Below are 72,089 nucleotides of genomic sequence, written 5' to 3'. Positions count from 1 at the left end.
CCACATGGTTTTAATCCGTGTGACCACATGGTTGTCCTCTTTTTTCATTCTAAATCCCTGTATTACTTCGTGCGGCTGCACGACGTTTCTACCATGCGACCGCATGGTAGAATTGATCTTTCAATTCCTACAATTTGGTCCTTTCACTTTAATCTTCCACTTCTTTACATCTTTTCGTCATTCTTCACATTCCATCATCCCAAAATGTCATCAATTCGTATTTGGCAAACTCAATTTCTTGATTTGTTCATCGGGTCAACTTTTAAGTAATTGCATCTTGGTCCTTGAACTTTCACTTTGTGTCATTTTAGTCTTTTTTCGCGTCTTTTCTCATGCATTTCACCATGTCCATCGGTGTTACCTACAATTCACAAATGTAATGAAATTAAGTCACAATTCAATCATTTTATTCGTAATTAAGTTATGTTTGTGACCTAAATAAGTGTGCAAAAACACACTTATCAGCATCTGAGCTAGGTTTGGCTTAATTTACTTTCGATTGACTATGGTAAAGACGGCCATGAACAGAGCTACAAGAATCAAATCTTCTTCAGGCGATAAAACTGAAGAAGATGAATCCAGTCCAGCGAACTTTGCCTCCCAGTTCAGATTCATCTAATTCTCTACAAATAACAGTTTTAAATTAAATGGTGTGAACTATTCTGAATAGGCTCAATCTGTGAAGCTCGTCATCGATGACAAAGGCAAAGTCGGTTTTTTGAATTGTGATAACGATGACCTGTTGGAGATGATCTGAAAGCAAAGCTGTGGCGAACTCGGAATTCCATGATAACAGCTTGGTTGATTAACTCAACGGAGCCTGGAATTGGCGGACCATTCCTTTACTTGCCAACAGCAAAGACGTAGGTGAGGAGTTCGGCAAACATACTCAGATATTGCGAATTCTTCTCAAATCTCTGAGGTAAAATAAAAGTTATGGCATTCCGAGCAAGGAAATCACGAGTTGCAGACTATTACAATAAACTCATTATTGAATCAATGAATACACGCCACGAACCTCGCCTTCTTCTGACAAAGTGAAAATAGGATGCGAATTACTGAAAAGGCTCACACCAAGCATGGGTGAGCCATTCCCAATCTAGGCTAGATAACAAAATCAGTTATAAGTTAACCAAAAAGAGGCCACCATTTGCCATTGTTCACACAGTTGCTTTGAACCCAACATTTTGTATTTGAGATATTCCCGAAGGTTCACATTTATTGTCATATTGCACATGTTTTCAAGGTCTGTAAGAACAGCTCGAAGCATCGCTATTCAGCACAAAAGCAACCACTCCACCACCGATCTATTTTTGTCACGATGAAGTAAATGAGATAATTTCCGAAACTTCTTTTCTACTGAGGCTTCATCAGCTGTTTGCTTGATTTGAGAATAATGTAACAGTCTTTTCACCCCCGTGAGCCATAGTCTCAGCACGACAATGGATATCACAAACCAAAATCATCTGAGAAATGTTCTCTAGATCGGATAGAGCTGTTGATCCGTCATTGCAATATTCCATGCTCCAATAAAATCCTTATTTTCCATCTTTTCTGCGCATTATCTTTAGCCCTAATGGCCTCTTCTTTGTTACACACCATCGCTGCTGATACGGAACATGGAGAATCTCAATAAAAAATGTCCACACAATGAAGAATAGTCTCTATAAATTCACATAATCTCAATCTGATTTAAGCTCTACAATTAATAAGGAAATGGAAGTACAAAGTAAAATATCAGAAATGATGAATTAGAGGTAACAACAAATTTATTAGAAGATGTTACTCATTTATATTATTAAATTAAATTTGCACCAATTAGAAGATAATCATTGATTAAGTAACCCGGACCTGAAATTATAGCATGTCTTGAAATTGCAACCAAAAAAATGAAAAAATAAAAATAAAAATAAAAATAAAATTCATACAAAGTACGTAATTCTCAAGATGAGATTGTTCAAGAGAATAACATGTTTGAGGAAAAGTGTTATGTTGCCTATTTGTTCACATAATTGAGATATTCAAGACTATAAAGATAATAGAGGTATTAAACTTCCGACTTAAAATTAATAAGTTAATTATCTATTTTGTTATATCGTTGTCACAGTTTTGAGTTTATGTTCCTCAAGTTCATGTGTAAAACTCCTCTCTTTTTGAAGCAAGTAAAATTCATTTAACATGTGAAAATTAAACCCAAATCTATTAAACTTGAATCCATTCGAAATTGAAACTATAAACCCCCCTTCAAGAAAAATGGCAGAAAAAGAAACCAATCCCTGTGTACGTCAAAACCTGAAATTAGTTAAAAAGCCTGAAAAGGTCAATTGTTCCCACTCATCAAGTCATTTGAAAGTGTGGCGAAAATTTTCAAAATCCGACAGAAGTTTGAGCAGTGATGATGTTTACACTTCAACGGGCCAGTGATAAAAAAAAAATTAAACTATATAGAAAATGTGGTCACCTTCAATCAAACGGTTAAGTCAAACTAAAAATGACATGACCTGTCCCGAATTATCCTAGTGGACTCGAAACGTGACTTGGGTCGATGATAAATACTAACTAAATGTCAGATCCACCACCAAGACTGACTATGGATTACCACTAAATATGCGCTAAATAAGATGTTTATAAAAAAATTATCACCTTATTTTGCTATAGGACAACCATTACATTCATTTACATGCTATTCACTATATCATATTATGATCATGTAATATTGTCGTTTATAATCATATTGTATGATCTATAACATTTAATTATATCAATTTTCCTTAACATCACAAAATAATAACCTTTTTCACACATCATTATACCAGTAATATTTCATATGTTCATTTTCCAATCTCAATAAATTTCAATTCTACCATTCTCCACTCCCCTTTTTTTTAAAATCACTTAAACATACCTAAATGCACATATTTATGTAATTCTATTTCGTAAACAACAAATTGCCCCATAATAAGTGGTCATTGTGAAATCTATCCCTCTTTTTCTTATATCCCTTGAAATCAAACAACTCATAAATAATTGGAATAATTGGAATCACTTAAATATTAATCCCATCGACGCCTAAGATATACAATAACGCATTTTTATATATCAATCAACAAATCACCATTTTTTTCCACAATTTCTTATCATATAGCATGAGTAAACGCCATCATGATTTCTATCATCATCCCATATAAGCTGCCACAATCACTACAAAATTTTGATAATGCCCATCGACGCCTAAGATATACAATAACGCATTTTTATATATCAATCAACAAATCACCATTTTTTTCCACAATTTCTTATCATATAGCATGAGTAAACGCCATCATGATTTCTATCATCATCCCATATAAGCTGCCACAATCACTACAAAATTTTGATAATGCTAATGACCATTTGGCTTCCCAAGATAATAAAAATTCTACAATGATTGTCAGTAGTCACATATATTATATCATTTCCCTGTATTTATCGTGATTTTCCTATGTTTATATATTTAAAAAATCATGTAATTCCACATATAAATTGTTAGTTAGTAGGTTTTGTACCCTCTATCATTTCTAATGCCTATATGTAAAAAACTTGCAAAACCATCAAAACTATCACTTTAAACTTATAACATGTTCAACTCTTAATAGGTTACATGCACCACAATTCCAACTCCACAACTAATAACAATTTCAATCATCATATCATTGCAACTATATACTTACTTACTAGTCATTTCTAAATCTGATAAAAATATTCTTCTATAATTTTAGTTTCCATACAATCCAGTAGCAAGAGCTTGAGAGCCTATGATTTATGCCACCATGACATGTGATCATACACGTGAAGTATGCATGATATACAAATGTATGAACTATTCCAGAAAGCTAAAGAACAATTTTTTTAGGCTTTCCACTTCCATTTCCTTATTAATTACAGATCTTAAACCAGATTGCGTATTATGTTAATTTGTAAGTACTCCTCCTTACAGCATAGATATTTTTCCATGAGATTCTCTGTGTTCCGTATTAGAAGCAATGGAGTGTAAAAAAGAAGTGGTAATTAGGGATAAAAATATTGCACAAAAGAAGATAGAAGATAAGGATTTTGTTGGTGCAATGAAGATTGGGATGAAGGCCCAACAGATCTATGCTGATATAGAGAACATTTTTTAGATGATTTCGGTTTTTTATTTATATTTTTGTTATGAGACTAAGGTTTACATGGAGAAAAAGACTGGTACCGAATCCTCAAAATCGAGCAAATGGCTGATGAAGCGTCAATAGAAAAACAGTTTTAAAAATTAGCTCTCTTTCTTCATCCTGATTAAAACAGATTTGCTGGTTCGAAAGATGCTTTTATACTTGCTCGAGCTGTTCTTACAAACCGTGAAGAGTGGGTGCAAAATGACAATAAACTTAAACCTTCTGGAGTATGTCAAGTACATAATGTTGGGGGACCATCCGGGGTTGAAAAAATCTTTGGGTACAATGTTACTTCACAATTTCATGCATCAGCAGCACCAGCAGCCGCAACAGCAGACAGCAAGAATCACAAAACAATCAATCAACCAGTAGAATGTTCTACAATGAATATTATATTAATTCGCCCGACATGCCACCTGGAGGAGTCCAACCAGCTGCTTTTCCCTAACAGTAAGAGGCCACAACCCGGCACCAGCTTAAAGTTGGCTATCAAAATGCATATGAGGGCTCTTCTTCAGAGACAGCAGTTGAAAGAAATGTGGGCAATGAAAAAGTAGCTTGTAAATATTGCCATAGACTAAAGACACTTTAGAAGGCGGCGAGGGGTCCAAGCCAGGACACTAAAATTAAATAACTAAATAGACAATATTCATATATTTAATACATAAAACGTATAATTTGGGTGAGTTAAAAATTCGTACCCAAAAAATTCCACCATGTTCCCTCACAAATATATTTCCACAAAATCCAATTAGAAATTCACAATCTACTTCAACCATCATGCTGAAATTCTACTCCAGCAATTAGATTATGCCTTCGCATAAAACTCTCTAAACATTTGTAGCCAGTAACTTACTGCCCAGTTGAAGCTAGAGAATTTTTTTTCAGTTTTTTTTTTTTTTTTCCAATTTTTTGAATTAGCGAATTGATTGAAGGTAAACATTTTGTGTAGTTCTTTATTTATCTTTATATCAGCGATCGATTGATGGGAAAACATCTTCACCTCTCAAATTCCAGTTGGATTTGGAAGATTTGGCTACACTTTCAACTGATTTGATGCGAATGAACGACCGGCCCTTTTTTAGGCTTTTTATATTAAATTCTGCTTTTAAGTGATATATATTTGTTGTTACAGATCTATGAGTTTCTTCTTGTGCCATTCTTTCTTGAAGGGGGCTTTATAATTTCAATTTTAAATGGATTCAATATTAATGGATTTTGGAAAATTTTTAACAGTCGGAATGAATTTTACTTCCCTTCCAAAAAAAAAAAAAAAAAGAGAGAGAACTTTAAATGAACTTGTGGAATGTAAAATCAAACAACTACAAAACTGAGTTAATTATGATAAATAAAACAAATAATTAATTTAGTAATTTTAATACCTTTATTATCTTTAAAATCATGAATATCTGCTGGATTTTAACATGTTTCTACGTTGTCAGGTTTCTAACAGCAAATAAATTTGTTCATAGGGTTTTCACTAGCTAGACTAGAAGAGAATTAGCTTGTGCGCTTTTACAATTTGGTAAACAACACTGAAAAAAGGAGAAAAAGGTGAAAGTCCAATTAGAACAAGCACATCAGACTTTTCTGGATGAGGAAGCACCGGCCTGTTATCCTTCCACTGCAAGGAAGGAGAGGTTATCGCTGCTCTGTGAAAACTAGAAGAGAATTAGCTTGTGCGTTTCTACAATTTGGTAAACAACACTGAAAAAAGGGGAAAAAGGTGAAAGTCCAATTAGAACAAGCACATCTGACTTTTCTGGATCAAGAAGCACCGGCCTGTTATCCTTCCACTGCAAGGAAGGAGAGGTTATCACTGCTCTGTGAAGCCAGCCTGACGCGGTCTCCTCTGCTCTAGGAACCAGGCAGCTCAAACTTTCGCTTGAACCACATGGTCCAATTCCTTGCTTGAAATGGGCAGACCAGTTTGTTGCAGACCTAAATCCAGTCAGTTGGGCTTGAACAGTGCCCAAACACCTTGATGCCCCCACTTGAGTTACAAGCTTACGTTACCAAGCTCGGCGGTTGTTGTCTGTTTTGTGTTGATTAATAAAGTGGTTTAATCTTTGATTATATTCCGATGTGGGACTCATTAGAAGGGATGGCCTAATAACTGGGAGTTCAGTTGTCTTCTGTAATCAAGATTTGATGGTGAAGTGGTCTGAAGTTTTTGATTATGCTTTATACTTCCATTTGCCTTGTTAATTATAGATCTTAAATAAGATTGTGGATTATGTTAATTTGTAGGGTATCTTCCTTGCCATGAGAATGTTTGTGAATGGGATTCTCCACGTTCCGTATTAAATGAAGTGTAACAAAGAAGTGGCCATCAGAGCTACAGATATTTCACATTAAAAGATGGAAGATAAGGATTTTATTATGAAGGCCCAACAGCTCTATCCTGATGCAAAGAACATTTCGGTTTGTGATGTACATTGCTGTGCTGAAACTAGGGTTTATGGAGGCAAAAAGTCTGGTGCAGTATTTTCAAAATCGTGCAAACAGCTGATGCAGCATGAATAGAAATGCAGTTTCGAAAATTAGCTATCTTACTTCATCCCGATAAAAACAGGTTTACTTGTGCGATGGATGGTTTTGTGCTGATTGGCGATGCTCGAACTGTTCTTACAGATCGTGAAAAGCAGGTGAAATATTGCAATAAATGTGATCCTGCCGGAATACCTCAAGTACAAAATGTCGGGAGACCATCTAGGGGTCAAAACAACTTCATGAACAATGTTTCTTCACTGTTCATGAATCAGCAGCCACAACATATCTGACACAAGGATTACATTACGATCAATCAACCAGTAGACAGTTCTTCAATGTATTTGAAATTAATTCTCCAGGCAAACCACCAGAAGGAGCCAATAGATGCCAACCTGCTTTTCCCCAACAGACAGGCGCCACAAGGCAGCTCCAGCTTAAAGTTGGCTCATAAAGTGCATCTGAGAGCTCTACTTCAGAAGCGACAGTTCAGAAAAATGTCAGCAATGAGAAAGCAGCATATAAAATATTGCCAAAGACTCAAGACACATCTGACGGTGGCAAGAGGTCAAAGTCTGGACATTAAAATTAAATAATGAATATATATTTATATCTTGTATTTGGATTGTCATTGATTTATAATTATACGTATATAGTACACTACTAGGTATAATAAGACAATTTGGCTTTTTCAATTATAATATAGAAAGAATAAAAAATATTATTTATCTTTTATGTAAGACGTGCACCATAAAAACAAATTTGTCATCTTTTATTTAAGAAGTGCAATGCATGTGCAAAGAATTATCTTATAATTAACACATGCAATGTATATGCAGAAATTGATATTAATATTATACATAAGGCATGCAAAGCACGTGAAAGAAAACTAACATATATTTAGCCTTTTGGAAAAAATTGTACCTGCACCAAAGTTATATGACAAAGTGCATCTGATACTGGGTTTACTGACACCGAATTTCGTAGGCGACAGACAATAGCAAGCAAAAGAATACCAGAGATATTAGTTATCACCACTCACTGACAATCTCCTCAAGATATAGAGTAGGATTACACTCACCACTATAAGGAAAAGGCCAGAGATACAGAACACTCAAGACGAAAAAAAAAACTCTTCTCTAAAACGAGGCAAAGGTTTAAAATTCTATTCTCAAAACTTGAATGAAAATCTGAAATATAACATAGGCCTGCCTTCATATGAACAAGCTTTGAGTTCTCCCTAGGTAAGAAATAAACACGGTAATATTCCTAAACTTAGAATGTAATATCCTTAAACATAGAAAGAAAATAATACTAAACATGGAGGTACGAAAATCCAAGAATTAGTTGTCCAAAATCCTTCTTTATTCTGTCCAGAATCTTTCCTTCATTGCCTCTTTGAACACCTGTGTCATGCTTCCCTGATTGAAGGAAGACTCGCCCTCCAGTCTGACTCTGCTTCATCTTCATCTTCATGATAGGGATAAGTCTGAACATCAAATGTAGTTGAAACACCATACTCTTCTGGAAGCTCAATCTTGTAAGCATTCTTCCCGACTCGCTGCAGTACTTTAAATGGATCGTTAGCTCAAGGTATCAACTTCCCATATTTTTCTATTGGGAAACGCTCCCTTTGAAGATGAATCTAAACCATATCTCCTTCCTTGAAAGCAGCAGGTTTACGATACTTATTATCATTAGCACAATACTTCTTATTCTGTCTAATAATCTTCTCTCGGATCTACTCATGCATCTTTTTGATATCCTTGACTCTATCATCAGCATCTCCACTAAATTGTTGCACTGAAAAGATAAGTGCCAAATCCAATGGGCTAATTGGGTTGAGTCCATACACAGCCTCAAAAAGACTGCGACCTGTAGTTTGACTCATTGAACAGTTATAGGCAAACTCCTCCTGAGCCAACATAAGATCCCACTAACGAATATTCTTAACATAAGACTTCTCAACAAATTGCCTAAGGTTCAATTGACAACTTCGATTTGTCCATCAGTTTGAGGATGATGAGACATGCTAAAAAGCAACTTTGTACCAAGCTTTCTCCACTAAGTGATTCAAAAGTGACTTGTAAACTTGGTATCACTATCTGAGACAATTGGTTTTGGTACACCATGAAGTCGCACAATCTCTCGGAAGTACAAATCAGCTACATGTGAAACATCCAAGGTCTTGTTACAGGGAACAAAGTGAGCCATCTTCGAGAAGCGGTCAACAATCACCAGATTGCATCATTGTTCCTTTGTGTTTGCGGTAACCCCAATTAAATCAATGCTAACTTCCTCCCATGGTGAATTTGGAAAGGGTAATGGAGTATACAAGTATGTGTTTTGTCCATGACTTTTGGCTATATGACAAGTCTTGCAACGCCGTAGATGTCTCAATATATCTCCCTCCATTCTAGGCCTATAAAATTGAGATGCCACCAATGAAAGGGTTTTGTCCCAACCAAAATGTCCAGCTAGCCTACCTTCATGAGCTTCTAGAATAATCACCTCTCATAATGAGTTCTGGGGGAATGCATAAATGATTATCTTTGAATAGATACCCATCCTGTAACACAAAATGATTAATAGGTCCTTTTAGACATTTAGTTAAGATTGTACCAAAATATGGATCATCCCGATACATCTCCTTCAGAACTTCAAAGCCTACAACCTTCACTTTCATATTGATTAGCAATGAATATCTTTGGCTTAGCGTGTCTGCCACTTTATTCTAAATCCCTAACTTATGCTCAATGGTGAAAGAGAAGGTCCGTAAAAATTCAACCCATTGAGCATGTCGATGATTCAACTTGTGTTGCCCATTGATATACTTCAATGCTTCGTGATCAGAAAAGAGGACAAACTCTATAGGTAAAAGGTATTGACTCCAATGCTCAATGTTCGTACAAGAGCGTAGAACTCCTTATTAAATGTAGAGTATCGCCTTCGAGAATCTCTCAACTTCTTACTGAAATAAGCAATAGGCTTTTCCTCTTAACTGAGGACCGTACCAATTCCCACATTTCATGCATCACAGTCTATTTTAAAGATAACTTCAAAATTTTGCAACCCCAAGACACAAGTTTTAGTCACCTTCTTCTTTAAAACCTCAAAACTATCCTCTGCTTCCCCAGTCCACTCAAAATTTTTCCCTTCAAACAATCAATGATAGGAGAAATAATAGTATTAAAATTTTTCATTAAATGACGGTATAAAGAAGCTAACCCACGAAAACTCCGAATATCCTAAATGGATTTTAGAATAGGCAAACTTGTGATTGCCTCTACCTTACTTGGATCCATCTTCACTTGAGACCACAAAGCCAAAGAAAATTAAGCTCGTAGAGCAAAAGTGACATTTCTTTAAATTGATTTAAAGCTTCTGCTCTCGAAGTTTTTCAAAAACTTGACAAAGATGTATCAAGTGGTGCTCAATGTTCTTGCTGTATACTAGAATATCGTCAAAGTAAACCACAACAAATAAACCAATAAAAGGCTTAAATAAATGATTCATGAAATACATAAAAGCACTTGGGACATTCGATAACCCAAATGGCATAACCATCCACTCATACAATCCATCCCTAGTCTTGAAAGCAGTCTTCCACTTATCCCCTAGTCTCATCCTAATCTAATGGTAACTGCTCCTGAGATCAACCTTTGAAAATATAGAAACACCATGCAATTGATCAAGTAAGGCATCAAGTCGTGCAATTGGAAACTGATACTTAATCATAATCTTGTTCACTGCCCAGCTATCAATGTACATACGCTAAGAACCATCTTTTTTTGGCACAAGAAGTGTTGGAACTTCACATAGACTCATGCATTCTTTCACGAACCCTTTAACAATCAAGTCATTTAGTTGCCTCTGTAATTCTTCTTGTTCCTTAGAGTTCATTCTATAAGCAGCCTTGTTTGGAAGGCTAGCACTAAGTATGAAATCAATGCAATGTTTTATGTTTCTTCTTGGCGGCAGTCCATGTAGTATTTCATCACGTACTATGTTAGAAAATTCATGGAGTAACTTATTCATGATCGGAGACAACTTGGTATTTTATTCATTTTCCTATAGAACAACAAGGACATAGGTTTCACAAGATTCTCCCATATTCTTCCGTACCTCAGTTTTGGACAAGAAATTATTTCTCTCTCCTCTCAAAAGTTTAAGGTTTTTCTCTATTTTTGTAAGGCCTAACACAACCTCCACCCCATCTTTTGCAAATGAATGTGCGTTTTTCAATCTATCATGTATTACTTTTCTATCATATTACCTTCGCCCATTGGGAAAAATTCCCCACTGCTGCCTCCCGTAGGAGTCTGGGCCGAATCGCCCCACCTATCCTCCTAATGAGATGTTTGGTTTCAAATCCCAGTTCGAACAGGAGGAGTACGCCATGCTAATGTGCCTTGGATGATCCACATCTTAGGGTCCAAGTATTCTTCTTACGGCTAGATCCAAACTCCTAGTCCGCAGAAAGGAAAAAGAATTTCACGTTCTTTCTTTTGAGAAGGGAGGATTAGGGAAATCGATCTCTCTTATTTGTTTAGTTCCCTTCATTTCGTAAGCTATTTCTATTTCTACAAATCCCCGGAGTCATTACAGTCCCTCATGTGATTCTCCAACCTTCCCATGAATTGGTTATTCCTAAACAACAAAGCAACAAGTAACAAGCATCCATAGGCATAACATCACAATATAACTTGTCGCAGTATTTATTGCCAATAGAAAATTGGACAAGACAACATTTGTGAACTTTTACCACATTATCCTTGCGAAGCCAAGAAAGCTTGTATGGTTGAGGATGATCTTCTGTTTTGAGCTTTAATTTCCCTAACATTGATGCTACAATGACATCCTCACAGCTTTTCCCATCAATGATCACATCACAAACCTTACCATAGGATGTACATCTCATGTGGAAGATATTATTAAGCCAATTGTCATCTTCTATATGTACTGCACTCATGCTTCAACAAACTACCAAAGATTCTCCATGGTAAGCATAGATGATTTCCTCTTCTAATTCCTCATCATATATTTTCAACCTCACCTTCGTCTTCTTCTAAGAAAGCAACAATTTTATGATTAGGGCAATTTGATGCAATATGGCCTATACCTTGACATTTGAAGCATCGACGACCAGTAGAAAGATTGGAATAATTAGAATTAACCGTTGACATTTCTAGCTTCATGATTACGCCCAAAGTGTAATGCGGTGATTGTGGTATAGCTTTAGGGTGTCTTATCCATAGAGAGATGGAAAATTAATTAGAGGGTCCAACAAACTAGGATTTTTGTTGCGAGTTGTGTAACAGATAATATATCAATTTGAAATGTATTCAAATGTTAATATGTGAACTTACGGGGTTTGAATCGAAGTATGAAATAGTGAAACACCGAAATTTTCTCGATTGGTTCGGATCATTCAACGTCAATCATGCATTCATGTACTCAATTAAACATTTTTCATCAAACTTTAATTAGGAAATATAACATTAAGGTCCAATTTTATTCTACAGTAATTCTAACATATAGATTTCCTATGATATATACCCACTTTAATCTATTGAAATCAGATTCTAAATTCACCTTCTACATCAAGCATAAAATTGTAGAAAATCACACCAATAGATAATTGAAATTGAAATTTAATAATTAGGTTAATTTTATGATAGATAAAACATGATTAAATATATGCAAAATATAGTAAAAGTTAAATCAATCTCACAACAATGCTTAAAATTGAAATTCAATACATATTTCAATTATTCGATGGAAAGAAAATGATTAAATCCATGAAAATCTAATATATATTAAACCAGTCTCAAAACATATTTATAAGAACAAGAAATCCAAATCTAGAATTGTTTAGTAATGGAAATCATATTACAAGTATGAGAAACGTTGAAATAATCAATACCAATCAAGTTCCTCCCTTGCTTCACCAAGGATTTCTAGCCTTCCATGGAGTTTCTTCACCCAAGATGAGAGAAAATTGATGTGGAGAGGAAGAATGGAGTTCTGAGTCAAGATTAGGGCTTAAAAATGTGTGCCAAATAAGTTTCCATAAGTGTCCGCATCAAAATAGGAATCTGAAATTTCACCCTCGAAAAATACCCATGCAGCCGCATGGTTATAAGCCACGCGATCGCATGGTTCAGCTAAAATGGCCCCAAAAGTTCTTGGAAGCCCGTCATGCGACCGCATGGTTGTCACCATTTCCTCCATCGGACAGCTTTCAGTATTTTGACCATAACTTTCTCTCCCGATGTCCGATTGAGATGAAGCTAACTCAAAGGGCTACAACTATTTTTCAGATGTCATCTTTCAGTTCGATCGCTTGACATGTCAAAAATGGATCCCAATATGAGACTGAAAATAGTGCGTAACTTTTTTTCAATTGAGAATTGATGTGTGATCAAACTTTGATGGTATTTCATCTCTTTAACTTATTTTCTCATCTACCTGACCTCTAACACTTTCGAATCTTCATCAAAAGGTTAGACACAAGTTTAGAGTATTTGAACTTTAGTCCCCGAACTTTCGTTTTCTTCCACTTTGCCCTTTTTCATTCGTTTCTTCCAAATTTCACTTTTTCCATCAAATTGCGACCTAGATCAAAACATAAGAGTAATGAGTGCATTTTGACATCAAATAATCATGCGAATGCAACAATTAAGAGAGGAAACTATCATATTTCACACACTTATCACTTCAGAAAGATTTTTTATGATGACAACTTAGTAGAATTGTTCTTGGAAGGGCCCGTACTCCCTAGATTAAAATATGTGTCACGATTCATGGAACGAAATGTTCCTCTACAAGGCTCTTGCAATTGCTTTCTCAATCTTAGCTGCAAGTTTACACACATCGTTGAAAGTTTAGTAGGGCTGTAACTATACCATGTCACAAATTTCAGTACATAATCTGTCAAGATAATGGGCTATGGTTTGCTCGTCCAGCTCCTCAACCTCACATTGCAACATCAGATACTTAAATTCAGTATTATAGTCTTCAACAGATAATTCCTTCTGCATGAAATTATGAAACTTAAGGAAAGCATCTAGCCTGTAATTATTTGGAAGAAATTTCTTTTTGAGGGCCCTTTACATCTTCTCCCACATCAAAATACGCCTCTTCCCTTCACATGCCCTCTGATTCTTAAGATGTTCCCACCAGATCGATGCATGTTTCTTCAAATTTTTATCTACAATCTTTACCTTGCGATCTTCTAGCACACCCTTGTACTCAAATATTTTCGCTACTGTATGCAACAAATCAATGAATTCATCTGGCTACATTCGGCCTTCGAATTCTAGAACATCAACTTTGATGTCAAAATCTCGATCAAACTTGTGATTCATTCGAGAGTGATTGGATGCCATGCTATGATCACAATGGAAAGGATTAACCTCTTCCCCTTCGTCATATGAGCCTTCTTCCTCAGATTTATGATTTGGTACTTCATGTCTCATAGTTTGAAGATATGCCAATTGTTGTTGAAGCTGTTGTACTTCTTTTCGCCTTTGATGCTCAAACTCTTCGAGAAATGGTTGGAGCACCCAGGTCGGACACGATATGACATGGGTATGGGTATGGGATATGTGTTGGATTCTCTAAATTTCAATCAGACACTTCGCCGTTTTTTGCTTCTTCTTCTTTTTATCTTTTCCTTTTTCTTTACCGTTTCTACTCTATAAACCCAGCACCGCCCCTGAGAGGGTGGAGAAATGCGATGGCACTAGGTTTTCTCTTCGTTTTCTTCTTTTTTTCTCTTTCTGTTTTCTTTACTTATTCCTTCTTTTCCTCTCTGTATCAGTCGTTTGGTTCTATATAATGCTACTTAGTACTCCACTAAGTTCAAATTGTAATCAAGTCCCTCATTTACGATTTTATATAGCATTTAATAATTAACTTCCTACAATTAAAAACTAAACCCCAAAATTCTATTTTATTCGTCTTAACCTCTTATTCAATACTCATTTTCTTCTTTGTGAGCAACTGATTTTGGTCTATTCAAAATGACATTTGGATTAATAAAAAATTGAAGCTTGAAAGACATACCCACGTACCCGTGTCCAAAATTTTGGATTCTTTTTAATGATGTCTCCATATTCTACATTTTAGAAAATAAAAGATCTGACACTTAGATATATATCCGTACCTGAGTCCAAGATTTATAGCCCTCTGCAATTCTTCATTCTCAATATCACGAAGATCCCACTCACAATTTGGTCTTTCAACTTTAGGCCCACGTCAACCACGACCTCGATTAGCCATAACAACCTGGGTGCTCTGATACCAACTGATATCGGGTTTACTGATACCGAATTTCGTAGGCGATAGAAAATAGCAAGCAAAAAAAACCCAGAGGCATTAGTGATCACCACTCATTGACAATCTCCTCGAGATACCAAGCGATACAGAACACTCAAAAAAAAGAACTCTTCCCTAATTCTCAAAACTTGAATGAAAATATTGAAATATAACATAGGGTCTGCCTTTATATGGACAAGCATTGAGTTCTCCCTAGGTAAGAAATAAACACAATAATATCCCTAAACTTAGAGCATAATATCCTTAAACATAGAAAGAAACTTGGAGGTAAGAAAATTCAAGCATTTGCCCAAAATACAATTTTTTTAAGACATCTATGAAAACTGTCGCAAAGAATCCATTGATGAGAGTGAATGAAGTATGGGATAATTTAATACTTTTAAATCACTGGATCTTTCATGTTAAATTATCAAGAAATACAAGAATTAAAGCGGAAGCGTACCTGAATCAGACATGGATAATGCAATAATGAATTTCACAGTATAGTCTTCCAAATCTACACGCAGTTTCCTTTTCCTCTCTGTGATGGGATGCAGAAAAGAATGAATAATACGTACGTGTGATCTAGGGACCATAACCTATTTATATAGCAACGCCTTTGACCTAATTCAGCCCATCATAGAATTAGGACTTGAGCCCGATTTCTACAAATATGTAAACTCACACTTTAATTAGATACATTAAAGTCCAAAATCGAAGCCTTATTAGATCACTTTAATTGGGCTCAACCGAATTCGATAGCCTATAATTTAACACACAATTATTCACACATATAAGCCCATCTATTGATTAAAAATCCTTACAATCTCTCACTTGGGCTATATGTGTCACCTTATAATTGTGCATTAAACATAACTTTATGAGTACTCAGAATTTTGCTATCATTACCGAATGTATCCCCAAACAGTCACGTCCATCAATCATATCAACATAGGATCAAAGCAGCTTTTTGCTACCTTCATTGTAGCTAAACCCATCAATGGTCACGTATATCAATATAACCGAATGACATGGATCAAGCATGGATGTGTAACATGAAAATTACATGTAATGTGATCTGTAACATGCCTATTTCCAACTGGTCCACCTTAATATCTTAATGAGATTATTTTAAACAAGTTCAGAGATAATAAACCAAATAACTTTATAATTGAAAATAACTTTAATTTTAAACGGTATCCAAAATAACAGTACATGTGTCCAATATGAAAAGCAAAAATACAAACTCCCACTGAAACTAGATATCCTCAAGAGACATTATACCCATATGAGTAGTGTGCTCATGAAAGACTTTGGGTATCAATTCCTTAGTAAGCAGATCCGCGACCATGGCGTTTGTTCCAATATGCTCTATTAACACCTGTCCACTCTGAACTCTTTCTTTAACAGCCAGGAACTTGATCTCTATATGTTTTGACTTTATCGAGCTCCTGTTGTTATTAGAATACAGCACTACTAATTTATTATCACAAAATATCTTAAGTGGTCTTTCTATATTGTCCACAATGCGCAGTCCAGTGGCAAAATTACGCAGCCATATTCTATAATTTGATGTCTCATAACACGCTATAAACTCCGCTGTCATGGTGGAAGTAGCTATGAGTGTCTGCTTAGCACTCATCCATGAAATAGCACCTCCAACAAGCAAGTAAATATAGCCTGAAGTGGATCTCCTACTATCTTGGCATCCTGCGAAATCGGAATCAGAATAACTGATGATCTCCAACTGATACGATCTCCTGTATGTGAGCATGTATTCTTTTGCTCTCTGTAAATACCGCATGACCCGTTTGGCTGCTTTCCAATGATCCATTCCTGGGTTACTTCTCCCTAGTATCCCAACAATGTACGCTATATCCGGACACGTACAAACCTGAGCATACATCAGACTCCCTATAGCTGAGGAATAAGGAATCTTCTACATTTCTTTAATTTTCAAGTCATTTTTAGTACACTGACTTAAGCTGAACTTGTCTCCTTTAGCCATAGGGGTCTCACATGCCATATCTTTTGAGTACCTTTTTGATATAGCTCTTTTGTGATAATCTAAGAATGCCCCGAGAACGATCTCGGTGTATCTGAATTCCTACTACAAAAAAGGCGTCACCAAGATCTTTCATCTCAAATTTCTTTGTTAGAAATCTGTTGATTTCGTGCAATAAGCCTATATCGTTGCTGGCAAGCAATATGTCATCAACATATAAAATCAGAAAAATATACTTGCTCCCACTGAACTTGTGGTATATACAATCATCGACCAAATTCATCTCAAAACCAAATGAGATGATCACCTGATGAAACTTGTAATACCATTGACGAGACGCTTGTTTGAGTCCATAGATGGATTTCTTTAATTTACAAACCATTTGCTTTGTATCGTCCGATACAAAGTTTTCTAGTTGTACTATATAAATTGTTTCATCAATGTCACCATTGAGAAACGATGCCTTAACATCCATCTGATGTAGCTCAAGATCGAAATGTGCTACCAATGTCATTATAGTCCTGAAAAAGTCTTTCAAAGAAATCGGAGAGAAAGTCTCTTTATAATCGATGCCTTCTTTCTGTGTAAAGCCCTTTGCGACAAGACGAGCCTTATTCCTCTCTACATTACCTTTCGAATCCCTCTTGGTCTTAAATATCCATTTGCAACCAATGGGTTTCGTACCTTCAGGCAATGGAACGAGGTCCCATACGTCATTGTCCTTCATAGACTTTATCTCTTCATTCATGGTATTGAGCCACTTTTGAGAGTTAGAACTTTCCATGGCTTGACAGAAGTTGATCGAATCATTTTCCACCATTCCAATGTCAACTTCATGTTCATGGAGAAATACGATGTAATCATTCGAAACCGCCCTTCTTCTCTCTCTAGTGGATTTTCTTAATGGCATTGGTTCTTGAGGCTGTAGAGTTTATTCTTCTGGAACAATTTGTTGATCTTGAGAGGGAGGTATGACATTGTCTTGATCCAGAGTTACTTCTTGAACAATATCAGGGATAGAAACATGATCATTGTCAATGGCAATTGGAGAAATTTCAACATATTCCTCCTTAAAGACAAAGCCTGTAACCCTTTCTCCCCCCGCAAACTCAACATCCTCAAAGAACCGAGCATTTCCTGTCTCAAAAATTGCCATAGTTGTAGGATCATAAAACTTGTAACCCCTGAACCTTCAGAATATCTAATAAAATAGCAACTGATGGTCCTTGCGTCCAGTTTCTTTTCATTTGGCTTATAGGGCCTTGCCTCAGTTGGACACCCCCAAATATGTATATGCTTCAAACTAGGCTTCTTGCCCGTCCAAAGCTCATATGGGGTTTTATCAGTGGCCTTAGTTGGAACTCTATTGAGTATATAAGCTGTGGTTTTTAATGCTTTACCCTAGAGAGATTCTGGTAAAGTAGAATGACTAATCATAGTCCTTACCATGTCCTTAAGCGTTCTGTTTCGTCTCTCAGCAACACCATTCATAGTGGGCGAACCCGGCATAGTGTACTGTGGGACAATACCACATTCCTCTAGAAATTTAGTAAATGGTCCTGGACGCTGTTCACCTGAACCGTCATATCTGCCATAGTATTCACCCCCACGATCAGATCTGACGCTTTTAATCCTTTTGCTGAGTTGGTTCTAAACTTCAGCTTTACAGTTTTTGAATGCATCCAGTGACTGTGATTTTTCATGAATGAGATATACGTAGCCATATCTTGAAAAATCATCTATGAACGTTATAAAATATTGTTGACCATTCCAAGAACCCGTAGGGAATAGTCCACAAATATCCGTATGTATAAGTTCTAAGACGTCTGAAGTCCTATTGACTCGAAATCTCCTTTTATTGGTTTGTTTTCCCTTTATTCAGTTGACACACAAATCATAATCTATGAAGTCAAGAGGGTCAAAAATCCCGTCAAACACAAGTCTCTCAATTCTCTTTTTGGAAATGTGACCTAATCTCTTGTACCACAACGAGGCAGAATTATCGTCGTTTAATTTTCGCTTTACATCTCAAGTACTTCCATGCAAGATTTCATTATAAGAAGCAATTGTATCAATTGAATAAAGATTATCATAACCTGACAAAGAACCGGAATCAACCAATTTTGAATCATGAAACAAACCAAATTTTCCATTTCCAAATGAACAAGTATAACCAAATTTGTCCAAAATAGAAATAGAAATCAAATTTCGTCTAAAAGACGGTACAATAAATGTCTCAATAAGATCCAAATAAAATTCAGCCTTTAACAATAATCTAAATTTTCCTATTGCCTCTACTCCTACCTTTTTGCCGTCGCCAGCATAGATGTATCTTTCACCATCACTTGATTTTCGGCAACTCAGGCAACCCAACATAGACATACTGATGTGAGTTGTTGCACCAGAATCTATCCACCATGTATGTCTAGGTACCAAAATTAAATTTACCTCAGAACAAACCAAATGAAGAAGAGTACCTTTCTTTACACGTCATGCGTGGTAATTGGTGCAATTCTTCTTCTTATGACCTGCAGCTCCACAGAAGAAACAACTACCTTCGGTTGGTTCCTTATGCTGTTTCTTTTGCGGTGCCATACTCACAGCTTCCTTATTAATCTTCATTTTCTTGCTCCTTTTGTCCTTAGAGGTGGTAGCCAAATGAGCACTTTCTGTCTTCTCATGCTTCAATCTTTCCTCTTCCTGGACACAGTGTGAGATGAGCTCATTAAGGGATCATGAGTCCTTTTGACAGTTGTAGCTCACCTTGGATTGACTGAAATATGCCGAAGGGATATCAGAACCAAGTGCACTAACAAGTCTTCGGATAAATCCAACTTGAGTGCCTTTAGCTTTAAAGCAATGTGAGACATTTCCATAATGTACTCCCGAATGTTTCCTTTCCCTTTATACCTCACTGAGACAAGGTTTGCCAAAAGTGTACTTGTTTCAGCCTTTTCATTCTTGGCAAACCTCTTCTCAAGATCTTTAAGGAAACCCTTAGTCGTAGTCACCTTATTGGACATAGTGCCTCCGAATGCTTCTGGAATAGCATGCTTCATAACCATTAAGCTTATGCAGTTCGATCGTTCCCACTTTTCCATCTCCCTCTTGTCATCAGAGGTACTCTTATCAGTAAGTGCAGCAGTTTCATCGACCCATAAAGCAAGGTCTAGGTCCATGACTCCAAGAACAATCATCACGTTCTCTTGCCATGCCTTGAAATTTGTGCCATTTAACATTGGAATTGAATTGATGCTAGCAGAGATATTAGCAGCAGAACCTGAAACTGAATTAGAGTACGTTTATTATGAATAGCTAACATGAATATCTTTAATATGCAAATAATAATAATCTCAAATAATGGTAGGGCCCATTACAAGATACCAAGCACAACATCAATATCTAGTCTTTGGACAGAAATATTGACTTGTAAGCGATACTCTTGACGTAGTGATCAAACATTGACGATAAAACAACATGTCAATCAACAAATCTTTCTTTGGATCGATTTATTGATCACACATTAAACCAAATAATTGTCACATGTTTATCACCACAGGTGCACGTGTATTCGGCTAAATATTGACCTTCCTTTGGGCCAACCAATATTTCCATGAATAACACATGCACAAACACCTTTTAATAATTTAAGTTAGTCAATTTCCACAAGAGAGGTTGTTTTGGCAACATATTGCTTCAATTAACCAACTTTCGAATATTATATCTCTTAAAAGAGTCCTTAGTACAAAAATTTGAGAAAGAGAATCACCAATTTTGCATATTTTGTTTAGTTTTAAACTTTAGGGGCCTTAAGATTAATAATTCAAAACTTTAAGGGGGCTAAATTGATTAATACCAAACCTTAGGGGTTGAAATTATAAACTTGAAACTTGAGGGACCATAATTAATTAATTCAATACTTTAGAGGATCAATTAGAACAAATTTTAAAACTTAGGGGCCAAAATTGACTAATTCAAAACTTTAGGGATCAAATTTTAAAAATTTAAATTTTTAGGGTTCAATTTGAAATAATTATAAACTTTGGGAGCCAATTTGAATTAATAATTAAAGTTTGAGGGCTTTAATTATAAAATTCAGAATTTTAATGGCCCGAATTAATTAATTTTTTAAACCTTAGGGACTGAATTATTAATCCAAAACTTAAAGGTCCAAATCTGAATATAACTTAAAGGTTAGGGACTGGAACCTTAATTTTATAACCCTAACCCTAATTGCAAACAAGGGCCTCAAGTTACCTAATTTACAAGTGAGGCCCCTGCCCCCAAATCAACCGAAAACTTAAAACCCTAATATTTTCTCTTCTCCTCTCCCCTTGGCAGCGCACGCCGGTGCCGCCAGGAGTAGTGGCGTCGGCGTAGCAGCGCCGACTGCTGCAACCAGCAGAGCCAGCTACCGCCGGAAGAAAATAATTTAATTTTTTTTTAAATCGAAATCTGAAACTGATTTCAAAATCCATAAAATTCATAATTCGAAATTTCTCAAATCTCAATCCGAATTACGAAAATTATATCGCAAAAGTTTTCAAATTCAACAAAATATAAATTCTAAATCGTCAAATCTGAAAACTTTATAAAATATTGCAAGAACCAAATTAAATTATTTGATTCTCAATTATTCAACATGAAGAGGCTCTGATACCACTTGTGGGATAATTTAATGCTTTTAAATCACTGGATCTTTCATATTAAATCATCAAGAAATACAAGAATTAAAGCGGAAGCGTACCTGAATCAGACATGGTTAATACAATAATGAATTTCGCGGTATAGTCTTCCAAATCTACACATAGTCTCCTTTTCCTCTCTGTGATGGGATGCAAAAGAGAATGAATAATACGTGCGTGTGATCGGGGACCATAACCTATTTATATAGCGACGCCCTTTGACCTAATTCGGCCCATCATAGAATTAGGATTTGGTCCCGGTCTCTACACATATATAAACTCACACTTTAATCGGATACATTAAAGCCCAAAATCGAAGCCTTATTAGATCACTTTAATTTGGCTCAATCGAATTCGATAGCCTATAATTTAACACACAATTATTCACACATATAAGCTCATCTATTGATTAAAAATCCTTACATGATGATGTCGTGATTGACCCATACTTTTATTTGCGGTTTTAAAATTAACAATAGTTAATAATTATATAAATGATATTTTTTCCTCATAAATATATTTTACCAAATAATTCACATTCTCCATAGACCATCATGATGTCAGTATACTCCAACAATTATTTTATGCAGAATGAAAACCCACAACAACAAAGGTAATACCGCACTTAGTTCACCATCGAAATCAACCCCACAACTGAACAAGACCAAACACTCAAAACCAGATTTCCTTTTCCTGCATGGTTGCTAGTTAATGCCCACAAAGAGACCACAAGGTAAAGCCAATATCTCACAAAGATCAACCACAAAGGTAGCAAGATCGAATATGGACAGAGAGATGGAGAAGAAGAAGAAGAGGTAGTAGATTTTCAAGCATAGGAGGCAGCAAAGGAGACGATCCATTTAACTAAGTGGGGCCACCAAAATAAAGTAAGTTAGGTTAGGTTCAGGTCGTGGCCCAGAAGGTCCAACACAAAGGGTAGTGGGCTTTTAAATGGGTTCCATTGCTAAGTCATCCAAGTAAATGGGTCAGGCCACGAGCAACTCTACGAAATTAGGTCACTTCGAGTGGCTCGTCCAGATTTGGATTTGGTCGTTTCTTTTTGTGGTGTCAATATAACGTTCAGTCATTTGGTCTAAACCGATTAAAACTAAAACCGAGTTAACTTCTGGAACATAAATTCATACAACTAAAAACCCGAGGTAACGATATTAATTTAGTAATTTTAACTAACTAATTCAATTACTCTATTATCTTTACAATCTTGAATATCTCAATTATCGAAACAAAAGGCACCATTACACTCTTCCTGAGACATCTTTTCTTCCCTTTAAAATCCCAAATAATCCTGTTAGTCATAACCATCTCATGTCCACAATTCCATACTTTTTAGGAATTCAATTTGTTTTAATTTGAGACATGCTGTAATTCCTGGGGGAGGATTGCTTAACCGCTGATTATCTCCTATTTATGAATAAGTAACCACACCCAATAAGTATATCATGTCTTAAATCGCAACAAATTGAATTACTACAAATATGTAGGTATGATTAACACGGTTTTTTGAGAATCCAAAGGAAAAAAATAAAAAAAAATAAAAAAATAAATGGAGGTTGCTTGAGGAAGAGTGTTACATTACCTATTTGTTCTGATAATTGAGAAAATCAAGATTTTAAAGGTAATAAAGGTGTTAAACTTATGAGTTAAAATTACTAAACTATTATCTATTTTATTATGTCATTATATCAGTTTTGTAGTTATTTGAGTTTGCATTCCAGAAGTTCATTTAAAATTCGTTTCTTGTTTTTAAGGAAGTAAAATTCAGTTAACCTGTGAAAAATTACCCTAAATCCATTAAGATTGGATCCATTTGAAATTGAAACTATAAAGCCCCTTCAAGAAAGAATGGCAGAAGAAGAAACTCTTCCTCGACATACATCTATAACAAAAATATATATCACTCAAACGGGGAAATTAATATAAAAAGCCTAAAAAAGGCCTATTTTCAAACCCATCAAATCAGTTGAAAATGTAGCCAAATCCTCCAAATCCAACTGGAATGTGAGAGGTGAATATGTTTACACAATCAATTGACCAGTGACATGAACAATAAACAAAAAACTAAAGAAAATGTATGTGTGTGTGTATAAATATATTCTTTCTTTAACTGGGAGGTAATTTAGTGACAACAAATGTTTAGAGAGTGTTAGGTTTTTTATACCCAATAAATCCTGGATTATGATGTTAACGTGAGTTAATATTATTTCATAAGCATAGATCGATGAATGAAATAAGTCCAACAACCAAATCTATGAGCTACACCCAACCTAATTGTATTCCCTCTTGGATACCTCGAATCTTGGCCTGTTTAAACCCCTTAAAGGTCCAACTAAAAGCCCTAACCCTAGAGTATATATAAGGATATAACCCTAACCACTTTTCTTGTATGATTTGTGTGGTTTTGTGAGAAAAATAGAGGAATCCCGGCTGCCCCCTTTGGTGTGTGAAAAACAGGCTCTAGAAGTATCTAAAACACTTGTTTACTGTGTGTAATTGGTGATTCTTTCATAATATACTTTTGTGATGTCTTCTCCTAGCCTTTGTGACCACAAATCATCACTTTTTCTTGTTCTACGTTTGTAAGATTGAATAGCAACCGAGGTGAATTGTATTGGTTGTTGATAGAGAAAGGTACATTGGACTAAATCCGAAAATCACCGATTTGAAGATCTTTGAAGAGAGTTTCCACAACAGAAAGTTTTATGCAAACGCATAATCCAATTGCTAGAGTAGAATTGCGTTGTATGGTCTACAAAGATTGTGAATTTCTGATTAGATTTTGAGGAAAAAGAATTTGCAAAAAAAAAATATTTGTGAGGGGATACGATGAATTTTCTTGGGGAATGGAGTACGGATTTTTACTGAATTTCTGCTCACGCATTGCACTTTTTATATACTAGATATATGTATATTATATCTTTATTTATTTAATTTTAACATGTCGGCCTGGAGCCCTCACCCTTCTCAATTGTCTCAAGTCTTTGGCAATATTTTATAAGCTGCTTTTTCATTACCCATATTTCTTTCAGCTGCCGTTGCTGAAGTAGAGCTCTCATATGCACTTTGTGAGCCAACTCTAGACAGGTGCCGGCTAGTAGCCTCTTCCTGTTGAGGAAAAGCAGGTAGGCGCCTATTGGATCCTCCTGGTGGCATGCCTGGCAAATTAACTTCATATTCATTGAAGAACTTTCTACTGGTTGATTAATTGTTAAGTAATCCTTGTTGTGACAGCTGTTGCGGCTGCTGATGCTTGAACTGTGAAGTACCATTGTTTAAAAAGTTGTTTTTAGCCCCAGATAGTCTCCCAACACTTCGTACTTCAGATATTCGAGTCGTTTTACATTCACGGTCTGCAAGAACAGCTCAAGCATCAACAATATGCACAAAGGCATCCTCCGCGCACCAGAAAATCTGTTTTCATCAGGATGAAGTAAGAGAGCTAATTTTCGAAACTGCTTTTCTATTAACAATTCATCAGCCGTTCGCTCAAATTTGAGAATACTGTACCAGTCTTTTTCGCCCCCATAATCCTTGGTCTCAGCAAAACAATGTACATCACGAACCATAATAATCTGAGAAATGTTCTCTAGATCAGGATCAACGTGTTGGGCCTTCATCGCAATCTTCAGTGCTCCAGTAAAACACTTATCTTCCACCATTTTTTTGCACAATATCTTTTGCATCAATGGCCTCTTCTTTGTTACACTCCATCGCTGTTAATAGGGACAAGGAAAATCTCATGGAAAAATATCCAACAGGCAAGGAAGAGTCCCTTCAAATTAACCTTATCCACAATATGATCTAAGATCTATAATTAACAAGGAAATGGAATTATAAAGCCTAACAAATTCACCCTTTAGTATACTCATCACGTTCATACGCTCCTTATCCATAAAATGTCAGAAATGATAAATAAAAGATCACGACAAATTTATTAGAATGGGTGGCTCACTTTCATTGTTAAATTTAGATTTGCATATAATTTGAATAAGTAACCACATCCAGTAATTATAGCATGTCTTAAATTGCAACAAATTCAATTCCTACAAATATATGGGTATGACTAGCAGGACTGTTTGAGATTCTAAAGGGCAAAAAGATGCTTGAGGAAGAGTATTATTGTGCCTAATTGTTCCGATAATTGAGATATTATGAGCTAAAGTTACTAAATTAATTATCTATTTTGTTGTATCGTTATGTCAGTTTTGTAGTCGTTTGAGTTTACATTCAATAATTTCATTTAAATTTCACCCTTTTTTTTTTTTTTTTTGGTAGCAAGTATAATTCATTTAAACTGTGAAAAAAATACCCTAAATCCATTAAAATCGGATCCATTTAAAAAATTGAAACTTTAAAGCCCCCTTCAACAAAGAAGGCAGAAGAAGAAAGTCTTCCTCGACATACATCTCTAACAAAAATATATATCACTCAAATGTCTCACAGGGCATAGCCTAGTGGTGCAAAAGATAGGAGTGAGGTTATCTCACGCCTTGCTGACAGCCGCAATGTGGGGGTTCGATTCTTGAAACATGAAATTAGACTCTTTGTAGGCGCAGTGTACAGGTAACTCTTGTTCTCTGGTCTGTTGGGACATATCCCGCGATTTACCTCCCTCACAAAACTCTAGAGACGAGGCGGTAAGGGGCTCTCACGGTTGGGGTTCAACATTTTTTTTTTTTAATGTATATCCCTCAAATATTAAAAGCCTAAAAAAGGCTAATCATTCACGCCCTTCAAATCAGTGGAAAGTGTAGCCAAATCTTCTAAATCAAACTACATTTTGAGAGGTGAAGGTGTTTACGCTGTCAACCGACCAGTGATATAAAAAATAAATAAAAACGACAGAAAATATTTTCAGCTTCAATCAATCGGCTAAGTCACACAGAAAAAAATAAAAGCTGAAATTTTTTTCTAGCTTCAACTGGGCAGTAAGTTAGTGATGACAAATGGTTGGAAAGTTTTATGCAAAGCCATAATCTAATTGCTGGAGGAGAATTGTGTCATGATTGTTTATGGGGATTGTGAATTTCTAATTGGATTTTGTAGAAAAAAGTTGCGAAATATATTTACAAGGGGATACAATGGATTTTCTCGGGGCACGGAGTACTGATTTTTATTATATTTCTGCACGTTCATTGCATGTTTTATGTATTAGATATATGTATATAATATATTTATTTATTTATTTTTGACGTCCTGACTTGGACCCCTCCCCGCCTTCTGAAGTGTCTCCAGTCTTTGGCAATATGTATATAATTTTGTTTTCGTGCATTTATATCTTTCATTATTTTGTTTACATTAACGAAGTATTAAACTTGATTGGATGATAAAATCTAATTGCATAAACTTGATATCGATTTATATTTTATGCTCGGTGGGGTTTTGTGCAACTCAAAAAAAAAAAAAAAAAAAAAAAAAAAAAAAAAAAAAAACCACTAATGCATACATGAGAAATTATTATGTTATTATATAAATTGTATCTTAAGTGTCCATGCCATTCATTTGTTTAATATATGATGAAAGTGAAATATTATATATTGCACATGGTTGCAATTGTTAATCAATATACATATGGCTGTCAATACGTATTTTTCCATAAATTAGTCAAGGGCTATGAAGTTGGTTTACTTTGAAAAAGTGCATGTGATTTTTAAGGCAATTTATTAAATGATGACTTTTCATTTTCTAAATGTATTTTCAAATTCAATTTCGTAATCTATCATCAACTTGATTATTCTATCAAATAATATGACATGTATATTTATTTAAATAGGATCTATATATGTTGGTCATTGGTACAACTCCAATGTTACTGGAATAGATGCCAACTAATTGTGAAAGTATATGAACTTTCATGATTATTCTTTTATTGGAATATGAAATATGACATGGTAAATTAGTTGGTTAAATTTTCATGTCTTGTTGAAATTATACTAACTTTGATTAATGTTAATAGCCTCATTTAATCCTATGGAATTAAGTGAGATGACTTTTATGCCAGTTATATTTGCATAAAGTATGACGAATTGTAATTTGTTCTAGTGAAAATTGTTGCGAAAATATTAAAACATGAAAATATTTTGCAGAGCACAAACTGTGCCTAAAGTTGGCAATAGTGCTGAACTTTCTTTAAATCTGGAAAAGTTTGAATGTGATAATTTAGTTAAATTTCTGACTTCAATAAAACTAAATGGGATGATTTGTGCAAAATTATATTTGCATAAGAATATGACAAAATGTAATTTGTCCTAATTTGATTACTTGAATTGGTGGAAATTTATGTAGAATATTAAGAAATATTCTAAGATCAATTTAGATGAAAATGTGCATCATTTCATATGAAAAATCACGACTTTTGATAAAATTATTTTTCAATAGGTATGTCTCTTCATAGAAATTATTTCAAAAGATGTGTTATTTTGTAAGGTTGTACAACTTTTCAACCTATGGTTGATTCGTTCATTTAAGTTTGAATATGATGAATAAGGTGAATATGTACCATATTATTTGACATGAAATGAAACTGTCATGTGAAATGTCACAATGTGATAGGAGAAGTTGCAATTCTTGTGAATCAAGATGCTTAGCTCTCTTCGCTGTTAAAATTGACTTCAATCGTGAGACCAATTAAATTGGTTTATGCTTAGAAAGCATTGATGGTCCATATGATGGCCTTGATTTAATTTGGATAGTCAAATTAAAATAATGTGAATTGAAGTACATTATATGCAACTTTAATTGAAATAAATTGTCAGTCGATGACCACTATTTTGAAAATACTTAAACTTTTACAAAACACTCGATACGGATATTATCTAAGAAATAAATGAATTAAACTATGAAAGAGTTGCTAAACCCTAAGTTCAATTGTAACCCAAAGATGTGGGGGATTATCATAAATACTTGTGAACTTGAATGAAAAGTTTAAAACTTATGGATGCAACGTTACTAGATTGCATATGTATTCTTAATTGAGAAATTGTGGGGGTAACTCAATTTAACAGTTACATTTGCTTCTATCTTATAATCATAGAAATATATCTATGAAGATAGAAAGATAAAAAACCCTTATACTAATTATAATGATGATATACACTAAGTCTAAGGTGGATTAAATGGGTGGAAGCCAATTGTGGCGATTGTTTGGACATGCAAGAACAATTGGAATATTGAAGAATATTCATAAAGTTCAAGTGCATGGTAATGTTTCAATGATAATATTGAATACCCATGATTCTGAAATCCACTAGTAAAAGTGATTGACTATTGTAGTGTTTGATAGAAATCCTCCAACCGTATTTGAAAATTGATAAAACTTTAGAGGATTTCTTGGTGGCGAAAATTTGTATCTATCAAGTGAATCGATCGTTGACTGGCTATATTTGATAAGATATTAAGTCACAAGTAATGGTAAGTCTAGACGTATAAGTCATAGACGTAATACCGTTAAGCAATTGATCTCAATGATGTAAACTCGTGGTACCTTTAAAGAGATTTACTAAGAGAGATCAAGAATACTGCATATCGAAGGGAATGAGGTAAAGCCTACTACATTAGAGTCCTTGTAATGGTAACACTACCTTGTTGACTGGAGATCCCAAGATCTTGGTTCAAAGGAACAACTAAGTTATGAGGATTCCATGAAGCACTAAAGAAAATAGTTTCCTAACTCATTCCTATGATATTAAAGTGCTTTCTGCAGAGTTGTAAGAGGTTAAGATAATCTTTTAATGATTCCTATATCTTGATTAAGTCAAGTGGAGTAGGGTAGAATACTTTTAATAGGAGGTCACCTATGTGAGTGTGAATTGGGGCTGCTTCAATGAAAATTATTCAAGACTTGAATTCTTTAAACACTCGCAGAACCAAGAAGGGTTCAGGGCCAAAATGAACCAAGTCATGAGAACCATGAACGGTTTAGGGAAAACATTGTGTGAGTATCGTTGTCTTAGCTTACACTAAAGGCTGAATGGTTCAAGACATCACGTTCACCAATTAACCTAGTAAGTCCGATGGAATTTCACTAAGGGAGGCTCAAGGCCAGAAGCTACTATCCCTAATGCAGTGTTTTTCTGCTCTCTCTCTCTCTCTCTCTCTCTCTCTCTCTCTCTCTCTCTCTCTACTAGTGTCTACATTTACATTTGCATACTCGAATTTTCATTCATGTGGGGGATTGTTGGAGTTGGTTCAAAAATTAATCGAAAATTGGTTAAGTTTAAAACTAGGAAAATGAAAAGGTGTGATTTCGTGTCAACTTCCGTCGAATGTTTGGACTTGATCCGAAAGTCAAATTATAAAAGTAAATAGACCAACTTATTCTACTTGTCGAGTAAATCGTCGTGGTATATTTGGAATCTCGAAACCAACTCTGGATGAATAAGAAATTGCAGTCCAAAGTTGGAAGAATGAAGTGTTGCAACTTTTCGAAAGACCACAGGTTTAAAATGAAGTGTTGCAACTTTTCGAAATGAAGTGTTGCAACTTTCCATAAAAAATGCTGGATTTGGGGTGTGTCCCTTCACCAACAACCCTTCATCTTCTATATATAGGACTCCTTGGATGTGTATTTGTCATTCCAATTCATTCCATAATTCCATATTATTCATTTCATGTTAAGTTACATAAAACACTTCGTAGAAGTGATTATCTTTTGCATCAAAATCATTGTTATGGTAGAAAGTGAATTTCATTCGAGTTCACTGGTCGAAGCCATTTGGAGTGCTCATATGGCTTGACATGGTCGTTGTATCTTGGGAGATGATTGTCGAAAAATCGTTAGTACCGATACAGGGCAAATTCATCTTAATGAAATAGTTATTCTCACCTCGGCCAATAGCATCACTTGCATCTAATTTTTTCTTATTTCTGATTTCATTTCTTTATACTTGATTTTAGAAAATGATTACTTTTATTTATATGGTTTATGGAAGGTTCGATATGAAGAATCACATGTTTTAATTCAAGAATGGAAATGGTCAGATTTGATAATCATTGGTTAGTTTCTCAAACTCCATTTCGGTAAGTTGAAACCTTGTTTCAATTTCGTGAACTTGTAAGTTACTTTTTGTGAATATAATATGCACATAATCGGTGTATTCCCCAACACCAATTCTGTTGGGGAAAAGCAGGTTGGCACCTATTTGCTCCCCCTAGTGGCATGTCTCGCAAATTAACTTCATTTTCATTGAACGATTTTCAACTGGTTGATTGATTGATATGTAATCCTTGTTGTGATGGTTGTTGTGGCTACTGATGTGTGAACTGGGAAGTAATATTGTGACGCTGAGTAGGATAGTGATTATCTTATTGGCTTGTAATAGCAGATGATTCGCAAAAAAGAAATGAAAGAAAACGCCCAAAAAATTAGAGAAAATACTTTGAAATCAACACAGTATTATTAATGATGCAAAATGACAAAAATTAACCCACAAGCCGGGTTAAATAGCTCCAAAATATGAAATTATAGGAAAATTACCAAAAATGACAAAATCTCGAAATTACACCAGAATAAAATATTAAGTAAAAAAGTAGGTTGTCAAAAATTTGGTTCAATTCAAGTTTTCTAACATATGGAAAAAAGGAAACGAAATATTACCATAAATAGCAAAAAATAACTAAAAATTAAATTTTAAAAAGGAAAATAGCAGATTTTGGGCTCGAAATTGACAGCCACTGAGCATAGCTGGGTGACCACAACGTGCGCGCCGAAGAGAGCTTTTCGAATTGGGGTCATAATAGCGATTCTAATAACCATAGCTAGAATTATGGCCAAATTACCAAAGACGTGTCAAATTCCCCCAATCAAGGAAATAATTGTAATTCACTTCCCATCTTTGCGCCGATCCACCACCTCATGGTATCTCAGTGCCATCATCATGCTATTTGACAAATCAGTATCACTCGACTCGGATCCTCCTGCATCACATTGTTCACAAAGTTGTACTTAACACCAGATGGTCCCCAACACTTTGTACTTCAGATATTTTGGCGGGTTTGTGTTTATTATCATATCAAACAGTCTGTAAGAACATCTCGAGAATCGACAATCTGCCCATAGCATCCTCCACACCAATACAGGAAATCTGTTTTCATTAGGATGAAGTAAGATAGCCATTTTTCAAAATTGTTTTTCTATTGACGCTTCGTCGATTGTTTGCACATATTTGAGAATATTGTAACTGTCTTTTCGCCCCCATAAATCTTAGTCTCAACAAAACAATGTAAATCACAAAACAAAATAATCTAAGAAATGTTCAAATCAGGATACATATGTTCATCCTTCGTCGCAATCGTCCATGCTCCAGTAAAATTCATAACTTCCATCTTTTTTTGTGCAATATCTTGATCCCTAATGGCCCTTCTTTGTTACACTCCATCACTACTGATATGGAATATGCAAACAAAATTCGCAAGCATACGATAACTTTGACAAGTAATAATGTGATTAGTTGAGTTGAGTTATCATTTGGAATTATTTTGTTTGGTGGAAGTGACTTCAAATTGGAGACAAAAATATGGGCCGCTTTGGCTGATTTTTATAAAGGAAAAAATCATAGTACAGTGACTAAGTATACACCAAAGCATATATCACGTGTATAATTTGAAGATTCAAAAATCATGTGTATATATATTTATACTGTTTCAGCCATTTCCTTCAATTACGTGTAGTTTTCTTCTATAGCAAGACCTTTTTCAGTACAAAATCGACATCCCATAATTAAAAAATTCAGCTGGCATTCTGAATTCTCACGGTGAAAACTTAATTGAGTCGTCCAAGGTAACAAAGTAGGTAACAGTGTCCGCTAATTTCGATGACAAATTGAACAAGTTGACCCACACTGAAACGTCACGTCACATACTCCCAAATTGTTTTTGATAAATCGAATACTATATTCGAAGAAAAGAATATAGGTAATCATTGAATTTCATACTAAGATGATCAATTGAGTAATACAATCACGTTTGCAGCAAGAGAAATCCAATTAGTCACAGAAGTACTAGTCCTCGCTAGCAAATAGAATACAGGTAGGTGCTTCAATTTTATCCGTCACAAGGTTAATCCAAGGCTAATCGACATATTACCTGATCTTTATGTATGTGATGAATGTGTTTATTGTGAGTAATATAATATGAAGGCTACATATGAGACATGTGATGAATGAGAAGTGTGATGAATGATCTGTGACGCATATCTCAACCATAGTGAAATTCGTATTTTACGTGATTACTTCTTTAAGAATGTGACCTAAAGGTATGCACTCCAAAATTTACCTGCACTCTGTATTTGGGACTAATGTGCATAATATGAGTGTGAAAATTGTGTTACATGATCTGTGACCTATGTGATGAGCAGTCATATTCGTTCCTAAAATGATTTCTTAAACAAAAGTGACCATAAAGTAAACACTCCAAATAGTATGTGCACTCTGTATATGTGACCAATGCGCATTCTTTGTGTATGAGAATTGTGATGCCTGACATGTGATCTATGTTTCAACTATATATTCATTTGTGACTTTTTGGAAAACACGCTTGCCTATTATTTTAAGAATTCATATACAAGCTCTATCAATCGTTACACTTTCATCACAAGACGACTAATAAAATTTAATTTAATTTGCAGAAATTGTGTACTTGAATGTGTGTTTGTTGCATGCATCTCAAACTTTTTTGGTGTCGGTAGATCGAAATTGCAGATATGTAAACCTTGTCGACATGGTTATGAAAGAGTTCGATTTGAATACTACAAATGTAGCAATCTCATTGAAGTACGTACTAAATGAAGATTTGCCTCCAAACAGAATCAGAAATGATAGCAATGTGCTCTTTTACATCATGCTGAAGGACATGGAGTTCGAAACTACTAAATAACCATTAATCATTGATGTTATGGAGGTAGAGGTAGATAAACTATCTATCACACTACCAGTTAATTCACATGTTGTTGGTGAGCTACGTACGTTGCAGGATATGGCATCAGATATATGTGAAACAACAACTGAAAATATAGGTCACATATGTAACACTAAAATCACAGTTGTTTGTGTTGAAGATGCTAGAAAGGTCGAAGAAGGAAGGGTCTTTTGTGATAAAGATATTTTATAAGCTTGTCATTTTTTGTCACACAAAATATGTTTTAGTTTACAGTTGAATGGTCGGACAATAAAGAATATGTTGTGAGGTATTCACAAGACGGATGTAGTTGGATATATAGAGTGTCGAAATTGGGTAAAATGGGACTATTTAATATTCAGAAGATTGGTAGTCACACATGTGCATCAAATGTAGTGTTGGGGTCACATAGGTAACTATCAGCTACAGTTGTGTCCTCTAGCATAAGTACAAGTATACGTTGTCCCGTACTATATACACACTAAAGGATATATGCAGTGATATGTTGTATACTTATAGGGCTTATTTAAATTATTTGAAAGCGTGAAGATCTCGCGAGCAAACCTTGAAGATGATAAGGGGTGATCCGACAGATATGTTTGGTAAGATACCAAGTTTTTTCTACATGTTTCGACAAAAGAATCATAGTACGGTTGCAAACTTGGAGGTTGACAGTTACAATTGCTATAGGTATTACTTTATGACACTTGTTGCATCAATACACGGCTGGAGAAAATGAACATCTTCATTTGCTTGCTTCGTCTATAATGATATAATGTAGTCTATCTGCATGATCAATAAAGGAAAGTTCATCTCAATGTAACCATAGAAAGTGTTTTGTTGAGGATGTAATTCTTGATAATTCAACAAATTCAATATTCTAACATAACTTTCAAACTAACCCAGCCTGTGCATTGCACATAGCACTTGTTGTGACACATAGAAAAAAGCTACTTATATTGTAGTGTAAGACTAGTCTTAAGTAATCTGGCCCTATCCATAGTCCTATGATCTTTTAGGAAAAAAGGTTTCCTACTGTGTTTAATGAAAATTAACTTTGAAAATCAGAATGATCTTGAAAATAGAAGAAACAATGAAATAAAAAGAAAAGAAACACCAATGTATGTTGAGATAGTAGCAAACAACTATAAGTTTTGTCTCTGTCCTGCTAAGTCTTGGTCATCGATTACAGATTTATAGAGTAGTTGAGTTGATGATAAAAATAAAATTTATCTCACTTGTTTATTTCGCTATTTAGAAAAAGAAATAGATAACCAGCATAGAAACATGAATGAAGATAGAACACATTGGCATAGAGATTTGGTTTTGTTGAAAAAGAGTACTTAGAAAATTGCAGTGCATAACTAGATTCAAGTAGCATCAGCGGAATTAAGAATTATTATCACGTGCACACTCAAAAGTTGAAAATACAATATGTGGAGTTTGTGAACTAGATGTTCATTCTCTTTAGTCATTAATATGTTTGAATTTTGGGATAAATATTCATTTTGAAGAAATATGGATAACATATGTCCATTTGAGTATATATGATAAGAGTTTAGTTTAGTCTTTCTTTTACTTTATTAGAGAAGAACAAATGTTCAAATTTGGAGATATTTGATATGTGTGTTTTTACACTAATTCTAGCCACCATAAGTGGGCATTTAGATGTGCTCATATTATTTAGATACATAATTTTTGCTTATTTTTGTGATTACCTTAGGAGTAAACCTAAATTTTACAAGTTTGGATGAAATTGAAGTACAATCGTACAAAATCTTGAAATTGGAGACAATGCATTTAGTTTTGAAGTTGAAGGACACTAGCCCCAGAATATGTAAACTATGCGATCACACCCATTAACCAAGTGCGAGCGCATCAATTTATGAGGGTAAAGAATTTCCAGATTTTCTTGTTTCCTAGTTCGACTTAAAATATACATGGGAAACATCTTTGGACTCAATTTTAGAGAGAAACGCACATAGAAATTCAAGATCAAAGAGAAAAAAAACTAGAAGTTTCCAGATTTTGGGCTTGGAGAAGAAGATTATTGATGGAATATCATATTCTTCTCTTCATCAAGATTTCGAAACACAATGATGAACTTTTGTCTTTTTAGTTATTTTGTATTTCATCGGTATGAGTATTTAAATCATTAGTTATGTAATCTATGTTTAACCCTTTATTTCAATTTTCAATATTCTTGTAGTTTAATTCTTCATGTGTTGATTTTTTGTATGATTTTTAATGATTTGAATTAATTGGCCACCAATTCAATGCTTTACAAACTTGAAACAAAAGAGACATAACAACTCATATTTCTTCAAAATTCTTCTATGCACAAAGTTTCAAAAGACTTGTGACATCAATATTCAAAATATTTACTCAAATAATATGAGCGATTAATTCAAAAAAAAAAAAAGATTGTCAAAGTCCAAATTCAAGAAATTAGTTCGTAAAATGGGAATGTATCGACTCAAAGATCTTTGATTGTCAACGTCAAGGAGAGTAATTGTACTCTTTTTCCTTCACTAAGGTTTATTCCATTGATTTTTCCTAGCTGCTTTAATGAGATAGCATTACTTTTATTATTTAAAAAATAATTGTACTCATTTTCCTTCGTATGATATTTTTGTCCCACCAATTTTTAAGAACAAAGTTTTTAATGAAGCAGGTATTATGTATTTAATAATTCAAATAGTAGTATTGCAACTTCTATATGAAAATGTAAACGACCATTGTATCTAGGGGTAGACAAAATGACCAGACCAAATCAGAACCAAATCAAACCGAACAGTTTTACAAAAAAAAAATGGTTCTAGTTCTTAGAATCGAGAACCATTTGGATTTGATTCTAGTTCGGTTCTATATATATATATATATATTACAAATTAATGAATCACAATTCACAAGAAAAATTCAAAATTCAATTTGAAATTTGGATAAAAAGTCATTTACCTTCGATTTCTCATTTTTTAATGTAGGGACTAAAGATCCTAATTCATTTTGGAGGCCCATACCCTAATCCATTTCTCATATTCTCTCATTTTCAATTTATACATTGGCTCTCACATGGAGACCAACAACTACCACTTACCCACCACCATCGCTTGGATTTCTAAAATTGAAGCCTCGACATTCATTTCTTCTATCTCAAATGTTCTTTCACTTATTTTTCAATCAGTAATGAAACTAGAACCGAACCAAACTAAACCAGAACCGAATGGTTCGATTCTGATATGATTCTATATCTTTAAAAAAAAAACACACACACACACACACACACAATTTGATTCCATTATCAAAAAATCATTGGTTCATGGTTTGGCTTGACTCTTTTGGAATCAGAATTAAATGGAATCAGGTTCCCCCCTAATTGTATCTCAACAACCCTAATTACTATGACTTACGTATCAGTACAATCTTAATCCTTACTCATAAATATAAAACTTTAGTTCTCAATAAAATACACTAAAATCTATTGACTTCCTCTATTTTCTTCTCTCTTTAGTTTATAAGATAAGTTTTTTTTTTTCTTTTTTTTTTAATTACACCAACTATGGCTAAACTTTACACTTGATGTCACTTATACAATTGAACTTCAAATGATTTGGGCTACCTCCCTGAATTTTAAGACCAAGTTACACTACTATGTTAATCGATCATTCATTTTTCAAGAAATATTGTCATGTTGTTAATGTTTTGTTTATTCACTCATATAACCAGCCACATAGATTACGCCAATTGTTTTCGAACTTTCCACTTCATGCCATTGGAGGTTGAATTGTTTCTTATATGGTTGGAGTTTGAATTGTTTCAAATTCTAAAACTCGTTTAAGATGTACCACTATCACCATGTTCACGACCGATCATGAGAGATCATTATACGGTATGGTTTTCGACTTTAGTCACATTTTTATACATTATAGTGTTATGAATTTTAGATATTCAGTGTTTGTTCCATACCTTTCAAATTATTCAGAATATACCACATTAATTCATTTATTTAGTTATTTATTTTGTTGCCAAAAAGATTTATTAATATAATCGCGTGAGACTCGCTAAAAAATGCAACTCAAAACCCCTAATGAGTCCGTTCAAAGGGTGAACATTCTGGCTTAAAACCTCAAAAACCCGCGTGCCTTTGGGGACTCTACGGACAGGAATCTGAACGGTAAAATTTGCATTATCTGTAGATTATACAACAATGGTGGTTTCGAATTCTTTAATGACCCAAAAATCCCCTCGTTTGCTGCGTAGTCTTTTGTTTCGTTTCTCATCTTTCTCTCGCACGCCCAGTTGCCACTTCAATTGCCAGAACAGGATTAATCCAATTTACATAACTAGGAGATTTGCAATCTGTCACCGCAGTTTTAATCTCCCTTCTACACATGGTTTTAAGGTCTCGGGCGATTCTGAATTGGGGCTTAGATTTTCGGGTCATCGGTCTTTTCGGGTTTCCAGTGGCGGTGGTTCCGGTGGTGGAGCAGGCAGTTTTGGAGGCCCCGGTGGTGGAAATTCCGGTGGAAGAGGTGGCGATGGTGATGGGAGTGGTTGGCCACTGCTTTCTTGGTAAGGTTTTAACTTCATAATTTATTTTCTTACTGTTCAGTGCATGTTTGGCAATGCTTAAATTTTTTTCTCATAATCGGTTTACTTATAACGAACAAGTTACTTATTAGCTCCTACCTTACCAAGCATTAAAGGCAACCTGTTTTTAACTTATAAGTAATAAAAAAATAACATTTACTTGAAGTAATTTAACTTATTTTAAGCTTAGCAAAACATGCTGTTAATATGCATTTTTTTTTTCGGCACAATTGTAGTTTTTAAAACTAAATAAATGTAGCTATCAGAAAATGTGAGGCATTCTAAATTATACATATAAAAATTAAAAATGCGGAATCTATTCGAATGTGGAGTTCGTAAAATTATTTAGTGATTATTCAAGGGGTCCTAAAGGCCCTCTTCATACTAGAATGCCCTTCCCCTTAAGTTCAAAGTTACAATTTAATAGAACTTCAATGCGTAAGTCAATTTTAAATTGCCCGAAAGTCATTAAAAAGGAAAAAATATGTTAAATCCAAAAACTATTTACGGTGGATTTAATGAATTGTGAAGGGTTCCAGCAACTCTGTTGCTGCAAGATGTCCCTAGAATTAGGATGAAGGTTTATTATCCATTTTAATATGTGGCTACTTCATGGACTAGCATGAACCTAAAAGAAAAATGGTCGAGTTTGGAATTACAAAACACCCATCACAGATGTTCAGTATAGTTAGAAGAGTCTAAAAGATGACTGGAGTACCGTGGCAACTTGGAAAGGTGTTACATGCCTTATGTCTTTCCAATTGAAGCTAAGATTCATTATATAATATGCTTAGTTGTAATTTTTTATTGTCTTATAGCTGTGGCAATATTCGCTGGTGCTATTGTTGAATGGCAAAAATGCAAATGCCTGGATGCTTGACTATTGTTTTTATAATATCGTAAATAATTATGCATTGTGAAATCTTTCATACTCTGCTTGTCAAATTGTTGTTACTTGTCTTTCTTGCTATATGTTTGAATTATGTAAATTTGGTGGCAGAAGAATGTAAACGGGTTTATATAAAAAGGACGCTATAAATATTTCGAAATAAGCTATACTCTTCCCTATTTTTTTTTTTATTTCGAAATAAGCTATACTCTTCCATTTTTTTTTTGTGCCCTTCCAGCTAATTTTTCATCTGATTAATAGTATCTTTATTCCCTTGTAAACTCAATTTTCATCTCTGTGCAGGTATCTGTCTCTTCTTGTCAAGTATCCCGTGATGACAAAAGCTGTTACATCAGCACTTTTGACATTAGCTGGTGATCTGATCTGTCAGGTAAACTACTATGCCCTTATGATCGAGATCATACATCAATAAGAAGGTAGAGACTTCAAATTAAATGATTTCATATTTTGTCTTCTTGATTGTGAGCTGGTTGCAGAAAGCTACAGGTACATTTCTGATGATGTATCTGGACAAGAATTCTGAATGTGGCTGTCTCGGTTAATTTTTGCATAGTAACGGTTGTATGGTTCTAGAATAAGAGCTTTAATTTGTCTAAGAAAAATGGGTGAAAGGAGCTCATTTGTCCCTTGTTTGGTTTGGCTAAAAAAATTAATAAAAATCTAATTCAAAATCACGAATTAAATTTTTCCACCCATTTCATAGAGTCCACAACTTTTATCATCTTTTCAACCACACGTTTTGTTATTATTTATCAAAATCTACTAAAAATATGATTTTTAACAAAACCAAACAAGGGCTTAAAAGGACTGCATACTCCACAAAGGAATTGTTGAATTTGAAGAGCATATAATACTCACTTAATTTTCAACGTCGTTGCCATGGCCCATAGGCAAGCTGAAAAGCTAATGTCCATGGTGAAATTAAGAATGGAAATTTTTGGTTTGTTTGCCTAGTCTCATCTTTTTCACTATCATGACAAATAATTTGTTTGTCTTATGAAATCCTGCTTTCTAGAAGCAAAATCTTTCATTTAATGAAATTTAATAATTTTGCATATTTACTCCACGTGGCACTTGCATTCCATCCTTCCCATTGTACCCCACATGAAAGAAAAAAGAAAGAAATTGTGCTCTAGAGACATGTAATGGAGTTTAACTAGAGGTGAATTAAAAACATATTAGCTCTAGGTACCTATATAACATTTACTTATTACATTCCTGCTTGTCCATCATCAGTTATGGAGTGCAATTACGTGATTTTCTGATGATTAAACTTGGAGATCGTATACACATTTCTTGTATAGATATGTTGAGGACAAATGGACTATCCACAATTAGTTAATGTTTTCAGTCGCGGTTCATATTTAATTCCTTGAAGATTGTATCATATCTGGGCTTACGATTTCTAAGTATTTTTTAATATTTTTTGTTATATGCCTCAGCTTGTGATCGATCAAGTGCCATCTCTAGACTTGAAGAGGACATCTATTTTCACACTGTTGGGGCTGGTTTTGGTGGGCCCAACATTGCATTTCTGGTAATGGCTTCAATCTTTTCTCTAAAATATATAATATTTATAGGATGTCTTCAGTCTAATTAACTTTTGTGCTTAATTACAAATGATGTGATTCATACTTTGTGCCAAAATAATTAGGATGTGTTTGGATAGAAAGATTTTGCTCTTATTATATTTCAGATCGACAATCCAAAATTTTCCTTGGTTGTTTGATGCCCAGTTTAGAGTGGGGATCTGAAGTCAACTGTCAAGAATCGAGTGATTTGAGACACATATTAAATGGATTTCAAATGCACCCAATCGTGTTTCTATCAATCAAACTTGTACTTAGACATATAGCTGGTAAGGGGTAGCTCCTGACTCCTGGGTAGGGGGTGGTGGTTCGTTGAGAAAAGAGTGATGGCCACAGGACAGATCCGTGGTGTGTTGAGAAGGGAATGATGGTGGAGATGAGTGTGGCAGTGGAAATTATCATCTACGTAGTAAAATGTGTTATGCAGTTCTCTGTTACTGATCAGGCGTTACATGGTGCCAAAAAGATTATCAAATATGCAATCTTCTTGTGCTGCATGTGGTATGTAGTAGGTTGTCCAATAATCAATTGATCTTTAGACAACTGATAATTAACAGGATTTTACCTGGATAACTGCTTATTACTTAACTACTGGGATTTTTCTAGAATTCTCTTCACTAATGTATTTGTATTAATGAGTATAGTCTTGCTAAAAGAAGGTAAAAATCTTTTCATTTTTCAGTATATTGGGTATCAATACATAGAAGTGAGTTTGGATTTCGAAAAAACCAAGGAAAACTTCTGCAAATTTTCTAACCTATTTAGCTCTATTTGGTTTTGTTAAAATGTAGATTTTTATTGGATTTTGACAAAAGTTGAAATGCATGGTTGAAAAGTTTATAAAAGTTATGGATTCTATAAAATATGTTGTCGAAAAATGTGTTTTAAGAAATGGCTGCCAAACAGGGGCTTAATAACCTAGACTCGTGTTCAAGTTGTGTTTATGAATATTGAAATCAATAGGATGCTGTGTCAATAGTTTTTGAAAACACTTGCAAATTTTATTGACGAATAAAAATTTTAGTGGTTTTAGAAGTCCATGGATTTATTGCCTCCAAACAAGGAATTTTAAATACTATTTTCCTTGCTAGGGACGGTTTTTAAAACATGTAGAGTTTCAAATTTAAACTCCACACTTGAACTAACCTATCCATCCAAATGCAAGATGTGTGATAGACCCTCTCATTCAATGCAAGTTGTTATTCATTTGCTATTCTAGAATATTCCTTAGTTGGTTAGCAAAAGGGTAAAAATGTGATAGAAAGTTGGTAGAGTCTCTATAATATAATAAGAGGGGAGCCGTGATATTCATCCGGGAAAATAATGGGAAAATTGGGAGAGTTCAGGCCTCTTGAATGCCTTGGAAATTGTCATTTTATTTCTGTTGAATATCAATATAACATTAAGTTTTTTCATTGATTTGCTTCAAGAGTTAGGTTTCTATCAAATTGGTATCAGAGCTGTCGATTCTCGGACGAATGGAATCAAACTTCAGAAGCGAGTGGAAGGAGAAATCGAGTTCAATATTCAATCAGAGGGACAGGATGGTAAGGCAACAGGAAGGAGATCGGGACAATAATTTGGGGCTGGATTCATGTGGCCGATTAGAAATTTCAATATTCTATGGTGAAAACACAAATGAGTGGGTGTCGGAGGCAGAAAAGATCTTCTCCAGAAATCAATTATTGGAGGCAGAGAAAGTAGAGGCTGCAACAGCCTGTTTTGACTAACAAACTTGGAATTGGTTTCAGTTAATAGATCGAAGCCAGCCTGTGAGAACCTGGAAAGAATTGAAGTGGTTGATGTTAGATCAATTTCGCATTGAGGTATCCATGGCTGAAGAAATTCCAGCTCGTAAGCACTCGGGTGTGAGGAAAGAGAAGATGTTGGAAGCCGTAGCATCTTCTTCGATGGAAGTGTATGAACAAGGACTATTACTGGAGGAGAAGACAACGGTGAAGGAAGGGAAAGAGAATGGGCTGGAATTGAATGGGGTGGTGAACTGGAAAACAGAGAAGCCGGTCGTGAAGCAGATCTCCTTTGCTGGTGAATTTACAGACGGGAAGGACAAGAAGGGGATAATAGAAAATCCATTGGAACTCACCATCACCTCGAAAATTTGCCCAAAATTGGAGGAATTTGGAGTAAGTCCCCTCAATACGTACCACCGGGAGGAGCCGGACAGGAAGGAGGAGTTCGCAGTCACTTTGCTAGAGCCCACGATTAATTTTGAAATTGTACCAAACATTGAAGAAATCGATGATTGGGAGAAAAAGGAGAAAGAAATAGAAGTCATTCTGCCCGAAACCATCATCACCATCCGTGGGGAATATGCCGACAAAGGGAACCAGAGCTTCGGTTTGGAGTTGAGTGTGGACAATAGGCTGAAACAGTGGGGTGGAACTGAAGTTATAAGGCTTAAATCACATGGTTTGGGCCAGATTATGGAATTGGCATTGGCCCAAAAGGGTGAAGATAAAAACAATTCTATGAAAAAGGCCAACTCAATCTACAGTCCATATAAGACTAAAACCAACTCCTATAGCCCAAATAGCAAGCTTAACCCGTCCAACTTACTTTCCCAGGTAGTATATTCAAATTATCAAGCCTCCAATTTCATTATAGCTCGTCGGATACAAGACATCGGTATTTTGTGGGTAGGGGCAACGGGCTATGGAGTTGCCTTAGATATTATACTTGTGATTGTTGCTCGATTGAATAAGTCCTTTCACTTCAAAGGGTGGAAATGTCCCCTTAGAGTGGTGACCTTAAATGGATCTCTTACAGAAGAATTTGTGGGGTTATATGATGAAGACGCAACAACTTCTACCTTGAGGACAAGGTGGATTTCGAAGGGGCGAGTAGTGATAGACCCTCACATTCAATGCAAGTTGTTATTCTTTTGCTATTCTAGAATATTCCTTAGTTGGTTAGCAAAAGAGTAAAAATGTTATAGAAAGTTGGTAGAGTCTCTATAAATATAATAAGGGGGGAGCCGTGATATTCATCCAGGAAAATAGTGGGAAAATTGGGAGAGTCTAGGCCTCTCGAATGCCTTGGAAATTGTCATTTTATTTCTGTTGAATATCAATATAACATTAAGTTTTTTCATTGATTTGCTTCAAGAGTCAGGTTTCTATCAATGTGCAACATTTGAATTCATAAAAACTTGAAACCTGTTTGTTATCATTTCACAAGTCTATTTAAATTAAGAGGGGAGGGGAACCAGATCGCAGATTCACTTGCATCTTTAGGTTGGGATCCGCTACATTATCAAGAGTATGGTCCTCTAGACTTTCCACGCGATCTTCGAGCTCTTGTTCAAATTGATAGACATGGTCTTCCTAACATTAGAATGTATTGGTCTAATTTTCATTTGCTCAGCTTGTATAGGAATTAGTACTACCCTTACTTTTCCTATTCTTCACATATTGCATTTTCATTGCTTTTAATGGTCAGGTTTACGCTCCCTTTTCTTTGTACCAAAGGACTTTGTTTTTATATAAATGGTTGGGGAATTCAAACCCCATCAACACCCCCTGGTGGTAAGACCCACCAAGGATATGTTGATGTTTTGCTATATATATAAACGAAAAATAGAAGATAAAAACAACAGCTGCCTCATACTTGTAGGAAATGATTGAGTTAAGAAAAGACTTCGCCCAATTTATTTATACTGTCAAGTTTTTGGAACTAGCTGGTCTACACTTGTATTTCTTCCAATTGGAGATTCTAGGTCTAGGACTAGACATGGACTTTCTTGCTTAGACTCTAATGTAGATGTACCTGTGTTGGACACAGACGACAAGGATTAGGGTATGAGATCCTTCTCGAATTCTATAAATCAATGAGGATCTTTATATCATTTTTGTTACTTTGGTAATTTCTATATATAAGCATTTCACATTTCTAGACTTGAAATTGAATTATCAACTTGCAATTTAATTTGTTATAAATTTGCATTATATATACACACACACACATACGAAAATAATCTCCTAAGTACTTGTGCTTAACTTATGTTAAGTTAAACACCGGTGACATGACACACCATTTAATTGATGAATAAGTTAATAGTAAGTACCATATATTTAATGATTCACCAATTAAATAGTGTGTCATGGCACCGGTGCTTAGGAGATCATTCCTCTGTGTGTGTGTGTGTGTGTGTCCGTCGTTAAAAATGCACCTATATAAATTTCTAAGTAATTTAAGATTTAAGGCATATCGACGTGCTAAATTTTGGATCATTTTTAGTTTGTATTTCCATATCCTAGATTTTAAAAGGACAGGACCCGATTCCTATATATTTTCTCGTATTGGACATCCACACCCAAGTCCAAGCAACATAGGGCTGATGGAAAGTGTCCACAATAGAGAAGAGTAATTCCACCTCGATTAAGTTGCACACTTGCTAAAGTAAGAATTAGGGCTGTGAAGGAGCCAAATGAATTCAGTAGTGTATCACTAAGGATTGGATCTGAAGCTAGTAACCTCTTAAATGGAAGCTAGCTTCTGTTTATCATTCTATCTTTATTTATTTTTATTTTATTCTGTCTTCTTGTGTGCTGAGTGAAGCTTGATGTGTCTCTGCTCCAGTTGATTTCCATTTTATCTCCACAAGCCATTTTGGTAGACAGTTGTGCTCATCACGTAATTTATTCCCTTTTCTTTATTTCCTCATGGATTGAGTTAAATAGCTAACTGCCCTTGGAACAGAAATTTCCTGTTTTCTCAAGCAAGTGTTTAACCATGTTGGAGTAACTTGATTTTGTCTTATACGAATAGAATCTAAAATCTTTGTGGCATTTCTCTATTCAACTGATAGAACCTATTATACATGAAGGTATCTGTATTTAAGTAAATTGATCACAAAACCTGGAGCATCTGGTGCTTTGTTGCGGCTTTTACTTGATCAGGTAACATCTTTAAGCTGCTTGATTATCTTATCTAATATCCCTTTCATACTATCACTATGTATCACGATTTGACCTCTCGAGTATTTCTAATGAATTTGACCTGACATAATGCAGTTTCTTTTCGCTCCCACTTTTATTGGAATTTTCTTATCTACACTGGTGACATTGGAGGGAAGGCCTTCACATGTGATTCCAAAGCTAAAACAGGTGTTGCTAAAGATCTTTTCATTTTATATTTGTACTTCCATTAAGCTTTGGATGCACACCCAATAAGAAGACTTTATTTTAGACTTTTCATGGTAGTATCTAAACCTGTTTTTGTAGGAGTGGTTCCCCTCTGTTCTTGCAAATTGGCAGTTGTGGATACCCTTCCAATTTCTCAACTTCCGATTTGTGCCGCAACAATTTCAGGTTTGGTTATATAAGGGCATGATCAGGCTTGTATAGTCAGGTTTGAGGACAAAAGGACCGTAAAATGAATGTTGTGGAAATGACATTAAGATGGACTTATGCCCATTTGGAAATAATAAATCTCAGAATAAAAATATAGGTTTCAGAGCTACTCTTATATTCTGTTTATATATATATATACATGTTTTTTTTTTTTTTTTTTTTTTTTTTTTTTTGGGTGAATTTTAGGGGCCAAATGTCCTCTTACCTTTTGCATTTCTGTGTTTAGTTATCAGCTGTATTTTTTATCGTTTGTACCCTTTGTTATCTGACAAATTGACACATCTTTTACAGGTCCTTGCTGCTAACTTTGTTTCCTTAATATGGAATGTAATTCTTTCATATAAAGCTCACAAAGAAGTCCTTGCCAAATAGGTACATGGATTTTTCTTATTGTACAGTTTATTTATATTTGTTTGGGATTACAGTTGGCTTAGTGTATAAATTGAGTGATACATGTATTTGAACGAAAGATTGTTATGTATGTGAATAGTCCTCCGAAGTGCAGAAAATTATCGGTGGTCTAGTGTACACAAAATAAATAACTATAAAGAGGCTCTCATGGATAAGAATGGTACAATTGTAGGACATGTTAGAAGAGTCGGGTAGGTCGAAACTAACAATGAGTAATGTGCTTGCAAAGGATCTAGTTGCTTTGGACGTATAGCAATGAACTTACGAAGAGACGAAAAAGGATTACCTTGCCGACCCAAACATCTCGGGATTAAAGGCTTAATTGGTTGTTGTTGAATGCATTTACTCCCTCCGTCCCAATTAATTATATAGGCTTGTTTCGTTTTTCACACGAATTAAAAAATCTTCTTTAATGTCATTGGAAAATTTATTTTTGCCGACATATTTCCTAATTTACCCCTATTTAATTTTCAGTATGTAGTTGTAAATTATTGTTTGAATTAGTAAAAAATTTGAATGATTAAATTTGAAGAAGAGGAAATAAAAGTTGTTCCATGTGTTCCAAAAAGTGATAAATGTGTGTATTTGGATGATTTCAAGAAGTTGGCATATTAAATGAGGAAAATTGAATAAAGGTATATTGGTAAAGGAACAAAACAAAATATTCTAAATTAGGAAATAGACCTATATATTTGGGATAAGAGAAAAATGAAACACAGTCTATATAATTAGGACAGAGGGAGTATGTGTGTGTGTGTGTGTGTGTGTGTGTAGAGAGAGAGAGAGAGAGAGAGAGAGAGGAAACTCTCCTATGCCAAGATCATAATCCAAAAGTCTAGTTTATGCATTCTTTTTTCCTCCTAATTCTTTAATTTTGAGAATTGTTATTTTGTTCCTCGTTTGCTCATGAGTCATATTTACTCGTTTCTTCCAACGAGCCTACTAAAAAGGGTCGAGAAGAAAAAGAACTTATCGTCAAACATTGAGCATATACCCTTTGTTGCAGGTATCTTCCTCAGTTACATCATAGTTTCAGCCATAGGTACCATGAAGACTTGGAGAAAGAAACTGCATTGGTATGTAATGTGCTGGATTTTGTTTTGCAAAATGTATTTAGGGAAGATGATGTCATTTGCAGTAAAATTTTCATGAAATGTAATGTATTATTGCTCTGAATTCAGTAAATTATTATTGCTCTAAAGATTTTTAAGTTTAAAAAAAAGTGTAGTTCAAATTCACAAAATTTTTATTAACCTGTGATCACAAGACAATAAAATGCGAGGACGGGTTTTTTTTATCCTTTTTATGTAAAAATAAATTTTGTAATAGTAATTTTTTTTGGAAAATGTGTGGTTAAAGATTAGGAAAAATGTTTTTGAGTTTACGTGTAAATTATTTTATTTAAAGAATATGCGGTTAAAAATGAGTTTAAGAAAAAAATAAGTTTTTAAACCATGGGGCTCAAATAGGGCTTAACACAGTGTAAATCACCGGGAAGGAATTGCTAAAGGAGCTAGCGAGCTTGTGTGGCTACTCAGTTCTTGAAGCCTTTTAGCCTTTTTAATAGTTAAACAGTGATATATAACCTGTGTTTGGTCCTATTTTTTCAAAAATTTATATTTTTAAAATTTATTTTCAACAACATGTTCTCTTTTAAAATAATGTTACGTGTAAATTTTAAAAAAATCCCTTATTTTTTAATAATATTGTTGGGGATCCTTGGAGTTCAATCAATCAAAACATCAATCAATAGAAGAAATTTTAAGGCAAATCCAAGAAAATACGAAATCGGAAATAACACAATCCATATGGCCGAGTCTGGACAGCTTCTGCTTCCTCCTTTCAGCAGCTTATTCTCCTCCTTATGGCTGATTTTACAGGCTCAGGAACAGTCCTCCACGACTTGCAAATCACCTTCCAAGAGAGAGAAAAACCGGCAAAGAACCCCTTCAAACCGCCACCTTAAGGAACCAAAAATGGAGGAGAGTTTTCTGTCGAGCAGCCAGAAAATAAAGACCAACCTACTTTTGAAATAACCCCCTACAATCTAAAGACACTGTCCTCTCTTACAAAAAACGTGGGGTAAGTCATATGTTTGGTAAATGATCCAAAACTTCTTTAACAAGCCAAGGCAACAAAATATCTATTAAGTTTAAATCCCGACCATCGATTCCATTCAATGGTCCATAATAAATACTGGGAAAGCACAATCCTTGTGAATTACACAAATAGCACTAAACACTAGTAGGGTTAAGAGAACCATTTCTCACATTCTTCACCTTGGTTCTCATAACACTCTCTCTTGGTTGCGAATTTGCACATGGAAGAACTGTTCATCATTATCGCCCACTACCTGCAAGAAAAATTAACCAGTGTCAATATATAATAAAGATAAGCACAATCTAAATTTACTTGCAGGCAGAATTTTTGTTCCCATATCAGAGGGATTCCTATCAGTGTGAATTTTAACAAGATTAACTTCACCTTGAGACAGTTTCTCACGAATAAAATGATACTTTACCTCAATATGTTTAGTTCTTTCATAGTAAACAGGATTTTTACAAAGCAATAAAGCACTTTGACTATCAGTAAACATAACATGTGTATCATGCATGAAGTTCAATTCTTTTAAAATTCCTTTTAACCAAGTACATTCCTTAACCGCCTCGGTTATGGCAACATATTCTGCCTCAGTACTTGACAAAGTAACTAAAAGCTGCAATTGTGACTTCCTTGTTATACAATTGTCACCTAGTGTAAAAAAGTACGCTGTGGTAGACTTTCTGCTATCCTTGTCACCAGCAAAATCAGAGTCTACATACCCCTTTAGAACAAGTTTTTCAAATCTCTTTTCATATACTAGACCCAGATTTAATGTACCAACAATGTACCTTAACAACCATTTCAAACCTGCCCAATGGGGCTTCCTGGGTTTGACATAAATCTGCTCAAAAAACTTATAGCATATGCTAAGTCAGGCCTGGTTGTTATCATAGAGAACATAACGGAACCTATAGCATTAGCATAGGGTATTTTCCTCATTTCTCTAAATTCCTCCTCAGTTTTAGGAGATTGTGCACTGGAAAGATTCATGTGAGCTGCTAAGGGAACGTTCACAGATTTTGATCCATTCAAACCAAATTTAGTTATGACTTTGTTTAGATAGGCTTCTTGGGAAATGACTAGTCTATTTTCAGCCCTATCTCTCTTTATAACCATCCCCAAAATCTTCTTAGCACTCCCCAAATCTTTCATATCAAATTCTAATTTTAAAAGGTTCTTCATCTTAGTAATTTCAGTCTTACTTGAACTCGCTAGAAGCATGTCATCTACATACAGCAACAAGTAGACCTCACAGCCCTCCTTACTATCATTATAGTACAGGCATGCATCATATTCACTCCTTTTAAAACCTATCTTCAGTACATAGGTATCGAACCTTATGTACCACTGTCTGGGACTTTGTTTAAACCCATACAGAGATCTTTCTAATTTGCACACATAGTTTGTTTTACCTTTCACCTCAAAACCTTAAGGCTGACTAATGTAAATATCATCTTCCAATTCCCCATGTAGGAAAGCAGTCTTGACATCTAATTGTTTCAGTTCCCAGTTGTACTGAACAACCAATGCAAGAACCAGTCTGATTGTTTTGTACTTTATCACAGAAGAGAATATCTCATTGTAATCAACCCCCTCCTTTTGAGTGAACCCTTTCGCCACTAATCTAGCCTTCACTAGGATTATTTCCTTCTTTCAATTTGTAAATCCACTTACATTGAACTATCCTATGATCCTTAGGTTTGTTAACTAACTTCCAAGTTTTATTCTCCGTTAGAGATTTCATTTCTTCCCGCATAGCTTTTAGCCAATTTTCAGAACATTTTCCATTAACAGCTTCTTCATAACTAGCAGGTTCTATCTGTTCAAGGGCTTCACCTGAAACCAAGGCAAAATCAGTCAAGTTTAGGGATTCATATCTAGGATTTGGCCTGATCTGCCTCCTCCCCCGATCCCTAGTAAGCTGATAATCTTGATTAGATGGCTGATCATTAAAATGTTCAACTTCAACTGGTTCAATGTTATCTTAAAGTTCAGTCACCTCTTCAGGTTCATGTTCAATTTCAATTTCATTTTCATGATGTATAGGGTCATTTTCGTCATTCCCAAGTGTAGGTGAATTTAGCCTAGTCAGCTTCACCTCAGTCTGAATACTCTTCTCAGTTTCAGATTTGTTAGTTTTTTCGGTTTTCTGTTTTGGACATGGCATCTCAGATTCATTAAAGACTACATTCCTGCTGTTGATAATCTTAATGCCTTGGACCCCTAAAACTCATAACCTATAGCCCTTCACACCCTCGAGATACCCTAACATCACACACTTGACAGCCCTCGGCTCAAGTTTCCCTTCAGATTGGTGTGCATATGCAGCACATCCAAACACCCTCAAGTGTTCTAGATTTGGAGGCTCTCCCATCCACAAGTCTTGTGGGGTCTTAAACCCTATACTGCTGGACGGAGACCTATTAATCAGCTAAGCTGCAGTACTTGCAGCTTCAGCCCAAAAACCTTTCGTAAGGCCAGAGCTAATCAACATACACCTAACTTTGTTCATTATGGTCATGTTCATTCTTTCAGCAACCCCATTTTGTTCAGGTGTATATTTAACAGTCCTGTGTCTTGTTATACCTTTCTGCTTACAGAAGTTGTCAAATTCGCTATTACAGAATTCAAGCCCATTATCAGTTCTTAACGTTTTAAGTTTCTTGTCTAACTAATTCTCAACAGACTTTAACCAAATCCTGAATTTCCCAAAAGTTTCCGACTTAGCCTTCAAAGGATAAATTCAAACTTTTTTTGAGTAATCATCCACTAAGGACAAGAAGTACTTGCTCCCACCAAATATGGAGTGCTTCTCTGGGCCCCATAGATCAACATGAACATAGTCCAATGGTCTGCTGGTCCTATGAGAGCTAGCTTCAAAGCTCACCTTATGAGACTTACCCAAAACACAAGTTTCACATAATTCCATAGTTTTAATGTCATCTTTTCCAATTAATTTCTGATTACTTAAAGATTTTAGCCCTTTAAACCCAATGTGACCCATTCTGTTATGCCAAAGTTCAATTTTGTCTTTACTTACAGCAAGAAGGCTAGAATCAAATGGTATTTCAGTTCTAACCTCAAGATAGTACAGCCCATTCCTATTAGGCCCTTTCATAACTATAAGAGAACCCCTCATAATTTTCAAAATTTTGTTACTAGACTTGAAGGTATATCCCTCATCTTCCAGAAAACCTAAGGAAATGAGGTTCCTCTTTAAATTTAGGACATATCTAACATTTCTGAGCTGCGTGACGGCCCCATCGTACATCCTGATGGCTATGTCACCAACTCCAATCACATTTTGAGAATTATTGTCTCCTATGTAGACCTTCCTAGGTTCAGTCTCCCTATAGTTATAAAACTAAGACCTATCAGGGCACATATGGAAAGTACACCATGTGTCAAGAATCCAATTTTTGTCAAATTCTTCTTCAGACACATTCATGACATGCAAACTATTAAATTCAGAAGCAATAGCAGCATTATCAACATCAGAATTGTTCGGGTCTTTTTGTTTCCTTTTCCAGTCAAAGCAGTCTTTCTTGAAATGTCCTAACTTTCCACAGTGATAACATTTCTTACCACTTTTATCTTTAGATTTGGATCTCATTTTAGATTTTCCTCTGCCCTTCTTGTTATGGAAGTTAAATTCTTTCTTTTCAGATCTTTCCCTAACAAATAGACTCTCTTCACGAGAATAAATTTTGTTCTCTCTTTTTAATTCAAGTTCTCTTGATTTTAAAGCATCATGAACCAATAGCTTGAGTGAGAGTGTCCCTACCATATTTTATGGCATTTTTCATTTCTTTGTAAGATTCGGGCAAAAAGTTTAGCAATATGACAGCTAAATCCTCATCATCAAATGTTTTATCATTATGAGCTAGACTCTTAACAATTATGCTAAAGTCACTCAAATTCCCCTCCAACAGGTATATTTTGTTAGGTAAAGTTTTAGTTAAGAATAGAGCATCTAAAGCAATCCACAAGGCTCTAGTAGTTTTAGCACTATCAACTTGTCTCACAATGCTGTCAGATAGATGCAAAATTATATAACTGTAAGCAATTTCATTCATGTCTTCAATTTCAGTTGGTTTAGCTTTTAACTCATCAGAAAATGTAGCGGGATCATCAAGAGCTTTAGCAACTCTCTGTTGGACCAAAATGACCCTCATTTTCTGTTTCCATATCGAGTAATCCCCCTTTCCATCGAATTGCAATAACTCAACCCTCGAACCCATTATAGATTCTATAAAAGAGTGGCCTGTACTCGTGGACACAACAGAAAAGGTTTTGAAAAATTCTTTTCCAGATGATCAATATATAACTGTACTCGTGGACACAACAGAAAAGGTTTTGAAAAATTCTTTTCCAAATGATCAATATATAACTGAGTGCCGAGTTAAAAAACAATTTTTAGAAATGAAGCACAACAGTGAAATAATCCGTTCACAAAACACAGGTATATAAAGCAGGTAAATATGCTTCCAGGTTACAAATTAATCACAAGAATTCAATCAACAGAATTCACAAATAAGCAACCAAACAATAACCATGCATAAACCGGTAAGGATACCAAACCTAACCTAACGGAGAGTTTGGAATAATCTTACCAAACTACTGTTGAAAAAACAGTAAATATACCGCCAAGTTTCTGAACCTCATTGCGGTAGACGTCAAGCTAGGGGCAAAATCGTCCAACTTTTTTTGTAAAACCTGAAACAGAAAACAAACGGCATCAGTGCATTCAGGACGTCAAAATAAGTAAACTGCCCGAAAAAAGCTCGCCGGAGGTCCGCCACGCGCCGCTGCCGGTCACGCGCCCCACCACAAGGAGCGCCTCGGTCTGCTGGTTATGGGTCCAGGTTCCATTTCGCCGAAAAGTCAATAGTTTGGCCGAAATTTGAATTTTTTAGATTCGGTCAGAAAATAGAGTAGCGATTTCCTTGCCGATTTTGATCGATTTTTGGACATATTTCACTCCTCCTAGCTCTGATACCAGTTTGTTGGGGATCCTAGGAGTTCAATCAACCAAAACATCAATCAATAGAAGAAATTCTAAGGCAAAACCAAGAAAATACGAAACCGGAAATAACACAACCCATATGGCTGAATCTGGACAGCTTCTGCTTCCTTCTTTCAGCAGCTTATTCTCCTCCTTATGGCTGATTTTACAGGCTTAGGAACAGCCCTCCACGACTTGCAAATCACCTTCCAAGAGAGAGAGAGAGTAAAACCGGCAAAGAATCCCTTCAAACCGCCACCTTAAGGAACTAAAAATGGAGGAGAGTTTTCTGTCGAGCAACCAGAAAATAAAGACCAACCTACTTTTGAAATAACCCCCCACCACCTAAAGACACTGTCCTCTCTTACAAAAAAACGTGGGGTAAGTCATATGTTTGGTAAATGATCCAAAACTTCTTTAACAAGCCAAGGCAACAAAATATCTATTAAGTTTAAATCCCGACCATCGATTCCATTCAATGGTCCATAATAAATACTGGGAAAACACAATCCTTGTGAATTACACAAATAGCACCAAACAATAGTAGGGTTAAGAGAACCATTTCTCACAAATATATTTTTCAATTAAATAATATTTTAAACTGCATTTTGGTCCAAAAATGAGGCTCATAATTTGGTAATGACAATAATACAAGATAGTTATATTTTTTATTTTTTATTATTATAAATGGGGAATCAATAGGCTTAGGTGGGGTTATATTTTATGACAATTTATCTCCAAAAGGAAAGATGCTCATGGAATTTATTTTATGGTTCTACAATTGCATGATCTTTAGAATTGTGAAGCAGCTCTTCTTATTCACAAACTAGTTATTATAGGGTGCCATTTGTTCGAGAAATTCAATAAACGTAGGTCAAAGATTGCAATGTCTTTTGAGAAATGATTAGCTTTTAGACACCTCTCTCTTTTCTCGCTCTCTTTGAGACGTAAGAAAGCTCTATAGATATGCACAAGATAAATGTCGTCACACGTCATTGTTTGAAGGGGGTACTTCTATCGTGTTGATGCATCCTAGGTCACCATGTTTCATTGTTTTGCTTATGTTTTGAATGTCTGTCAAGACTCAAACTTGTTGCTTTCATGTTTATGCGTTCGTACAATCTAGTGGAAGGGGTTATACGATTACGTCATTTCATCATAGACTGGTGAATAATTGGATCAAGTTAGATTTGAACCAACATAGACATATTGCCAGCCAAATTTATCCTACGTCCTCCTTAAAAACTCGGCTGGCAACCTAATAAGATAATATTTTAGATTCATTAGCAATCTATAATCAACTTTCTTTCATGGTACTCTATTTTGGGATGTTTTCATAAAGAGACTATAAAGTCAAAAAGATAGTATTCTAAAAAACGTAATGCATGGAGATTAAGTTATGTTCTAGGTGAGGCGTAGGTGTAAAAAAGCGTGAAAAGGTGGTTTCTTATTTTAATATTATTTTGATTTTTAATCAATCAAAAAATCATTTAATAATTAAAAATAATACCTACCAAACATCTAAAACAAATTTATAAGAAATTTATACATTTTTCCAAAATTTTCAAAAGAAGATAAGTTCCAAGTGTAAATATTAAATAGTAAATAAATAGGAATTTTTAAAAGATTTCTTTTGCTCAATGCTTCAAGCGGCTATTTTAAATTTCGAATCGACGAAGTGAAGGAATAAACATTCAACATTTTCGCTGCGCATCATTGGCGCGCCTCTAAGAACAGTGCATAAAGATGACTTAAGACCTAACTTACTTACTCAAAATAAGTTATATATATCGAAACAACCCCTTTTTATATTGTAGAAATGTCTTAAATATTGTTTCCCTACTGTATAAAAATGAGAATGAGAAGTTACTATAGTTGGTCTATCCGTAATAACGATATCCGTATCTTGTTATTACTTACGACCACGGATGATTTAAGATTCAATCAGATGTAATTTGTATCTCACAATCACAACTCCTTGTGATTAAAAAATTACAAATATTTGAATCTACGGACTCTATTATTTATTTAATTGTCTATTAATTAAGTAATAGATCTGCCATTTAATTACATTAATTATATATAAAAGTATTTATGTCCAAAGTCGATTGGACCTAGGGCATAATACTTACATTGACAACAGTAAATTGTTCCATTTTATCACACTGTAGTAAAATCCTTTTTTTTCCCCATCATCGAGTAAAAATGACGGTGTGTTGTTTTGTGATTGATACAGTGATATTTCATTTTTTTTTATCCATTTTTACCGTGCATTTACAGTACACATTCCCTGTTCGTATCCGTAGTTGCACTGTAGCTATATATATTTTTTCCCTTTTATTGAGTCCATATATTTCCATTTCCTTTTTTTTTTTTTTTCATTAACATATTTCCAATCAAATTTGACAGAAATTTTGTAAAAAATAGAGAACCTTAAAATTTCTTTAAAAACCAGAAAATTGAAGTTTTTAGAAAAAAAGAAAAAAAAAATTCGAGCAGTGCACACGGAGTTCACTGCCCTCTCCATGCACGAGAAGTTCTTATTAAAATACAGTGAGGGACATGCTCCTCTTACATATCCTTGTCGCCGTGCAACTGTACACTTACATACATGCAGTTTGACGTAAAATCAACAGCTTACATAGCTATAGAGCTATGCTTCTCTGCAATATAATATTTCAGGACACTCAGTAGCCCGTAAACCCAGTCAAGTTGCTCGGTATTTGGCGGTCAACTTACTTTTACACCTCTACGTGAGATTAATAGTTGATTTAATAGTTGAGGTAATATAAATAAAAATAAGTACCATTTAAAATAATTGCTGCAAAAGATCAACCTATGCTTGGTAAACTATCTTTGTTGCTATTTATATCACTTGTTGTTAGGTTTATTCCTACAGAGTCTGTGTAAGTTTAGAGATAAATATAGATTATAAGTTGTATTATTATTTTTGTCATTCATTAAGTGAATAATAAAACGACGACATCTCATTCATTTACTATACATTTTCCTAATTGTTTCTATCTGTCTCTGTCGATGTTCTTTTTCTCCATTTATTGTGGGGTTGGGACTAAATTTTTATTTTTATTTTTTAAATTTTTTAACAAAATAAATCTGAAATGTTAAATAATTTATATTAAAAAATGATATATTTTGTCAAAAATCTGGGCAGGAGGAGTGTGTGTGTGTGTGTGATTTATTTATTTATTTTTTACATAAGTGTAAGTTAAAAACATAATATCGATTTATAAAATTTCAAAAATATTCTAGGCATAAATTTTTCATTGACTCAAAAGTTGGTCAACAAAGTATACTAATTTACGAATTTGTGGTGGAAAGAAGTAATCCTATCAAATAATATTAAAAAATTAACATGCCAATTGAAAGAATCCTTGAAAGGCATTACATAAAAATTTGCAATTTTCTACGATGGCTAAACATTTGTTTTTCATGAAAAAATGATAAGTAAATTATATATAGACATGACTCAATGTTAGTTATTTTCGGTCAATTCAATATCATGTCATGTCTCCTTAAGTATTTCAAACTGAGGTTCAAAGTATTACGACCTTCCATCCAATTATCATAAGAAATTCTATACGAAAGTAATGAATGCTCTTATGAAAGTCCAAATTCCCATAAGAAATTCTAGATGAAGCAATAAGGATTGTTCTTGAGCAGTTCGAGCTGAAGTTGTGAGTTTTGTAAGTTCTACAAGAAATTTTAGAAGAAAGCAAGATTGCTCTTAAACAAGTCCAAAATTTAAGAAGGAATTCTTGAGGAAGAAATAAACAGTCTGAGTTGAGGTTGCAAGTGCTGCAATGGTTTTAGCCAGTTTTTTATAACAAATTTCAAAGGAAGAACTAATGATTTATCTTAAGTAGTCCGGAGATGAGATTACAAGTGCTACAATACTTAACTAATTTTTATAAGAAATTTTAGTTTAATAATGATTAATCAAGCATAATCCTGCAGTTACAAAAGTGGCAATTTTGATCTTCAATGGAAAAATCTACAATTTGCAAGCTAATGAAAACACAATAAATACAGAACTCGTGCAATGCACGTGACAAAGACTAATAATAAGAAATGGTGCTAATATCCTATTTTTCAAGAAGAAGATGTTAAGGCTCTAATTTTTAAGCAAACGACTAGGATTTGGTTAATGCGATGCAAAGTGTAAAGCGCATAAAAGATCCGATGATCATTTCACCATCATCCTCATCAATGTAGGACCCACCTTCATCCAATACCATAGGCCCTCAAAAAATCCTTTTACGAATTACCCCAATTGTTTTCTACAGGTTCAGTACATAGATTCTATTCACTTTTTTAGGAACGACTATTATCTAGTTAACAGACTGGTCATTTTTAATAAATGACTTATTATCGTCGGGTTTTTAGCATATACGACTTTAAATGGGCAAAATCTTATAATTGAATATATGAGTCACGTCACGATAGGTTTATGAAACGTGAGTACTTTGAGTGTAGGGTTGGCAACGGGGAGTTGCCCATTTACGTATTTATTTATTTATTTATTTATTTTGTTTTTGATAATTTATTTTATTGTCTCCATTCATTCATGTGAGGCAATAATATAATTATTAGATTTTTTAATTAATTAATTTATTTTTAAAAATTAAGTTATTTGAATATATTTGGTAAATTAAGAATTTTGTTGTTTATCGTATGGAAAAAGCCTAATGTACAGGCCCCCTCACATGCTGTGTGAGTGGGTGGGGATTATTTTAAATAAAAAAAAATTATCCACCCCCCCTTGTAATGTGTCTGGCCTGTACAGGCCCTATGAACATAGGGCCTGTACAGCCAGTATGTTCCTTATCGTATTCATTAGATATTCTTTGCCCCTATTTCACCCCATTTTTTAAAATTAAAATAGGTGGAATAATATTTTTTTTAAAAAAATAAGTAGTTCAAAAAAAAGTTTTTTTTATTTACGTGTAGTATTATTTTATAAAATATTGTGTGATTGAAAATAGGAGCGAGAAAAATGAAATTTAATTTAGTGGGGGCCAAACAAGGGCTTAGTTGCTAACTTCTATTAGAATTAATAAAATTTTACGATTTTTTATTTATTTAAAGTATTAAATTCTTTATATATATATTTGGTGGGGGAGGGGCGAGGCCCTATTATTCGTATCCGACTCGATTAAGCGGTGATCTTTGTCCAGAACTCGTGGTCATCGGGTTTGACGACGATTTTTGCCATCCCTATTTGAGTGTGATTAAATTATATTCAGATGATGTCTTTGAAGATGAATTTTGTTAATTCAACTTATGTGAGTCAATTATAAATTCTATTTGACTGATTTAAGTCATTATAAGTTCCTATTTGGTAACTAAGAGAAAGAGAGAGAGATAACTCATGCTCATTGTCAATCACACATTCCCACAATAAAATATTATTCACGTAAATGCAAAAAAAATTCTATTTTTTAATTACACATTCTTCAAAAAATTAGTATTCAAAAATTCATTCTTAAAAAAAAAAAAAAAAAAAAAAAAAAGCTGCCAAACAGACGGCTAAGTATACCATACATCTCATGCTCCGATATATATAGTCTGATTCAATTTTGTCGATCATATGTTTATAAGGTCCATGGTACTTCATTAATTTCGTTTAACTAATTTAAGTCAAATGTAAGTTAGGTGCCCTATGCTTCGATATACCTCGTCTAATTCAATTAAGTCGATCATATTTTTATTAACTCTCTCGTACAATATTATAAATTCTATTTAAATAATTTAAATCAATTATAGTTTACCATAACCTCCTGTTTTCAATATACATCGTCTTACTCAAATAAATCGATTGTATATATCATAGATCCCTAATCCTCCAATATACACTCTATTTAATTAATTTAAGTCAGTTATAATTTTATCAAGCACCTCGTGCTCTTGTATGCATTATACAACTCCATAAGGTGATCATATATTTATTAGGTCTCTCATATTCAATCACACGTTCTATATGACTAATTTAAATCAATTATAAATTTACCATTCGCCTCGTGCTTTGATATGCATTGTTCAACTCCATTATGTCGACTATATGTTTATTAGATCCCTCGCACTCCATTATTCAAATTGAGCCATCGAATGAGAATACGACGCCATAAGAATCAGAGCGAGAGTCGTTCCGTGGGACATATACATCATTAGGGCAGTTGACGATGTTTGGGGGTCTTGATACAGCTTCTGATTTGGTAAAAACAGATTATAAATATGAATTTTTGGGGAAATGTATTAAGCCCCTGTTTGATCCCCATTAAATTAAATTACATTACATTCCATTTTTTTCTTTCCTATTTTCAACCACACTATCTTCCATAAAGTAATATTACACGTAAATCGAAAATTTTTCATTCTTTTTCAACCACTCATTTTTCTAAAAAATACTATTCCCCCCATTTTCATTTTCAAGTAACGGGGATCAAACAGGGGCTAAATGACGAGTGGGGATGGTGTGAGGTGGAGTAGGGCGTAGAGGGTAATCGGATAGTTGATTTTCGGTAACAACGGCCGAAGTTGGTGTCGGTGGTGACCAAATGTCAACAAGAGAGGGAGAGACACATATGTTTGAATGAGTGGGGTGGGGTGCGAGATGAGGTGGGATGCGGTGCGATGAAGTGAGATGGGATATATCTGATTTTTGAAAGAAAAATATAAGTATGTTTGACTCATTTTTTTTAAAAATTTATTTTATAATAGTGATTTTTTGAAAAATGTGTAATTAAAAAGCAGAAAAATATTTTACATTTAAATACAAAATTATTTTATTGAAAAAATGTTGTTGAAAATAAGTCAGTGAAAAATGAATTTTTAGCAAACGGGGAGTCGAACAAGTGCTATATGAATCTGATTATTGGAATGAAATGTTAAAATGGCAAGGTTCAAGGTATGATCGGTTAACATATTTCCTCGCTCTATTTTAGGGATTCAAAATGAATATTGTAGAAAAAATAATAAGAATGATACTAAGATATCAAGATTTCATTTTCAAATATTTGCCGTTGTGCAGACGGCAACTTATTGGAAGGGACGAAGACTCGAAGAGTGAAGAAAAAGTTATGTTTCTCCGCGTAAAAGTCATTAATTAATTTAATTCATTTGGAGATCGACATACGAAAGACAAGTCCACGCGGATTCGTAGCCCCACGGCAATGTTGATTACTTCGATTTTCTAGTACTGAAATAAATAATAATGTTTTATTAAAAAATAATAATTCTTTTTTCTTTCATTGGAGGTCATCCAACTTCTACTGAAGAGTGAATTGGGTCACCTAACTATAAAAGGTTATACTCAACTCTCTAAATTGTAATTTACCTCAAATTCAATCACTCTTTTAGTATGTTAATACAATTAACCGGATTTTTCTATCTGTGTAAAGATTTCAATGAAACGACATTTTCATAGTCCATTTACGTCGTCTTATGCCTCATTCTTTTCGATTTCCCTAAAAAAAAAAAAGTAAAAAAAAAATAAAAATTGTTCATTACTTCTATTTTCAAGTCCTTATAAAGACCATACTTGTGCTTATTTTTGGGTAAATTTCATCGAGAAATGAATATTCAATGGAATCTTAAATGGGTCATTAATTTTAATGTCTTAGATAAGTCATTGAACTTGTGTTCGATCTTAATTGGATAATTGAACTTTAGTGTGATTTTCAAATTTCAATGTTCTATAATTTCTTGTCTCTTGAATTGATAATAATTGCTTATTTGACATTTATACGATAGCAAATTTTCTAGTGAACGTGTTATATGTCAACTTATCGTCACGCTATAAAAATGTTAAAAAATAAAATAAAATAAACAAACCTTTTACTCTTCTAATATAAACGTATTGCCACAATTTTCATTTCTATTACATTGGAAGACATTTATTTTATTGTGCCAATAAGTTATTTCTCATCGCTTTGGTATATGATATGTAATGGAATGAGATAGAGTGATGAATTTTGAACTACATTGAAGTTCAATGACTCAAATGAAACAAATTAATGTTTAATAACCCAATTGAGAGTTCTCTAGAAATTCAATGACCACATATGAAATTTTCCACATTTTGGAACTTCCCAAGAAAGTTCATTACAAGATAAAAGTACTTTTTAATTATTAAATAGTTTATTTTTTTTAGTACAAATTAATGAAGTAAAGAATCTTCCAAAAAATAAAATTGTCTTTTGTGTTTGATATACTATTATATTTCAAACAAGTGGGGGGCACCGCCCATTCAATTCAATTATATACTACAATAATTTTCCAACCACTTTCCCTTTCTTCTTCTTGTTCTTCGTTCTACGTTCGACAGCTTCAAATACCCAAATCAAGAAAAGAAATTTGGAAAAGTATCATTTGTAGAAATTCATGAAAAAATGAATGGTTCCAAGTTTGAAGATCATGGTTTTCCTCGAAGCCCTTTAATGTGTAGTAATACTTCATCTGAACCTGTCAGCTCCACTTCTTCGGTTAATTCTTCTCCTGCCTTCACATCAAGTATGTAATTTACAAATTTGGTACTCTTTATGATGTTGTGTGTTTTTTTTGTTTAATAATTTTTCTTGGAAATGCAGGTAAAGGGAAGCCCCCAACTGGGAGGAATCACTATAAGTTTGAAAGAAAGGCTAACAGTTTAGCTTACAGAATCCGCGAACACGGTAACATACTCTTATGGCATATTTGGTATGCAGTATTAGAATAATCTGGCTAACATTGAAATTAGTAAAATGAAATGGTTGAATAATTGAAAAATGAGATTATTTAGGTATACGAGGAAATTACTTATTGATTTCTGGTAGTAGATCCATAATTAAAATGTATGTGTGATTGTTCCTGAAAAAATGACTTGAGATTCCATCTCAAACGGTTAATCTTGCAAAGAGGAGTAGCCAAACCCTTATACGGTGTTTCTTTGTTATGCCCTTGAAGATGGTGCTCTTTTGAGCACACCAATCTTGGAATCTAGTACTTGTTTGAGCTTTTATATATATTGAATTACTCGTTAGACCTTAATAGACCGTGATACCTTATTAAGGTCAACCTAAGAGTAATAGCTCAAACTCTTTTATGTTGGTTAATATTTTTGTATTTAAATGATGTGAAATTTATCCCTTTAACACTTTGGAGTCGACTTCATCAAACTAAGCCCCTTTTTGATATCCTTTATTTCAAAATTGTTATTTCTACATACTCGTTTTCAATTAGACATTCACACAATAAAATATTTTAGTATTTTACATACAAATCCAAAACTTTTCCTTAGGGCTTGTTCGGTAGTGATCTTGAGAATGAATTTTTTGACCGTTAAAGAAAAAAATGGTCCCACTAGTGAGAGAAGAAATAAAAAATGGCAGTTGGAATAGTAAAATAACGGTCAAAAATTTGATTTTTTGGAAAGAAAAATCAATACGAAACATGCACTTACTTTTGAACCACACATTATCCAAAAATTCGCTATCCAAAACATTGAAAATCCCAAAATAATGGCCATCAAATAGGGGCTAAGTGTAACAGTTTTCCATCCGTTTGTATATATGCAGGAGTCTTGATCTTTATATGGATGGATATGTGGAATTAATTACATTTTATCGATGTTGAGTTTGCAGTTAGACTGGGGCCTAAAATATCTGAAACAGTGAAGGGGAAGCTGAGTGTTGGGGCCAAAATTATTAAGAAAGGAGGCAGAGAAAATATATTTAGGGAAATGTTTGGTGTTATTGAGGGAGAGAAGGTGTTGAAGGCATCTCAGTGCTATTTATCAACAACAGCAGGTCCAATTGCTGGGATTCTTTTCATTTCCACTGAAAAAATTGCATTTTGTAGTGAAAGATCCATTACCCTTCAGTTGTCTTCTGGAAGCCATTTCAGGACTCCTTACAAGGTAAATTTTCCGACCCCTAATTAATGATTCTGATTGTGCCATTTTGTTGCAAGAATTAGATAGTACTCGAAAGTATTAGAAGAAAGAGTAGTTAAAATATTATCTATTATATTGTTTAGTCCTATTCGATGCCGCCCACCAAAGATGCACTCTGTGTGTATCGAGCAAAAGTTTGGGTAAACATTGAACTAATTTATAGAAAATTAGAAATCTCGAGAAATAATTACCAAGAAAAGCATATAATTGGAAATGTTTATTGACCGGACTACTTAAGAAAATGAATTAATTGCTTAATTTTATTCTTAGGTTTCATGTTGTTTACGTACCATAATGGGTGAACTTAATCAGTCTTAACCTTTGAAAATGGAAAAATGTTATGTTCGGAACTTGCTTATGGTTGGAGGGTTGTTTAAATCCTAACTTAGAATGTGATGATGAATACAAGTCTTGTTCTTTAGGGAGGTTTCTATTTTGAATTAAATCAAGTTGTATTCTTTGAAGACTCCTTTGTTTGGTGACAACGCTATTCTTGGGCTAAGAACTTTGTCATCCTAATTACACCATAAGTCTTGATTCCATCTATCTAAAACCTTCTAGAAAGATATCTTTCACATTTTCGACCCACTCTACCCTTCAATGTGGTGTCGATTATGACCTACTATCAAAACATGTATAATTGAAGTAATTACTGCTATGATCTTAATTTTATTTTTGAAGATAGCTATTTTTTTTTTTTTTACGATGGCAATAATTCATTTTTTGGAAAGAGACGAGATATTTATTGGAATCATGGCAACATATTACTAGTAGCAGCGGGATGGTCTGTCTATTTACTAGGAATTGGTAGGATTATCTTGTATCATATATCTCTATTTAAAGTGTGTAAATAATTGAAAGGTGAAGAGGAATATATTGGCATTATAAGCTTTTGGAGGTCGAGTTCCTCCAAAACTCAAATTGGAGGTCAAGGATCCCTCGAACAAGCCTAAATAATCTTTCCTTTTTTAATTTAGATACACAATCATCTCATCTACATGTGTGAAATGGGAAATCTCCAGCCAACCTTCCTCCAAGATATATTTTCTTAATATAAATTATGTTTGTACTAGAAAGAAACGAAAAACAAGTTCTTTGTTTTCACTGCATCCTAATTTCCCATCTATCTAATTGAAGTCCTTGAAATTTCCATTGCTGCAGCTTTCTGTCCCAGTGAAAAAGATAAAAAGAGCTAACGAAAGTGGGAACATGGACAATCCAGCACAGAAGTACATAGAAATAGTCACAGAAGACGATTTCGAATTTTGGTTTATGGGATTTGTTAGGTATGAAAAAGCCTTTATGAATCTGCAGAAGGCCATTTCTTTGTCCCAATGCATGTAAAATTTCTCCTTGCAGACAGCAAATAGAAGAATTTACCTTTTTATTAGTTTTTAGTGTTGCTTTTAGGAATCTCAGGGAACTACAGAAACTTGTACAAAGCTTTTTTCTTACGTAGTTATTTGTTATTTGAGGTCGTAGTTTTCGTGTAATATGTTTGTGTTATGAAATTTGTGGTATAATATGTACATTTAAAAGCGTTATGTTTATGATCATTTTGAATATTTTTTTCCTTCTTTAAATACACATTTTAGACTGCCATTTACCCTACAATTTAGACAGAAACCGAACTGTACTAACAGTCTCCAGCTCTTCTCCTATTAGCACATTTGAGTGTTTTTATTTTCGTTTGTCTATAAGATAACATTTTCAATGATTCAATTATCGTTGGCCATTACAGTTACTTTATGTGTAGGTGTGACCAGGGGCGGATCCAGCACTTGGCGAGCCGGCGCGGCCGCCCGTGCTGGATCCACCGAGAAAAAATTTAGTGAAGGTTTGTGTTATATATATAATATGGTTTTGTGCAAAAGATTCAACAAAATGGGCATGCGGCTTGTGTGGCAGCATCCTAGCCTTTGCATTGATGACACAGATTCGATTCTATTGGCTGGCATTACGCCATTTAATTTTTAAACAGAATAATTACATATTAATAAAAAATTGTACCAGCCTCCACTAAAGCAACAGCAGTTCACATGAAAGAGGGGTTCTTTATTTTTATTTTATTTTTTTTTTTTTTTTACAAGGTGTCCGGGCTTGCGTCCGACTAGATCCTTGTCCCTGAACATCCGGCCCCTCAGCAGCTCAGGGAGGTAAATCGTAGGATGTGCCCTTGTTGGCTCCCAGGTTCCCAAAACTTATTTGGACTCCTTCCGCGAAGAGAGCTCTCCTCACTGGGCGTTTGTTCACACCAATGGCTTCCTCTCCATATGAGGGGTTCTTCTTTCTATGTAAAATGTATGGGGTTCAATTCTATATCCATCCAATTTTTTGTTTAATTTTTTGTTACAACTAAACAACTATAGTTTTCGTTTTCGAAATAATTTCTTTAAAAAATTTATTCACTCAAATTATTACTTCATAATATAGATACTTTTATCATTATCTTTAATCAATTTATTTTATAAAATTTACATTTGGACAATCTAAGAATTGCTCTTTATTCTTTTAAGACTTTGGAAAACAATTTTATTTTGGTGTAAAAAATAGTTCTAGTTATGAAAATCATTGTTTTCAAAATTTGGTTTTGGTGTTAATTTTTATTTATGACTTATGAATAATGATTTATGTTCGATGAGTTAATTGGCAATTTGACATTAAAATGAGAATTGTGAATCTATGGTTGGGATAAATAGTTTATGTTGTATGAGTCATTGAGTTATGAGTTATAAATCACTTATTAGTTTTAAAAAAAGGGTTGGACCCCAACCTTGAGGGCCTCCACTGCCTCGTCTCTGGAGCATTATGAAGGAGGTAAATTGTGGAATGTGCCACAGTAGGTCAGAGAACAAAAGTTTGCCTGTAAACTGGTGCCCACAAAAAGTCCAATTCCATATCTTAGGAATCGAATCCTCACACTGCGGCTACCAGCAAAATTGAAATTACCTTACTCCTATCTTTTGCACCACTGGGTTATGTCCCGAGGGTATCATTTATGAGTTTTGATTTGTCATTTGGGATTTTATGTTTAAGAATTTAGGATAAATGAAGTAAAAAAGGAAAAAAAAAATCAATTGAGAAGATGTTAGGCTCAATTCAATAATGTGTACTTTGTTTTTTAATCAATTCTAATTGAAAATAATTGGGGCATTTTTGCAGATTATTAAACGATTTTTTCAACCGAAAAGAAAATCCATATCTATTTATTCAAATTTTAGTGGTGTATCTAATTCTTTTAATTCTAATCCATACAATTTTTTGAACATTATTCAATTAAATATTAATAAACGATCGCATCTCGCTATCACGAGCATTAACCGTTGACAGTAAATGTTCAACGTTTGCAGTCCGCCCTATCTGAACTCGAAGCCAAGATTCGTCCCTGGGTGTGACCATAATGAAGAGACGACATAAATGATTGGACTTGCCGAGTGCGATTTACCTCATTGGCGTTGTTTGCAGGCTATTACGTCAGCTCGAGAGTTTACCCAGTGTGCACTCGAGAGATAGTGAATGCGAGTTCTCCAAAAAAAAAAAAAAAAAAAAAAAAAAAAAAGGAAAAAAAAAAAAAAAAAGATCAATATTTGAGGGCAAAATAATTAATGAAACTCAAGAATTAGAGGAATTATTCTTTTAATTTTCCTCATTTTAATTTGTACAAATACATAATAAGTAGCATTTTCTTAGATTCAAAAGCTTCCAGGGGGTCTTGGATCATGGTGATTATTGGCACCAGTCCCTGGATAGTCACTGGTTTCAATATCCATTCTTCTTTCTCTGTATAATTCTTTCTCCTCTCCTGTCTCCAGTGCAATCTACTCCACATTTAAATTACCAAACTGAACAGAAAATCCAATAATGATATTACTAAGAAAGGGGAAAAGAATATGAATGGAAAGGAAGAAGAACCTGAAAATGATCCGAAAAAAAAAAAAAAAAAAAAAAAAAAGTATGGATACAGTACAAAAGATCAATATTTGAGGGCAAAATAATTAATGAAACTCAAGAATTAGAGGAATTATTCTTTTAATTTTCCTCATTTTAATTTGTACAAATACATAATAAGTAGCATTTTCTTAGATTCAAAAGCTTCCAGGGGGTCTTGGATCATGGTGATTATTGGCACCAGTCCCTGGATAGTCACTGGTTTCAATATCCATTCTTCTTTCTCTGTATAATTCTTTCTCCTCTCCTGTCTCCAGTGCAATCTACTCCACATTTAAATTACCAAACTGAACAGAAAATCCAATAATGATATTACTAAGAAAGGGGAAAAGAATATGAATGGAAAGGAAGAAGAACCTGAAAATGATCCGTGATTGAACTGAGGCTTCCTGCAATAATTTTAAGAGAGAGAGAGAGAGATAAGAATGAATATATATCATATGAAGATTATGAAATGTTGGGGCTTACTTGATGATGATGCTGAGAGAGGAAACAAGAAGGCTGAGAAGAATAGGAACAGCCAAAGAAGAGCCGTCTTCTTCTTCATGTTGATACAACAAAGTAACACTCGTATCAATGGAGGAGACTGTTGAATTGAATAATTTATAATATATACACGCACAACTGCTACATATATATATATACCAACATAGGAATGATAAAAAAATCTGTTTAACTCAATACTCGTGGGTCCTATCCCGAATGAGGCGATGATGGGTATTGCCCCAAATCGGGGAAAGAAAATATGATCGCCTCCGCGGTACCCACCCTATTCAAAATTGATTTCAAGTTTTTCATCAAACAAAAAGAAAAGATTTATTATCATTTATAAAGAAAACATGTGTTGTTCTTAATAAATTAGGAAAAAAATGGAATATTATTCACTAATTAAAGATATAAAAAATGTAAAAATAAATAAATAAATAAATGAACTTGTCTTGCCTCGCTTTAACTAGGAATAGGGTTGGGATGTTAAGGGATATAAATTTCATATAGAATAAAGATAAAAATATAGACCAACTTATAAGGTATTGAGCTGCTCCTCTTACAAGGTTAACCTTTTAAGATAGAACTCCAAATCTTAATATGGTATCAGAGCCCGTTAAGTTCTAACAAGCGATTTGATCTAAGTAAGTATAAATGAGCATACGGATTTCCAAATTGATCTGCTCAAACGAGCCACTATCTTGTGAAAACTTGTTAAAAGATATAAATCTCACATCAAATAAAGATGAAAATATAAACCAACTTATAAGGTCTTGGATTATTCCTCTTAACAAGGTTAATGATTTAAGATGGAACTCCAAATCTTAACAGAGACAAGGTGAAAAAACCCAACGAGTAGAGGGATGAGAATGATCAATGCACCCCATTCTGGTCCCGTTGCCATTCCTATATAGTATCGATGAGCAGTTAATTGAATTAAAGACAAAACATATATAGGTGGGGGGTTGCCTAACGTTATCTCCATATGAACCTCATCTCTTAATATTTGGAGTTAGTGCTAGGTGAAAGACACATCCACCACCCACCACCACTCACCTTTGATTGATTGAATAGCAATGGCCCCTTCATGTCTATATCTGTCTCGCTGGGGCGGTGTAAAACGCCAAAATACAATTATGTCACCTAGTTATCACGAGGAAATATGTGATCAGTTTCACTACTTCGAGAAAAATATATATATAAATCGATGAAGAAAACTGACGTGGAACTTCCCACTTCACGTGTCTTTGTCATGCATAGAAGTGGACAAGAATGGAAAGAAGGAAACGTATAGTACATCAGAAATGTAAGATGACGCAGTATGCTTGAAAATAATTTCGGATCATAAGAACTTACAGAGAATTCCCAACACTTTCGTGGTTGAATCCACTTGCAATTCCATGATCCAAATTCTGCATTTGTTGCACTCCTATGGTCAAGAACTCAATCACAATAGAAGGAACACATTTGCCACAACTCAAGCGACAAGTTTTGTGAAAATTTTCTAAATTGCTTATTTTCTGCCATCTTGTGACAAATGGTGAGAGGTTATTGGAGGTTGAGGGAATCTGACGGTTTCAATTCAAAGTTCGAACTACTCCCTCCAACCCATTCCATTGAATGTGGCAAGTCAACCGACAAGGGGGACCCGAATCCATTTTCCAACAAGAAAGATAGTAGATATGGCTCATATAGTTTTATATGGAAAAAAATCACATCTCTGGGGTTATATTTAGCCCAATTCAAAAATCAAGTAAATAATTTGAAAATTCAAAAATCAGGTATGCATTTAATTGATTAAAATTATTTATTAAATAAAGATAATAAAGTCATAGTTACATGATTAATAGTTACAGATTTATTTACTGGTCATATATCGTCAAATTAATTGGTCATATATTATTTTGTGGTCACGAATCAAAAATTTTGTAAGTCACATATTATTTCAAGATCACAGATCATTCAAATTAAAGGTCATATTTTATCTATGGGTCACATAAGTTACAATTTATTAATCACAAATTATTTTTTAGTCAGACACCTAATATTTAATCACAAATCAGCTAAATAGTTGGTCACATACGCCTAAATAATTGGTCACGGACACCTAATTATTGGTTACAGATACTCCACCCGTTACCGTCATCGCCACTGCAACAACCACCGTCGCCACCATCGCACAATGCACCTTTATTTCCATTTACACCACACCTAACCACCACCCCACCAAAAAATCCACAAACTTGCCACCATCACCTCAAAAACGAAACAAAACATGCCAAAAAATCACACCACTACCACCAAATTCAACAACCACCATAGCCTATTCATTTCACCACCACAGCTCACAGGAGTGGGTAGATCTGTATCGCAAGGAAGATACAGACAGGAAGATGAAGAGAAGATGGAGAGTTAGAATGAGAATATATTATTACAGTTTAAAAATGGCTTGAATTCTGATGGTTACGTGTCGGCACTCGGAGTCGGATGTGTCTCTAGTGACGGTCACTCCTTGACGGCGATGATAGTCGAAGGATAAGGTAGAGAGATAGAGAGGAAAGAATTTTGGAGAAATGATTAGGGTTTTAATTAAATTGGATGGATTAATTATATATAATACCAGATTTTTGCATAAGTAAACTTCATTCCCTAATTTTGAATTTGAAAGTTTTAATACCTGGTTTTATGTAATTTCCTCTTTTTATACAATTTATTTTTTGTTGAATATTTTTTCAAAATTAATGGAATGATAATGGACTGATTATTGGGCCAAATTTGCTTCTACTATGCGTACAAAAGATTTCCATTTTGATAAGTCGAAATTATGTTCGATCTTCGCACATGCAAAAGGTAAGTATTAAGAATATAATATGCACGTTATCAGTGTAATTTTTCCAACAATCTTATGATGATGACCTTTGATTTTGCATATGGTATATTATGTTATGGAACATTAATTTGTGCGTATTTAAGTTTGTTCATTCTGGATCACTCGTATAATTAATTAATCATTTTGCATAAACTAAAAATAATCTAGTGCTTCGTTCTATGGTTAATATTTCCTTTGAATTTCGAAGGAGCATGGCAAGTCTGAATTATGTTAGATTCACAATAGAATTAGAGCAGAACTATTAAATTTATCGTTTTGTACACGCTAAGATGGAATTTTGCACTTAACGTACTGCATTATCATGTTCATGGATCAGTGTGTATATCTTTATATGTTTCAGACAGTTAAAGTAAATTACAATTTAAATGAAAGTGCACACCTTTTCATATGTGTATGTGTGTGTGTGTATCTGTTGCATACATAAGAAACTATTATGAAACTGTGTGTGACCATGCCATCCATTTGTTTGTGTACGATGAAAGAGAAGTATTATATGTGGTTGCAATTGTTATCAAAGTGCATGGCTGCAATTGATGTGTCTTTCCATAATCAGTCCAAGACCATGAATTTGAACGAGTGCATGTGTTCTTAAAGCAGTTTATTAAATGGTGGTTTTTCATTTTTAAATGCAATTTAAACCAATTGTGGTGGCACCGGTGACTATTTGGTGATTAATTCAACGTTATTCCTTGAGTAATCTGAATTTGTGAGATAAAGTATGGATATAACATCAAATTGCCTATTTTGAGATCAAATAAAGTAACATGTATATTTATTAAATGATTTATGTAAAATTATATTTGCATATGAATATAACAAAATTTGATTTTGTTCAAATGTGAATAAGGTAAACATGTACCTTATGATTTGACGAGATACTATCTTATGGAATGTCAGAAAAGTGATAGGCTACACATGCTTGGAGAAGTTGCAATTTTTGTGAATCAAGATGTTTAGACTTCTTCCTTGTTTGAATTTGACTTCAATCATAGAAGCAATTGAGTTGGCTTATGCTTGAAAAGTATTGTTGGTCTATGAGATGATATTGATCAAATTGTGTGTGATTAAAATTAAATATAGTTGGATTGAAGTACATTGTGACTTAACGACCACTATCAAAAAGTACTTAGACTTTCACAGATATTATCCAAATGATAAGTGAATTGAACTATGAAAGAATTGATGACCTCTAAGTTCAAGTATAACACAAAATGTAGAGTTTAGCATTAATACT

At 34.3% G+C, this 72,089-nt stretch overlaps 2 protein-coding genes across 3 annotated transcripts; both read left to right on the top strand.

Annotated features, from left to right (window-relative positions):
* The first annotated feature begins 37,667 nt into the window (after positions 1-37,667).
* Positions 37,668-47,679, top strand: LOC111410740 (protein sym-1). Of its 2 annotated transcripts, none has more exons than XM_023041241.1 (8): positions 37,668-38,174; positions 39,385-39,472; positions 40,545-40,639; positions 45,538-45,610; positions 45,725-45,817; positions 45,935-46,021; positions 46,355-46,435; positions 47,481-47,679. In XM_023041241.1, the coding sequence occupies exons 1-7, from the start codon at positions 37,810-37,812 to the stop codon at positions 46,433-46,435; spliced, it is 882 nt and encodes a 293-aa protein (XP_022897009.1). In that variant the 5' UTR covers positions 37,668-37,809; the 3' UTR covers positions 47,481-47,679. The 2 variants fall into 2 exon arrangements, with proteins under 2 accessions (XP_022897009.1, XP_022897018.1); XM_023041250.1 differs by having other exon boundaries at positions 46,355-46,438; positions 47,483-47,679.
* A 14,163-nt stretch (positions 47,680-61,842) lies between these two features.
* LOC111410733 (putative GEM-like protein 8) lies at positions 61,843-65,096 on the top strand. The gene is made up of 4 exons (XM_023041229.1): positions 61,843-62,111; positions 62,189-62,272; positions 63,221-63,495; positions 64,693-65,096. Exons 1-4 carry the CDS (start codon positions 61,991-61,993, stop codon positions 64,873-64,875), a joined length of 663 nt encoding a protein of 220 aa, XP_022896997.1. The 5' UTR covers positions 61,843-61,990; the 3' UTR covers positions 64,876-65,096.
* Positions 65,097-72,089: the final 6,993 nt, after the last annotated feature.

Source organism: Olea europaea, chromosome 2 (genome assembly GCF_002742605.1).
Source record: "Olea europaea var. sylvestris chromosome 2, O_europaea_v1, whole genome shotgun sequence".
NCBI lineage: Eukaryota > Viridiplantae > Streptophyta > Magnoliopsida > Lamiales > Oleaceae > Olea > Olea europaea.
The sequence above is the reverse complement of the archived record's forward strand: the minus strand, read 5'-3'. Positions and strand labels throughout refer to the sequence as shown.

What these genes read in the sequence shown, in the direction of transcription:
- LOC111410733 (XM_023041229.1), top strand. Translation starts at nt 61,991, where the DNA reads ATGAATGGTTCCAAGTTTGAAGATCATGGTTTTCCTCGAAGCCCTTTA. An exon ending in TTACAGAATCCGCGAACACG is followed by an intron (nt 62,273 to 63,220) that starts GTAACATACTCT and finishes TTGAGTTTGCAG; the next exon opens with TTAGACTGGGGCCTAAAATA. An exon ending in ATTTCAGGACTCCTTACAAG is followed by an intron (nt 63,496 to 64,692) that starts GTAAATTTTCCG and finishes CCATTGCTGCAG; the next exon opens with CTTTCTGTCCCAGTGAAAAA.
- LOC111410740 (XM_023041241.1), top strand. Translation starts at nt 37,810, where the DNA reads ATGGTGGTTTCGAATTCTTTAATGACCCAAAAATCCCCTCGTTTGCTG. An exon ending in GGCCCAACATTGCATTTCTG is followed by an intron (nt 40,640 to 45,537) that starts GTAATGGCTTCA and finishes TTATACATGAAG; the next exon opens with GTATCTGTATTTAAGTAAAT. An exon ending in TTGTGCCGCAACAATTTCAG is followed by an intron (nt 46,022 to 46,354) that starts GTTTGGTTATAT and finishes CATCTTTTACAG; the next exon opens with GTCCTTGCTGCTAACTTTGT.